Raw genomic sequence first — 72,089 nt, forward strand, 5'->3', positions numbered from 1 at the left:
GGACCACAAGCCGAGTTAACTTATGAACAGAAGCGTAAGCGTAAAGGTAAAGAACCGAAGACTGAAAAAGGGGAGAAACTCAAGAAACAACGAGTTAGAAGGGGTTCGGGTATTGAGATACCGAGTCAGCCGTTTGTGCCTTCTACTGCTGCTTCTACTCCTATTATTTCTTCTATCGCTTCTCTAGTTCAAGTTCCACAAATTCCACGATCTCCTACTTCTATTACAATGGCAGATTTTCCAAGTTTTCCAACACCTGTGCAGATGCCTACGTCTCCAATGCCTCCAACTTTGACTTTGGCTACTACTGTGAGGCCTGATCCTCATTTTGGAGACATATTACATACTGTATTGGCTCAGATGCCTACACCACAGCCAACGACATCTGTTACTCCTGTTACTCCTACACCGTTGCCGAGGCCTGAGCACTCTTTTATGACATTCAGTCGTCCTCAGGGTCCTATGCAACCAGTGCATCCTAATTTCTATCACATGGCTCCTCATGCTCAATGGTTTCACATGATGAATCTGCTGCATTTAAAACACACTCAAATGCAAGCAGATCAAGCTGCAAATGAGCTGGCACAACGAAATTTGCTGAGGCATCTTCTAACAGCTCAGCGTGATAATAAGGAACTACGAGCCCTAGTTGCTGCTCAGGGGTAGAGGTTAGACAAACAAGAGGAAATTATTCTTCAACTAACATGCAAAGAAGATAAATTAAGGAAGTTGAAGAATAATGAAGACGATCAGGATGGTGCAGGGGGTGGGGTAGATCAGCAACCGGGTGGAAGTTCCACACCGTCGGCGGGTAATAAGACTGATGCGAGTGTTGGTGGTGGATCTGAAGCTAGTAATCTACAGATTGTTCCATATAAAGATTACACGAGAGTCTAGCCAATAGATGTTATTCTGGATAACATGCTTCTGTTTGTAGGAATGGATGGGATTGTTTACAGTATGGTGAATGCTGATGAGATCAAAGAAGGTGAATTTGTTGATTATTCTTTAACAAAAGAACAAATTCCCTTACTTCTGGATCTAAATGATGATGAGATTGAGGAATTGGGTAAGAATGTGGATGTGAAGATGGAAGATAGTACTGATACAGGTATTCCTCACGGGAATGTACCTGATTTTGAAGAAGTGAAAGTGGAAGATGTTACTGCTGAAGAATATCCAGAGTTTTACACAAATAATATCAATGACTCGGGTATTCCGTTCTTTACAACTGAGCATTTCAATGCAGCAGAGCATCGATTACAGGAAGAAACAGATAAGTTTAAAGCTACAGAATCGAGACATGTGTCCACTACAGAGAAGAAGAGGAAACGTGCTTTTGATGGTATGTTTGAGCATAATATTGAGAAGATGAATAAGATGATCGAGACTTTCAGATATCATGACCGAGAAGATGTGAAAGTTGAGAAAGCTCGGGAATCTGCATACCAGATGAAGAAGTACAAGCCTGCTAAAGACGTTAAAGGTGATATGGTGGCCTGGCAGTACGATTCAGATCTTAAGGTATATATCGTGAAGTGGGAGCATGGTATTTATTATTTCAGACGCCCACACAGTATTTTATCTATGCCTCGATGGGATGTACGAACCTTAGCTAATCGTCCGTTTGTTAATCGTGGAGACGATAAATGGGCTAGCTGGTTCTACAGACAGTTATTGCATGAAACCCGCTTTGGTTTCAAATTCTTCCAGCCGCAGGTGCCGACACACAAATATATTGACGAGATAGATGCACGCACGGGATGGAGGAAGTTAATCTTAATAGTGAAGCCGCCGAAGACGATGAAGAGGGTTCCGATGAAGATATTCCCTCAGAGTCTCTTCACTTCATTAATTATTGGTATTAAGATAATCGTACAGGTGAAGCGGTTATTGTGTTTGGCCAGGGTTCACGCACGAAGACGTTACGTGTATTTGATCCGATGTGGCTGGTCAATCTATCTGAGTCTGACAACGACGCGTTATTCACAAGTCAGATCAGATTTGCTAATGTAAAGGATTATGATCTTGCAATGCAGTTTTAGAGGGTTGTTCGTGTCTGCTACGCATACAAGATTCATAGCTGCGTTGATTGGAAGACAAAGGTGTTTCAACGCTAAAGTATGACGAGGGGAGTTTGTTGATACACGTTTTGTGCGTCTTTATCAGGGCATTAATGTAATTAGTCTAAAGTATAGGGGTCTTAATGTAAATATGGCTAAATGGGCCATTCGCTCTAATTTTATGTTACATTTGTTACCCCGTAACGAATGTAACACATTCATCTATTCTGTAAGCTCATTCGTTAACCCAGATTAACGAATGAGATAACGAATGAGGGCTATTCGTTATATGATAAATGTATTAACGAATGAATAGTTCATTCGTATGGCTTAATGTAACGAATGACACATTCTTAACTGTTAAGTTAACGAATGTGGTCATCCCCTATTTATATGCTGTAACTTATTCATTAAAGTAAGTTTTCAAGTTTGTTTATCAATTCTCTCTCGTTACTCTGCCAATTCATTCTCTCACATCATTCATATCAATCATAACGTATATCGACCTTAATCGTATACCTAAACATCATGTATCATCGTAATAATAAGTTCTAGATCCTTTCAATGCTCAACCAAGTGCTTTCAGTTGGATGGGTCGGTATTTCGCAAGCACAACGCGCAAACTACCAATAAACACGAATTTGCGTTGTACCGACCCGTTTGAGTAACCGACAACCAATTCAGCCCAAATACTTTAAAAAAATAGTTTTCACAGCCAACCAATCATATCGAGGCTTCAACATTCGAATTGGTTGTTAATTCCCTCAAACAACGCGCTAGACACAACAATTAGCAAACTAGACAACCGAAATCCTAGTTTTTCACATTATCAACAATAGACCACTCTAACGAATGCCAAGACTCATAATACTAAAGTATGATATACAAGACTTACTTAGGAAGATGATGGAGCAAGAAATTAAATGAAAACAGCCCCGAAAGATGCTCAAAAGGGCAGCCACCGGTTAAGCCTAAAATGAACGTATCGATCAATAACGAGTATAACGTGCAGATTTTAGCATGCAAAGATGTATTTTATTACATAGGAAAACCATAGAAATAAATTATGAAACTTTTACCAGGGTTTAATAAATATCTTAGGTTTATAAAGATATTTTTATTATATTTTTCTAGTGTATATAAAAATCATAAAAATTCCTCCAACACAGAAAGGTACGTGCAGCTATTTCAGTGCGCAGCAAAGTGTTTTATTTGTTTAAAACTCATTACCAAACCAAATTAAACGATTCCAATTGGGTTGTAATATTAACTCAAAATATGAACTTTCAGAAGTGGAACCAACCAATTTGGAATTGTCAAAAAAGAGTTATGATGTCGGGAAGACAGACCAGAATCCGTCACCCCGCATCAGCTTTGACACACGTTTTTATAAAATCATAAAAACCATTTAAATCTCGTCCAAAAATTACAAATCATACCTTTCTAGAAACTATACTCAAATTAGAACATCATGGAAGCAATAATTAATCAAAAACAATAAATTTTCATCGAGTTACGGACCGAACAATAAACGAGTACGAATCTGTCAGAAAATGTTATAATCAAAACTCAACCCTAACATGATCAACAAAGGGTTTAATGAAGAAAAAGAGTTGTATTATGATGGAACCGACCTTGAATTAGACTCGGGAGGTTGGATAATGGCTGGAGGTTGCACAAAAAATGAGGAGGAGAGCCCCCTAGCTCCTGCCGATCGTACATGGTGGTGAGATTAGGGTTTTCTTTCTTTCTTTTCTTTTATTTGATGTTATAATATAATAATTAACGCTCTAGCCCCTCAACTTGTACAAATGCAATAACTTGAAAGGTTGGATGATTTAACTTACGGGAATGAAAAGGAGGTCCCCGAAGATTGTCGAATCAAACCCGATAAATATACAAACTCTACAACGTGCATGCCATTAAACGAAAATGTCGGGTACTACATACTAATCTAACACTTTAAGCTATAAGAGGCGATGTTTTGAGAAAAAGGATGGATAAACGGATTTTTAAAACGTATTACAAGGCTCTAAATTAGAAAGATGAAACCCCGACTTTTAAACAAACATTTATAAACGATCAAACCGATTAACAAAATTTACGGGCGTTACAGGAAACTCTACATCAGCAACTTTCCTGCTTGTCGTTGGAAATGAATTGATTCAAAAGTACCTTGGAGACGGGCCTAAGTTAGTTAGAGAATTCTTTAAAGTCGCAGATGATCTGTCTCCGCCTATAGTGTTCATTGCTGAAATTGATGCTGTTGGTAGTTGGTACAAAAAGGTATGATGTTGTTCGGGTTGAAAGCTTGTAATTAACGGTTATTATGCAGGTATGATGTGTATTCTGGCGGTGAACGTGAAATTCTTAGAACTATGTTGGAATTATTGGACCAGTTGGATGATTTTGATTCAAGAGGTGATGTTAAAGTGATACTGGCCACAAACAAGATTGAGAGTCTTGACCCGGACCTGCTTCGACCGGGTCGTATTGATAGGAAAATTAAGTTCCCACTTCTAGACATTAAAACAAGGTGACGTATTTTCCAGGTACAGTTTAATGAAAATTGCAAAAACAATATTATCATAAGTAAATAGGCGAATATGAATGTTACATGTTTAATGATTGTGTTATAATTTAGATAGACACATCAAGAATGACATTGGTGGATGATGTTAATTTGGAAGAGTTTGTTATGACGAAAGATGAGTTTTCCGGAGCTGATATAAAGGCTATATGTACCGAGGCTGGATTACTCTCTTTAAGAGAACGGCAAATGAAGGTCAATGAATAACTGAATACATATCTATTTTGTATATGCTTCAAATTAAAAGTCCGAAAAATCTTATTTTAACGTTTTTCACTTGCAACTATCTTGGATAGTTGGTTTGTTATAACCCATCATAGTGTTGGACATAATTTCAGACTCCAAGTCACGATTCGGTGAACTTGAGGGCCAATAATGACAAGTCGGTCATAGTTGGTTATGTTCCCTAATTAGATTATGTTTCCTAATTGTATTGTAACTAGCATTGTTACCCGCGCGTTGCGGCGGTGCTATTTTTATGTGGTTACAAATATTGTTTTATTAACCAACATTTGAGTGGAAATTCTAAAGTGTAAGTGTGCATTCCTTTTCCATGGTTTTCAACCTGTGTCGCCTGGTTAATATATTTAACAAAGGTTAAACATATTTTTAAAGCATTGCATATTAAAAGTTTTAAGAAAAAGAATACCTAAAATTAGTTATAGAAATAAATTAATGATTAGTTTAAGTTTAAATGATAAGAATTGTTGATTTTTATAGGCTTAATGGATTTTAATAATCCCTATTGACTTGTATTGGTCGATAATAATCTCTATTCATTTTATCACCGCTGGTGGTCCCAAATTTAAAAAAGTTGGCCCCCAATGGTCCCCAGTTAAATATGGCTTAACGGCGTTATACTTTTTTCCGAATTTCAAAATAATGTTTTAGGGCTTTTGATCGGAATGAGGATACGAGTCGATTGATGTAAAACCTAGCTCGAAACGGTTATCCAGACAACTTGATTTTTGTTAATTGTAAGTTCAAAAACCCGAATTGAAGCATTATTTCGTCGTTTTAGAGCACTGTTTTGAACGAAGTTTTACATCAATCGACTCGTATCCTCCTTCCGATCAAAATTCCTAAAACATTAATTTGAAATTCGGAAAAAAGTATAACGCCGTTAAGTCATTTTTAATGGGGGACCATTGGGGGCTAACTTTTTTAAATTTGGGACCGCCAGTGGTGATAAAATGAATAGGGATTATTATCGGCCAATACCAGTCAATAAGGATTATTAAACTCCAATAAACCATTTTTATATATATTTTTATATGATACGATATGATATAAAATTAAAAAAAAAGGTATCTTGTTAACGTGGTAAATCACCGAAACCAGTTAGTGTTTTCTCTTTTCTTACTACTTGATATAAATTGTAATAACTATAATGCTTAATATGCAAAGGTTATAAAAATTTCTTGAACTAAAATGTTATTTTAGACCATAACAAAAAAGAGCAATGCATGAGTAAAAAATTAGGAAATACGGTTTAATTGAACAAAAAAAAGGATTTAGTTGAATATTAAATTTGGTGACTGTCACACAAACCCACCATCTTCTTCGTCTCTCCACTGTCTCTTTGTTTTTACCATCGGGCCTTACAGCGAGTGTTATTTTAAACTGGGAAATGGAACATTCTACTCGCATTATAATATATTGTGTGTTAAAATCCATTTGTTGATTATTTTTTATATTATTATTCTTATGTTACGATATGTATCTTCTTCCTTGTAAAGTATACATTTGCATGATCAATATAATCAAAAAAGACAACGAAAATTTAATTAAACAATATGCAGTAACTCAAATTCTTTTGCATATACATCAGGCTCCTAGTGCAGATCAACAAATGCATTTTTAAACCATATTAGTCATGATTACACAAATCCATAGAGATTATGTAATGATTTTCACCTACCCTCTTGTTGAAACCATGTGATGGTTGGTGAAAACCGACATATGCTGTAACGGTCGTTTAATAACTATGGTTAAAGACGGAGAGGAGGTAAGGAAACCACCATTAATTAGCCGCCATAAACCTTCCATTTTCTTTATCAGAAACCATCGCGTGACATACTGATGTGCTTGAAGTAGTTTAATAATTATTAACTAATTTAACTAAAAATAAACACTAAGTAATACTCTAGACTCTCTAAAACTCGACTAAACTACTAACCGGCAAGTGAACCGATCGACTCTAGTAAAGCTAAGTAAGTCTGGATATCGAACCCACGAGACTCTCTAAATTACGTTTATTAGCTAATTAGACTCGACTACAAACACGACTTATTAATTTATATTTATTTTGGGGTTTTTAAATAAAATACTAATTTAAGATTAATATTAAAAACTAAGAAAACAAGTAAATTTAACGAAAGCAAACGTTTGTTATTTAAAATAAGATGGTGATAAGAAAACTACCTAGGCTAGAATCCCCTAAATTTCAGTAATGAATTAACCCGGGAAAATATATAGTTATGAACTGGGATCGTAAAATAGACACTTAAAAGAAAACCCGAACATGACCCCTGACCCTTCTCAAGAGACACCTACGGATTTCTAACAAGTTTTAACGTATACCAGTATTGAAAATCAAGTTCCCTTACGGTCACCTAATTAATTATAATTTCGTTCCTTTATACGAAATCCGACCTTACAGCGCGGAAATCAAAGGCAATTTACTATATTTAATTGATTTGATAAACAATAATAAATAATCAACCCTATACGGACTCCTTACGAAGAACTAAATCTAACAAGATTAAATAGTGAAGTCTTATCAATAACCTAGCACTTTACAGATTTTAGGTTAGCAACACACTTAGGTTTATTTGATAATATTATTCCTATGACCTTATTGATGTGCTAAAAGTAGTTATATAAAAACACGCTAATCTAGACACTAAGTAATAAATTCTAGACTCTTAAACTTAACTAAACTACTAACCAGCAAGTGAACCAATCGACTCTAGTACAGCTAAGTAAGTCTGGATGTCGAACCCACATGACTCTTTAAATTATGTTAACTAGCTAAAATTAGACTCAACTACAGACGCGACTATTTATTTCTTATTATTGGGGGATTTTTACTAAAAAATAATATTAAACTAATATTAAATTAATCACTAATACTTAAAGATGACTTAAACCTAGAATTAACTCAAATGATGTTAAACGACCACCTAGGCTATAATCCCCTAAGTTTCAGTTATCAATTAATCGGAAAAATATTTAGTTATGGAACTAGGATCGTAAAATAGACGCTTAAGATAAATCCCGAACAAGACCCCTGACCCTTCTCAAGAAGACAGCTATGGGTTTCTAATAAATTTTAACACTCACCAGTATTAAAAATCAAGTTTCCTTACGGTCACCTAATTAATTACAAACTAGTTCCTTTATACGAAATCCTACCTTACAGTGCGGAAATCAAAGGCAGTCTAATATATTCAATTGACTCGATAGACAAAGTTAGTCGATCAAACCTAGACGGACTCCCTACGAAGAACTAAATCTAGCAATCCCGATCAACAAAAACCTATCAATAACCTAGCACTTTACAGCTATTTAGGTTAGCAACACACTTAGGTTTATTTGATTAAATAATATTATTCCTATGATCTTATTCGAAGTCCATCATAAAATAGTCAAAAACACAAAGTAGATGACCTAATAGCAACCTATCATAATGACAAACAATAATCAAAGCAACTATGAAATAGTAAAACCTAATTAAACAACCTCAAGCACACATACGCATCAACTCGATATAATTAAACCTTTTACTAGTTCATAAAACCATAACGATAAATAAAACCCAAATCAAAATCAAACATTAACAGAGGTTCATCGTAAGCCTAGGCAGTCTATAATGTTTAGCCTAGCATAATAAAATCAAACAAAACGATAATAAAGGAAATAATGGCGAAAATAAATAAGAACGGAAGATTAAAGATGATAAAACTCGTGGTCTTCGTCCTTGAATAATAAGCACGTCACCGGCTGATTCCTTGCCGTCAAACCCGCCAAAATATGCAATCCTAAGCTCCGGGAAACTCCAAATTTGGCTTGGCTTTCAGGTTTTTCAGGTTATGATTAGAGTTAAGTTTATGGGTGTTTATATAGACTTTCAAGACCCATAAACTTAAAATTAGTAGAAGATTCTGGAAATCTGAGCCCATAAATTTAATACTTGTAGAAGATTCTAGAAATCTTAGCCTATAGACTTAATTTTTGAAGAAGATTCTAGAAAACTAAGCCCAAAGTGACGCGCGACGGGCCTTCTCCCATTTTGCTTATTTTTGCTTGTTTTTCGCCCTCTCTTCAACATTATTGTAACCCAGAACCTAAAATATTCAAATGAATTAGTAATATACAAATTCTAATAAAAACCGAACGAAAACTAATAAAATATTATATTAAATGGGATTTATATATATTTCGCCTTATATCAAATATCCCCACACTTATCTCTTTTTCGTCCCTGAAAAAGTCTAATTGCAATGGGATCGGAATCGGAGAATTACAGTCTTAAAAACATATACGTTATCTTAAAATTTAAGAACAACGCAAAAACTGCGATCACCGATATTGTTGTCCACTTAAACCACGACTTTGTCTTTACCGGGACAAGTAAGATCCAACTATTATTATTATTATGTTTATATAATCTAATGGAACCCACAGTCAAGACCCGTTTTATTTTAGATTTTACCGGATCAAACCACCCCAACTTGACTTAAACCTCATAAATAGCATATTAAAACATTCTTTCACATTTTTCATGAATAGCTAAGACGATCAAGGATATTGTTTATCCACCTAAGTTTAAGCATCAAAGTCTACCAATTAGCCATTAGATACGATTAAGGCTCAATTATTCAACTAACTAGCTAGTGTTCCCCGCTACATGACATACCCCCGTTATCAAGCAACACCCCAAAAGTCCATCTCATAGGTGAGTATGCACGAATTCATCTGTAGGGCTTACATATGGCGTGTCCCGTGTGGTCCGTTACTTAATGATAATAAGACGCGAGCACGGGGACCTCATATGACTAACAGCGTGTATGATTAAGTCACTAGTGAATTTGTACTTTTAAAGCATTTTGTGATCATGTTTAATGACTTATAATTCGGCAGATAAACTGCGGGTTTGCTCTTTTTAGGCGTTTTGAAATATCCATAAATCCACTTAGGAAATATGAATACCCAGATGAATAACTGCATACAAACCCATGGTCTCCGAACCCCGGAGCATCCCATCAATACAGGATTTAAGGCTATAAAACCATACGCCTATGAAGTGTTAACCACTAAAACTAGAAGTGCAAGTTTTAAGTTTATATCACCGGCTACACGGCATGCTCTAACGTTAAACCTACCCAAGCATCGTATGATAACGTATTCAGATTTCTTTAAAATTCATAATTTTCTCCAATCAAACTAAAAATGAAGCTTGAGTATGGCCCGACCTTTCATCTCGTATTTTATGCAGACTTAACATGTTTCCCACTAAAAATCATATTGTATCGTTTAAAACCAACTATCAAACTGCCCTTTCATTCTCAAGGCTGAGCCTACTGGTACATCCCAAGTTAAGTGCGTGTTTATTAATTATATCATATTATTAGTAGTTTGAAAAACCGATTCCCGATAAGTATCATCATCTTCCATTTAAATGCAAAAAACCATATTCAAAGGACTTTTTTCAAAACTTTTTTTCAATTTTTCAAATTTTTTTTATTTTTTTAACTATAACACAAGTATCTTATCCCCACACTTAAATTTAGCATTGTCCTCAATGCAAGGATAAGGACGAAAAATAAAAATAAAATCGGAATAAAAAAAACCGAAAACCTAAAAACCAAAAACAAAAAATAAAAATAAACAAGCAAGATAGATAATGGAAAAGACTTAGCTGATAATATGCGCATGGAAATTGATGCTAAAGTCTTCCTCCATGACTGGCCTCAAACTCTGACGTACTCAGCAAATGATATCTCCTTCCTCTTACTCACGAACAAAAACGGCAAAAACAAACAATATCTAAATATATCTTATCAACTTGATATATGTTAAACATTCAAAGTATATTACCAAACCATCCAACCCTAAACAATATATAATATGAATAATAGCAGCAAATAGATAAATAAAACGTATACGGCTCCTTGCTGCTTCATCCCCACACTTGAATTTTGCAATATACTTCATGGGGATGCTCTTCTAGCTCAAATCCTACAAAAACTTAAAAACACAAAAACAAAGAAAAACTACAAAAGACTACATTAGTGACTCGACAATTACACAAACTCCGCCGAACCTCCTCACACTTAAACTTAATCAGGAGGTTGTTCTTTGATCTAGACCCTATCCAACCCGTTCAGTTCCACCCAGTACTTGTTAAACACTAAAATATTCTCGGTGGAATTGAAAAATGATTTAAAAATCTTTAACGGGTCAGACCACCAAAATTTAAACTTACCTGGCAAGAACCGGATGCATGACATGTATCGAGAAGACTGGTCATTCTTGAACTTCAATGGCTTCTTCTTTCCTGTAGACCATCTTCTGACTTGCAAATTATTTTGGTTCGTAGATGCTCTTCTCTTTGCCTTCTTCCGTGGTTTTGATTTATAAGCAACCTTTATTATAAGTATCACAGGCTAGCTGTGATGCTCTTCCACTACCACCATTTCCATATCATCTAATAGGGATTCAAAAAATGCCAAGTCACCCTTCGAATCGAACTCACCAATCTCATCATACTTAGGCAACCCTTCTAACTCCAAATCCAAAAACTCATCCTCCTCACACAACGTATTCTCAACCTCTTCCTCAACACCAAACATCAACTCAAGTGAATCTCTCAAATCCACTTCCTCCTCTATCTCTTTTTTCTTCACTAAAGACCTCTAATAAGCAGCCCATTCTTCATTTATTTAATCATCAGAGTCACTCTAGTAATTAGCAATACTAACCTGTGGAATCGGAGGTGGGACTTCATCGTCCATTTTCGTCTCCGTTACTTGCATGATCTCTTCATCTGACTCGTTCACATATTCCAATAACTTCAACTCTTTTCTTCTTCCTTTTCTTCGTCCAATCTCCTAGTAATAATTTCTATTGTACGTTGAAGATCTTTAATAACGCTCTGCTGATTCTTCAAGATGATGTCCTGCTCAACTAACTTCTGTTGGGAATCTGAGGCCAAATATTGAGCTAACATGTTCTCCAAATTCTTCATACTGCTCTCAACAGGGTTGTGATTAGAATATTGACCATCGAATTGACCCTGAATATGTAGCGGTTGCTGATGTAAATCATCATAATAATACGAAGGATGTCCCTGCAAAAAATTTTGTTGCAGCTGCACAGGAGTGTTAGCATAATAATGTGACAAACAGTCCACATATTGAGGACATATAAGCGTAAAATGGGGTCCACCACAAATCTCACACATATTCACGAGACTCAAAAGAAATAAAAGACATGGACAATTAGATTCCTATGACTCAAAATAAAATAACACTTATGTAGACTCCTACTAAAATACTCCTAAAAAAAACCTAAACTACATTAACCTAACTTCTACGACTAAAAAACAATACAAAATACAAATAGCACGTATATAGCAAGTAAGTCTAATCAAAGCTAATAACACAATCGCCAAGAATCCCCGGCCAATTTCGAACATGCTCCACAACCGGTATCTCCTTTCTGTCGTACATGAACGAAAGCGGAAACAATACAAACAATATCTAAAAATTCATCTTATCAACTTCGATAGATGTTAATCATTCAAAGCATGGAACCAGACCAACCAACCCAATCAATAAACATGAATAAAAGCAGCAAATAAATGATTATAAAAGTATACGGCTCCTGCTACTCCATCCCCACACTTGAATTTTTCACTAAACTTTCAAGGGGATCTCCTATCTCACACTATCTTCCTTCAAAACTTAAAAACCAAATAAAAACTACAAAAAAACTATGTTAGTGACTCAAGGAAAAAGAATAAAATAGAAATAAAAATAGGAAAGAATGTACAAACTCTACACTTGAGTTTTCACTCAAGAACCTCATGTGACAATTCAGTGCGACGGGTCGAGCGGAGTTTCCTCCATCTCGATTGATTCTTCCGGTCCTCCAAGATAGTGCTTTAAGCGATGACCGTTCACCTTCCAAGACGTTCCATTATCCGGATTCTCCAACTCCACCACTCCATACGGGAGAACTTCTATCACCAAGTACGGTCCCGTCCACTTCGATCTCAACTTTCCTGCAAACAACTTCAAACAAGAGTTAAATAATAATGCCTTATCACCTTTCTTGAACTCTTTTCCGCCTTTCAATCGTCGATCGTGTAGAGCTTTCGTCTTTTCTTTGATGTTCAACGATCAAGAATATGTTGCATCCTGAAGCTCCTCCAACTCATGAATCTGAAAGTACCTTTTTCTCGCAGCCGCGGCATGATCAACATTCACCGTCTTCAATGCCCAATAAGCATGATGCTCTAACTCCACCGGAAGATGACAAGGCTTACCATAAACAAGCATAAACGGTGTAGTACCCAACGGAGTCTTGTACACGGTCCGGAATGCCCACAACGCATCATCTAACTTGTAAGGCCCCGAATCCCGGGAATCCTACAGTTGGTAATCATATCTAAAATTCAAAAAAAAATTAAACCAAACCAGTTCATCTTATTTAAAACCATTTTAGAGTAATTAAACAACGTAATAATAAGTATTAAAATTCCCATGCCCAAAATCAAATGTAAAAATAAATAAATAAATTGTTTGTTTTATTTGAATTCCTCGACCAAAAATGCCTTCAACCGTCCGAGTAATCTCTAGCACGTCCAAGCGATAATCCCTAGCCTTAACCTGAAAATCAATCAAACATACACACAAAGTCAGCTTGAGCTGAGTGAGTTAATGTTTTATAAGTAACATCCATAAATCAGATTTATTTAATAAATATAAAAATATTTGGAGAAAATCATAAGTAATTAGATAAATACTTTTCTCTTGGTCAAACAAGCAACACGGGCCTCCTCACCCCAGGTCTTCCCCGAGTAATATATTTGACCCGCCCTCGGTTTAACAAAAACCAACAAAATCATGCAACATGAGCCTCCTCACCCAGGGTCGTCCCCAAGTAATATATTTGACTCGGTCACAATTTAATAAAACAAAAATCACGCAACACGAGCCTCCTAACCCTAGGTCTTCCCCAAGTAATATATTTGACTCGGTCACGGTTTAACAAACCTAAACACGTGACGCGGACCTCCTCACCCCAGGTCTTCCCCGAGTAATATATTTGACCTGACCACGATTTAGCAAAACGGCGGGCCTCCTCCCCCCGTTTCTTCCCCAAGTAATATATTTGATCCGTCGGGATATAAAAATGCAACACGAGCCTCCTCACTCTGGGTTTTCCCCAAGTAATATATTTGACCCGGTCATAGTTTACCAACACATACACACTTACGAACATCTAATTCAAATATTCAACCAAACAATATCATCACATTCAATCCATAAATAATGGATAATCGAGGAATTAATACTAGGCCTAATAGCAACCTCGAGCCTAGACCACAAGTAATATGTATAACCTTAAGGAATATACGACCACAACGAGTTTAAAATATCCTAAGGCATTGAATATTATTCAAACATGGTTTCATAAATCCACAAGTACAAATAAGGCTATGTAATACCATCCAAATAGTTTAAACGAGTAAAATCGGGTAAAATTGTAATAGGGTGTGTATGCCAGCCCAAAACGCAAAAAGGGTTAAAGGGGGCATCATGAACTCACCTTTTCACGAGTCATACAAATACCAACGAGTCAAAGAACCTCTAAGCCAATCCACAAATCACAAGCTTGTCTGACTGCACACATAAATTACTAACTAAACCGTACCGACTCGTTTATCCTACGAGGTGTTCTAGCATGGTTTGATTTACCTAAAGCCTTGGCCCTACCAAGTTTGATTACAACAGCCCCCGGGGCCTTGTATTTACCAAAACAACCCTTGGATAATCCCGGTGACAAAAGATTCCCAAATTACCCCCTGAAGTTACTTGTTGAAACGAATATGCGCGTTTATGAGTTGTTTATGCACTTAGCAATCAAATCGGCCCCGCATGGACCAAATTAAGTATAATTACAGCCAACAAGTCCACACGACACTACACGAGTTGAATGGGTCGGTAGTTCGCATGCGCAATGCACCAACTACCCAATAAACACGATTTTGCGTTGTACCGACCCGTTTGAGCAACCGACAACCAATTCAACCCCAATACTTAAAAAAATAGTTTTTCACAGCCAACCAATCATACCAAGGCTACCACATCCAAATTGGTTGTTAATTCCCTTAAACTACGTGCTAAACGCAACAATTAACAAACGAGACAACCGAAACCTAGTTTTCACATTATCAACAATAGACCACTCTAACGAATGCCAAAGCTCCTAATACTAAAGTATGATGTACAAGAAATACCTAGGTAGATTATGAAGCAAGAACCTCAATCAAAACAACTCCAAAAGATGCTTGAACGGACAGCCACCGGTTAAGCCTAAAACGAACTTATCGATCAATAACGAGTATATCAGGCAGATTTTAGCATGCGAAGATGTATTTTATTACATAGGAAGACCATAGAATTAAATTATGAAATATTTACCAGAGTTTAATAAATGTCTTATGTTTATAAAGATAGTTTTATTATATTTTTCTAGTGGACACAAAAATCATAAAAATTCCTCCAACACAGAAATGTACGTTCAGCAATTGAAGTGCGCAGAAAAAGTGTTTTATTTGTTTAAAAATCATTACCAAACCAAATTAAACGATTCCAATTGAGTTGTAATCTTAACTCAAAATTTGAACTTTCAGAAGTGGAATCAAAGAATTTGGACTTTTCAAAAAGGACTTATGATGTCGGGAAGACAGACCAGAATCCATCACCAAGCATCAGCTTTGACACACAATTTTATAAAATCATAAAAACCATTCAAATCTCGTCAAAAAATTACAAATTATACCTTTATGGAAACTAGACTCAAAGTAGAACATCATGGAAACAAGAATCGATTAAAAACAATAAATTTACATCGAGTTACAGACTGAACAATAAACGAGTACGAATCTGCCAGAAACTGTTATCATCAAAACTCAACCCTAACATGTTCAACCTTTAATTAGTCATCGGAGGCTGGAGGATGGCCAGAATATGCCCAAAAATCAAGGAGAGAGGGTTGTAGCTGCTGCCGATCGGACTAGAGGGACAAGGAAGGAGGCTAGATACTTTGACTTACGGGAATGACAAGGAGGTCCCCGAAGAATGCCGGATCAATCCCGATAAATATACAAACTCTACAACGTGCATGCCGTTAGACGAAAATTAGCGGGTGTTACATACTAAACTAGCCTTCAAGGAATAAGAGGTGATGTTTTGAGCAAAAGGATGGATAAATGGACTTTTGAAACGTATTACAAGGCTCCTAATTTAAAAATATGAAACCCCGACTTTTAAACAAACATTTATAAACAATCGAGCCGATTAACGAAATTTGCGGGCGTTACATAACTTTTCTGACCAATCCTTCCGACTTGCCCCAACCGTCTTTTCCAAAATCCTCTTCACCCCTCGATTAGCGTTCTCAACTTAACCATTCGTTTGAGGGTGATAGGCAGTAGAAGTACGATGAGTAACCCCATAACGAGCTAACGCTTTCTCCATGACGGTATTACAAAAATGGGTGTCCCCATCACTAATAATAGCTCTTGGAGTACCAAAGCGAGTAAACAACTTCTTAAGAAACCTCACAACAACTCGTGCATCGTTCGTGGCCAATGCTTGGGCTTCCACCCACTTCGATACATAATCAATAGCCACCAAAATATACTTATTCCCATTCGACGTGGAAAACGGTCCCATGAAGTTGATTCCTCAAACATCAAAGATTTCAAGAATTTGTATGGGGTTCTGAGGCATCTCATTCTTGGATGAAATATTACCTGTTCTTTGGCACGCATCATAAAGCTTCACAAACTCCTCGGCATCTTTAACAACCGTCGGCCAATAGAAACCACTATCAAACACCTTCTGCGCGGTAGCATGTGCACCATGATGACCTCCAGTCAACCCTTCATGAACGTTCTTTATAATATCCCAACCTTCCTCTTTCGTCACACATCTCCTCAAAATCCGATCACCACCAATCTTGAACAAGAACGGGTCATCCCACACATACTGATTAACATCCCGGAAGAACTTCCTCTTTTGTTGTGTAGTCATATCCTCCAAAACAAAACCATTAGCCAAATAATTAGCAAAATCAGTGAACCATGGCATACCTTGCTTCTCATTCGCAACAAAATCGATCTACTCTTGAGGGAATGTATCACTGATCTCTTCCTCATGCAATTCTTCTCTCCTCGGATCTTCTAGGCTGGATAGATGATCGGCCGCTACGTTTTCTGCACCCTTCTTATCTTTAATCTCGATGTTAAACTCGGAAAATAAAAGAATCCACCGTATAAGACGAGGCTTCGCATTTTTCTTTTGAAAGAGAAAACGCAAAGCTGCATGATTAGTGAAAACGGTGGTCTTCGAAAGCACGAGATATGAGCGGAACTTGTCAAATGCGAAAACAACGGCTAAAAGTTCCTTCTCGGTGGTGGTGTAGTTCTCTTGGGCATCATTCAACGTCTTGCTAGCATAATAGATGGGGTGAAAATGTTTATCTCGCCTTTACCCCAAAACCGCTCCAACCGCATAATCACTAGCATCACACATGAGCTCAAACGGCAAGCTTCAATCGGGAGAACAAAGAATGGGAGCACTTACGAGCTTCTCTTTCAAATATGTGAACGCCTTCAAACACTCATCATCAAATACAAACGGCACATCTTTCTCGAGGAGTCGGGTCATTGGGCGAGTAATTTTGGAAAAATATTTGATAAATCGCCGATAAAACCCCGCATGGCCCAAGAAACTCCTAATCGCTTTCACATTCTTCGGTGGAGGAAGTCTACTTATAGTATCAATCTTCGCATGATCCACCTCAATACCATCTCTCAAGACCTTATGTCCCGACACAATCCCTTCCATCACCATAAAATGGCATTTTTCCCAATTCAACATCAACTTTGTCTCAATACACCTCTTCAACATCTTCTCAAGATTAGCCAAACAATGATTGAAAGAATTACCGTAAACCAAAAAATCGTCCACAAACATCTCCATGGACGTCTCAATCATATCCTGAAAGATGGCCACCATACAACGCTGAAAGGTAGCTGGAGCGTTACATAGTCCAAACGGCATGCGTTGGTACGCAAACGTGCCATAGGGACATGTAAAAGTCGTCTTATCTTGGTCTTCTGGTGCAATGGGAATTTGAAAAGAACCCGAAAAACCATCAAGAAAACAATAAAACTGCTGACCTGCCAAACGCTCCAACATCTGATCAATAAACGGCAACAGGAAGTGGTCCTTCTGGGTGGCATCATTCAATCTCCGATAATCAATACACACACGCCAGCCGGTAACCGTACGCGAAGGGATGAGCTCATTCTTCTCATTCATCACAATAGTCATGCCTCCCTTTTTCGGAACAACTTGGGCCGGGCTCACCCATGGAGAATCGGAAATCGGGTAAATCATCCCGGCATCCATCAACTTCAATACCTCCTTCTTCACAACTTCTTGCATATTCGGATTAAGACACCTTTGTGGTTGCACCACCGGTTTGTACTCATCCTCCATTAGAATTCGGTGCGACTTCAAAACGCCTATCAACCTCGACTTTTCTTCCTTCGTCAACTTGGATGACACAATAACGGGCAAGTTCGAGCCCTCATCAAGATACGCATACTCCAAGTGTGACGGGAGTACCTTCAACTCCAACGAAGCGGGTTTCTCCACGGAACCCGCCTCACTCTCACAACTAATCTCATTCACCTCTATCATCTCGGGCAAACCCGAAATCTCAACCAACTGATCATAAACCGAATCGTTCTCACACGACTCATCCTCACCCAAATCATCACAATCAACCAAACCATTACTTCCCACGAGATCTGCACCACAAATATAATCGAAACAGCTATCAATACCTGCAATAAACGAGTTAATAAAATAAACCGAGTGGCATCGACCTCGTGACATCATAAGTAACATTCTCATCACCAACCCGAAGCGTGATCTTCCCATCGTACACATCGATAAGCGCCTTCGCGGTTCGTAAGAACGGATGACCAAGAATAATGGGGACCTTCTCGTCGGCCTCCATGTCAAGTACCACAAAATCCACCGGGAACACAAACTTGTCAACCTTTACTAGCAAATTCTTGATAATACCTGGCGGATACTTAACCGAACGATCGGCCAATGATAAAGACATGCGAGTCGTTGTAAGCTCGCCCAACTCCAACTTCTCGTACAAAGAATACGACATCAAATTTATACTCGCACCCAAATCCGCCAATGCATGGCTCATCGCATCGCTACCAAACAAACATGGAATCATAAACACACCTAGGTCCGACAACTTCTCGGGTACGCGGTTCAACACTACCGCCGAACAATCTCCAATAAGGGGAATCGATGACACCTCCCCCAACCTATCTTTCCTCTTCACAGGTCTTTCAAAAACTTTACGTACTTCGGCATGTGTTGGAGCCTGGAGGGCTTCAATGAACGGGAGATTAATCTTCAACTGTCGGAACATATCAAGAAAGTGCCCATACTCCCGTGTGTATTTCTGATGTTTTAAACGAGCGGGATATGGGACACAAGAGTGATCAATCACAGGTGATGGCCGGATTTCAACCGGCTTCTTCTCTACTAGCAGTGCAACTAGTGCAGTGTTCTGCACTTTTCGCGGTACTTCCATCTCGATCTCTTCATCCATCACCTCCTCATCTTCAAATTCAACCTCATTCCTTCTTACCTCGGGACCCAAAATCCTGCCGCTACGAATAGTAATTGCTTTTAGTTGAGCGACCGGATTCTCCTGAGTAGAACCTGAAAACTGTCCCAGGGGCCTCTCATCCAATCGTCGAACAATATCGCTAATGGACCTTTGCATGTCAAGTGGAGCCGATTGTTGATTCTTAATAAGCAGGTCATGATCGGCAAGAGTCTTTTGAGTAACTTGATCTCTAGTAACGATTTGCTGAATCATCTCGTCCAACTTCTTACTCAGATCTGGCACATTATTCGAACTTTAACCATTAGAACCTTCATTGATATACTGCCCCTGATTTTGGTTATAGGAAGCTTGGAAACCAGGTGGCCCACCGGCCGAACGCCAATTCGAGTTACTTTGACCATGATTCTGATTTTGATTCTGATTCTTTTAGTTGTTCCAATTCTGATTGTTGTTGTAAGCATTAGGGAACCTGTTCTAACCGGCCACAAAATCAACATCTTGATTTTTCATCAACGAACACTCCAACGTACAATGACCACCCCTACACATCTCACACTTATCCACCTTATCCTGTAATTTCTTTATCTCTCAGGTAAGATTCTCAATAGCAGCAGCCATACCAGTATCCAGATGAACCTGATGTACACCTCGAGCAGATAGGTATGTACTGGTGATGGGATTGGAATTCCCGCCTCGTGGCTTCTTCACGTACTCAGATTGCGCGAAACTTTCAAACATCTCGTTACACTCGGTCACATTCTTCTTGTCCATTAAATTACCCCCAGCAGCTGTGTCAAACCTCTCTTGAGCTTCATAAGTAAGCCCATTGTAAAACTTCTCAACAAGGGCCCAAGGTGTGAGCCCATGTTGTGAACAAAGGGAAAGCAGATTCTGAAAACGCTCCCAAGCTTGGTAGTATGGCTCATCCGGCTCCATGTGAAAGGAGTGGATCTGATCACGGATGCGAGAGGCCTTGGCAGGTGGAAAGTATTTCTTGATGAATGCATTGCAAAGCGCTTCCCAAGTAGTGAAGCTCCAGCATGTTGCGAGTCGAGCCGAGTGGCGGCACGACCCGAAAGTGTAAACGGGAACAAGTGAAGGAAGATAGCATCCTCATTAGCACCTTGCAAATTGAACGTTTTGAACACACGACTCAGACGGTTGATGTGTGCTGGTGCATCTTCATCTTCACAGCCAAGGAATTGGTGGTGTTGGGTGATGTTGGTCATGACGTAGGATGGAATCTGCCATGAGTTAGGGTTATCAATCTCGGGAGAGATAATGGGTGAGTGATCTCCATGGAACCCTTCAAAAGCTTGCTGGTACATGGTGCGGTTATTTTCGGCCATATGGTTAACTGGGATGGTTCTGGGACTCGGTGGTAGTGAACTTGCGGGTGATGACTTCGGTGAGATATCTATGGTGATCGGTTGCTTTTCTGACGATGATGAACTTGCCTCGGACTTCAACGAAGTAGGTCCAAAGCAATCCAACGGCGGTCCGTGCGAACGAGGATGTGGCATGTACCTGAAAACACACCAAACAAAATTGGTAGACTCTAATAAAAGACTCGAAAATAAAAAATGAAAATAGAATAAAATAACTAACACTTAAAATTAGACTCCTATGACTCAAAGCAATAAATAAAGTAAATAGCACGTATATAGCAAGCAAGTCTAATCAAAGCTAATAACGCAATCGCCAAGAATCCCCGGCAACGGCGCCAAAAACTTGATGTGCTTGAAGTAGTTTAATAATTATTAACTAATTTAACTAAAAATAAACACTAAGTAATACTCTGGACTCTCTAAAACTCGATTAAACTACTAACCGACAAGTGAACCGATCGACTCTAGTAAAGCTAAGTAAGTCCGGATATCGAACCCACGAGACTCTCTAAATTACGTTTATTAACTAATTAGACTCGACAACAAACACGACTTATTAATTTATATTTATTTGGGGGGGTTTTTAATAAAATACTAATTTAAGATTAATATTAAAAACTAATTAAGAAAACAAGTAAATTTAACGAAAGCAAACGTTTGTTATTTAAAATATGATGGTGATAAGAAAACTACCTAGGCTAGAATCCCCTAAATTTCAGTAATGAATTAACCCGGGAAAATATTTAGTTATGAACTGGGATCGTAAAATAGACACTTAAAAGAAAACCCGAACAAGAACCTTGACCTTCTCAAGAGACACCTACGGATTTCTAACAAGTTTTAACGTATACCAGTATTAAAAATCAAGTTCCCTTACGGTCACCTAATTAATTATAATTTAGTTCCTTTATACGAAATCCGACCTTACAGCGCGGAAATCAAAGGCAATTTACTATATTTAATTGATTTGATAAACAATAATAAATGATCAACCCTAGACGGACTCCTTACGAAGAACTAAATCTAGCAAGATTAAATAGTAAAGACTTATCAATAACCTAGCACTTTAAAGATATTAAGTTAGCAGCACACTTAGGTTTATTTGATAATATTATTCCTATGACCTTATTATGAAATCAATCATAAAATAATCAAGAACACAAAGTAATTGATCTAATAGCAACCTATCATATAACAAACAATAATCAAGGAAACTATGGAATAAAACTTATCAAGCAATCCTAAGCATCCATACGCATCAATTAAATATAAATAAATCTTTTACTAAATCATAAAAACCATAACGATAAATAATCTCAAGTCAAATCAAAACGTCAAAGTAAGTTCATCATAAGCCTAGGCAGTCTAAAGGTTTAGCCAACAACCATACTCAAGAACAAAAGAAAGTAAATAAGTTCAAATAATGAATTCATAACGAAAACAATAAATTCAAACCAAATAATAATGAAGTTTAGATAAGTAGGTATTGAACCCGGCACTCTCTAATTGAACCAATGGCTTTCTCTTTCTTTATGTTGATCGAAATCTTGAAAGCCTTCTGTTGTGTAGGTTTTTTTATTTTCTTTCATGCTCTTAAGTCTTTGCCCCACCGTTTGTGTCAAACCCTCTTTTTATACTTTAATTTTCTTTGTCGGTTAACTATCTTGGGCCATTAATTCCTTCAATTCTAAATAATGGGCTGCCTTCAATAAAGAATAATTTTAATTAGATTACAAAAATTTGACTGACTTGAAACAAGAATATTCAAAATCACAGTACGCATTCATATTATTATAACTACTATATTAATTATAGCTATGTATTTTTTTTTTATTTGAGAATCCTTACCTATGATATAGCAAGAGTTTGTAAAGTTGATTTACAAACAAAACTGATAATAAACATATATAATGCTTAAAGTTTCATTTGTTGCTCTTGAGTGTAGTAAATATACTCCAAGTTAGCTCGTTTATTCATGAACTTCTTTAAAATATAAATATGAGCCAATTTAAAGAAGTACTAAATAAAAAATAACTCAAGAGTAACTTAAAAAGTAATAAATACAAATAAAATATATGTATAATTAAGACCACATCACATACTTATAGGGTTACGAAGCAAGAGTTTAAGGAAATAAACCTTGCTTTGTGTTGGATTTATTGGCTACTTGGCCTTGTCATCACAATGAGATAACTAAATGCATACCATAGAGTGTTAAGGTGTTCTCTGTATCGCCTGTGAAACCACAATGACTTGTTATGTCACAAAACACCACTTTCAACAAATAAATTGCATTATGCGTTAAGCAAATTTGAACATAGAGTCTCCGCCCTTTTGTTTAACATCATGTTTTGTATATAGAAAATAGTAAATAATCAAACACTTACCATCATCCTTCATCACAAATTCAATATGGATTTCTACATCCAAACATCAGAGTATACAAATCAAGTGCTCATAATCAACAATGTCACATGTTGGGTATTCAATTCAGATTTTACAATTCGAGTATCAAAATCCTAAAATAATGCCCGGCAATTTTGGTTTGATCTTTTCACATAAAGTTAAACTATCTCTTTCAAAATACTAATATATAATTCCCTAAATTCCGTTCTTTATGGAGGGGAAACTACCCATTGTACATTATCATTTTATCATAGAAAAAATTTCTGTTTTGCTATAATTTGTTATCAAAATGTACATGATATAATCTTTGAAAGTTTATTCCCTACACATGTGGGAAAAGTCGTTGGTTCAATACACACAAAAACATATCCCATAAAAAATGACTACAAATTTTGATAGTATCTTAGATTATCATAAAATTTCAAAAGTTTATGCCCTAAATGCGGTGTAATACACAGACAAAAGCATATAAGAAATCCTAAAATAAAAAGGAAAACCATACCGATTTGAATGAGAAAAGGAAGTACACCGATTGTTGATATTCTTTTGAGTGTTCTTGAAGGGAAGAAAATAAAAGGGGGAAGTAGTTTGAGTCCTTGAATGCATGAAAACAGCAATCCTATTACACATGTATATATTCAATCTACCGGTGCCTTCCTTTTGATGAAGCGATGCGATGGATGGAAATAAACTGTTAGAAGCGTCAATTGTGAGAGTATTGGCAGACGGTTTTAGTTATAAAAAGAAATGCAACACATGTCTTTCAAGTTTTAGTCCCAATTCTAATTGTAGTTATTAGAATTATATTTGTTAATGGTTTGGCTAGAAAGTTAGGTTAGTCTGTATAAACAGAGTTATGACTAGACATTATAAAACACGTATGAGGTGTAACCGAGTTAGGGTTCATCAAGAGTTAAACCAAATTAGGGTTTGAGAGTTTATAATCAGTTATTTGAGTTATATTTTCTGATTAATATAAACGAGAGTTAGACGTTTAATTCGTGTTTGATTATCGATCCAGGACTTGACATAGGTGAAAAGTAGGTAATTTTAGTTTCGGTCAGAACATGTTCGATTAGGTTAAAGTGTGAAAAACGTAAAACTTTAGCCTTGATTTTCTAGTTTTACTTATTTGATCTTTTGTAAATGAAATATATGCCAAGTGAACGTCTTTTAGCATAGCCGGGTTAAAATTAGAGAACTGATAATGGTTGTGATTTGTTTAGGATAAAATGGTGGTTATCGGCTTAGGATTGAAGGATTGTGGTCTGGTATGTTTTCTAAACTGTCGTGTTTAGGTAATTTTGTGTCTAAATCAAGTGACACATGCTGATTTTAAGAAGGCAAAAGGGCAAGGTTATGTTTAAGAAGAAAGAGGGTGTAACTGAAGGACTTTAAATGTGAAGTTTTTACACTCTTATGTCTCAAGAACACATTGTTTTGATTGCTTAAGTTTCTTTTAATAATGGTTATGTAACATAATTTATGTTACATAAATATTTTATACGATTAAAAAATGTATAAAGGAGAGTGTAACCATGCACTATTTGAACACATTGCTATATTTCATTTGAGGAGTGAAAAGTATAAATTGTGCATACTTGAGGACCCGTGTCACATTTTCATTGGATGAGCTACAGTAGACGGGATGGAATGGGAGCCGGGAACGGACGGGAAAATCCATGCATGTTAGCAAGCGACATCACCTCTTCACCAGCATGTTAATCGCTATCTCCTATTACCTCTTCCTGCTTTGATCATCGTGTGGAGATCTCCACGCTCATCCCCCACCTCACCCCCTCTATAAGTCCAGTGTGGATCCAACTCATCTGGGTGAGCGGGATGTTTCGGGCTCCATACCATTAGTCTAATGGGATGTTTATGGGCTTGTCGAATTTAGTAATCTAATCTTTATGAGTTGTAATGCAAGATCCTCATTTTACTTAAACTAATTATTGAATTTAGTAATGAGTTGTATCACACGATTGACATCATGGTTAAACCTTAATATTTCAGGGGTGGTTGTGCTATTACTTTTTTTTAATGGCTGAAGGAAATAAAACACAAAAAAATAAAACATAAAATAAATACTAGCAAGAAACTTGAAACACCAAGTAAACTAACAGGTGAACAAAAGAAAAAAAAAACAAAAAAACAAAATACACATCACAGCGCATACTAAGAAACACCAAGAGAAGCCCCTAGCGTACCATGTGGATACATAGGAGGAAAGAGAACTTCGGCCTTGAGGGGAAACGGATTCGGGATCCACCTATCTTAAGTTTGTAACCTTTTAATATGAGATAACATACATAAAAACAAATGAAACACCTTAGGAGGATCTTTCAATCCTGATTTAATTTATCGACCAAGTTTATTTTTCTTACCGTGAAAACCATCCGTTTTATATATGTTAGTTTGAATAAGAAAAAAAAATATTATGTATTAAATTCTTAAAAAGGTTATCGGTATTAATTGATAGAATAATTAAAATTGACTAGCTAAATTCATTATAGATACCCATTATATACATGCTATATACTTTGCAAAACAAATATATGCCAAAATTGAGAGTAAATAGTCACTTTCATATCATAAATGTTGCCATGGACCACCTAAATGTTATATGAAATAGCATGTAGTAAATAGGTTAGGAATAGTTATTGTTTTTCTTTCCTTTCATATGCAACTATAATGAACAATTTCTATTCAAACTTAAGTTTAAATGATTAACAAATGATATTGTTTATAACATATATAAACTATTACAACATAAAAATAACATAATGTAACACTAAATACAACGTAAAAAATAACATTAACAAACCACAAACGGCAATATCATGACTAAAAGATAAGATGAAGAAACATGTTGGCTTGGATGCCTTTTACATAATTCTCTTAAAATAGATTTTGTATAGTTTATTTTCTTGTATGTTTTCCCACGAAAGCAGATGGACTTCCATAGTTGACCAACTACTCTGAAAGTCGAAGTAGATATGTAACTAAACAAGAACGTGAAATGTGTTTTTTGGATATGTCATTGAACAAAATAGTTTGATATATCTTTCATCTTCTTAACAAAAAAGTTACTTCTCTTTTTTCACACACAAAAGGACCTCTTGCGTTATGTTAAAGAGAAACGAGGATTTTTAGTAATCTTAACTCATAAACATATAAAATCTTTAGCTATTCTACTTCATTAAACAAATTATATTACAACTCTCATTATCTCACTATTTCTTTTCTCTCCTTTCCCTTTTCACTTTTCTTTCTTTTATTAAACTCAGGAATACATGTAATCCACCATTAAAACATGTAAAAAGCCATTAAGCGTTATAATATCCGATTGAACGACTTGATTGCCCAATTAAATGAGATCACGCCACTATTTTTGGTTTCATGAGCTTCTAAACGAAAGTGTATTGCTTCATGTGATATGATCTTTTATATCTTGAAGTCACTCTCTAGGCAGAGAGATGCCATTGCTATTTGGCATATACAACTATGCATATTGAAGACACTAATCTCTCTTAATTCTTAATTTGTATCAATCACTTGTTGCATATAGATAGAGTTTTTACTAGGTTCTTTGGGTTGGGATTAAATAGGCCCGAAACCATGGCAACACCGATTAATCTTATTTTGGACCCTGTTAGGGGTGTGCACAGTTCGATTATTAGCATTTACCAAATTAACCAACCGGTTTTCGGTTAATCAATTCGGTTAATTCGGTCAATTTTTCGGTTTTCGGTTAAGAACCAAAATCAAATTTGGGCTAAAATTTTGACTTAGAAAAACATAAAATGAATGCATAAATAGTTGAATATAGGGGTGTTCTTCGGGTTCGTTTTTTAGGTTTCGGATTTTTCAGGTTTCAAAGTTTTAAATCTTGACCCGAAACCCAACCTGAATCTCTCACGGGTTTTTCGGGTTTGGGTAATTCGGGTTCGGTTTTTTTCAGGTTGGGTTAATCGGGAATAAGAGTAAACTAACTCAAACCATAATCGTCTTCAGTCGGACGTGATTTGGTTGTTCGATTACGGTTGCTGTTAGTAATAAACGAAAAACATAAATTAACAATAAACAATCGATCCATAATAGTTGGAATGACAACAGTCGATTATGGCAAGACTCTGATAACTTTAGTGGCTAAAACTTAGCTTATTATAACTAAAATATATTTAATTTCAAAACCTAAAGTTAATTCGGGTTTTTTTGGGTGGACCCAAAACTTATAAATCAACCCCGAATTACTTTGGTATGGGTTCGGGTTTTTTTGGTTGGTGTAGTTCGGGTTTTCTCGGGTTGGATTTCGGGTAAAAGTGACAATCCTAGTTGAATACATGAAATTAATGTATAAAAGCTAAAAATATATGAAAATATAAATGGTTCGATTTTTGGTTAATTCGGTTAATTCCGGGTAAGTTTCGTCGGTTTTCGGTTCGGTTCTTCACCTTTACGACTCGCCACACCGACCGACCCAAAATCAAAATTCATTTCATCATGATCAGTGGCACCCTAACTCTCACTTTGAACCTACTACTGGTCTGTTCAAAAAGCTCGAATAAAGCTAAGTTTAAAATGACGTGTTGCCCCGCCGAGTTTGACTCATGGCTTGGCTTATGACTTGCTCCGAGTTCGAGCTTAATTCACTAAAACCATACAAAAGAACCCTTCTAATCTTAATATCTGCCTGCCGGACTATCAACTTGGGAATGAAGAAGGAAGCGTGTAAAAAGGAATGCAAAGTTTGCGAAAATGCGGAGTCCAAATACAAGTGTCCTGTCTGTCTGTCTGTCTCATTCCATAGTAAGTTCAATTTTTATAATTTCTTCCAATTAGGTATCGTTGATTGATAAATCTTCTATTTGTTTAATTTTTGCAGTTGCTCGCTAACCTGTTTTAAGAAACACAAAGGTAATTTCTACTTCCATTCGATCCTTACTCAATCAATTACTGTTTGTTTATTATAGATTTTATTTGACTATTTGTTGAAACTAGTGAGTTAGGGTTTATGCTCATTTAACTGGATTTAGGTGTCCTAAAATGTGCACAATTGCGCTAATTATTGGTGTTAAATGTTAAATTAACTGTATGCGTGTCTTCTTCGGAGGATTATGGGTAGTTGATTACTTGATTCTTCTTTATTTGAACAGTATTGTAGTAGCTGGTCTTTGAATATAAAACAAATCAAATCAGACTGCAACTGATATTGTTACTAAATTTATTAGATGGTGTTATTAGTTTTCGATGTAATTTATGGAAAGTATTATCCAGATGAAACGCTTAAGTTTTGCTTTAGTTTTGAACAGCACTACAATTCTAGAGTAGTTTGCAACATAGGAATCAAAAACGCACAAGGCGAGCGCTAGATGTGTGCAGAGATTATATTATTTTAACCTGTTTTTGCATTCCTACAATGAATGCTGTTCTATGTGAATTGTTATTAGTTTTGGTCTGATCTGCAACTTTGACTACTATCATTTGCATGCTAATTTCAAGATGTGTGATCTTGTGCAGAAATTTCATGTGTTAAACCAGTTCCTGCTTCTGAGAATGATGCAAGTAAGTTTATATTGTTACCCGTTATGATGTGCTACCTTTTGGTGTAGAATAGTTCTCATAAGTGAATTGTGTAACTCTATAATAAAAGGTTGTAAAAACATTCCAATAAGAGAACCAAATCACATTGTAGTTTAAAACATATTTCAACAATATGAGGATTTGGCCAATGCTGCACCCTCCAATAATGAAACCCAGAAGCACTTGTTTTGGGGATGGATTTAAGTAGTCCCGCTTCCTAAGTTTCGATTGATTTAAGTTTTTAATCTGACACTAATTTAACTATCTTTAGGCGCACCTGTTACAGCAGTTGATGTTGATAGACCATGTTTTGTTGATGCTGCTGATGAGGTGCTACACAGGTCGCAACTAGAGTGCATAGGTATGCTTTTTATGCATATTTTGTCCTACGGTGTATTACTAATGAGTCGATTTGGTTACATTCTATTTAAAACGGGTCGAAGTAGTTAAAAGGAGAGTGGGTCAATCTGGTCAAACAAATCAAATAGGTTGAAAGTCGCCTAATGTCTATCACTTCTACATCGTTTTATTCCAATATAATAATATGTTTTTGTACTTGTGATTATGTAACTATTGAGTAATTGGTATTTATAAATGACTGAAAAAGAAATGGATAAAAAACCGTTTAGAACCTTGCTTTGACCCAAAGATGATCTGTTTCAACTTGGACCTGTTTTGACTCATGCCCATCTTCAAGCCCACACATTTTACTTTTGTTTAATTCAACGAAAGGACCCATTGGTTGAAACATAATAATATGACTACAGCTTCAAACACCGAAATCATTGATGCTTTGAAAGACAAGGAGCTACAAAAACTTAATACACAAAATAGATTCTTCTACAGATGCTGAAACTGTAAGTGATATGATCCTAATAATCTAATATATCCAATAAATCTTACAATGAACACACACAACTCTAAATATCATTTTTTAATCTTATTAGGAACTCGACAAAGCAATGGATGATGAAGCATTTCGCCTATTTACAGAAAAGGTAATCATCTTTTATGATTCAATATACTTTTCGGTATATTATTCGTTTCTGCATTAAGTAATATGCTCCTATTGTTTTCTCTTTTCTGTTAGATTTTGTCTACCCTAAATCAGCCCAACAATCAACCATTATAGGTATGTGAAGTGATGTGTAATGAGGAATGCTTAATCTTTATGTGAAGTTTGTTACTTAAACGGTCTCGATCCGAACCATTATCGAGCCCTATAATGGTTTATGTAGTCTTTTTTTTTTCAAGACAACACATTCAATGTTCAAAACGCGGGTAGTGAGTTGTAACCGACAAAGACGTTTACCCCCAATATCATGCAAGTTATAAAGCACTACTTGTTCAATATTGAAGCTTTTATTTATGTAGTGTAGAGATGTAACTGAGTTGAGTTGAACCCACACGTGTTGAGAAGTATATGCCTGATAAAAAGTCGTTTATTCTACAAGTTTGCAGCCATCCATTCAAATACTACCGGTTCGTTGTATACAAGTTGCAAACTGGTACCAACTTTATTCTGCCTAATAATGTAAAGGGATATGTTCTTAAACTCTGGATGTCAAGAGTCCCCTTAGAATCATGGCCCAGATTCTTCTGGATATATAGTCACACAATTGATTCCAACACAGATTCTTATATCACATGTATTAGTGCCCACAAACCAAAAGGCTACATTCTCATTCATAAAGTATATATCTATTATTTCACATAGTATAACTCACCTTTCTTTTCCTTTATTTGTTTTCCTGTGAAAAACTTACAAGCAAAACCGTCACGAAAATAGTTATATACATAAACATCTCGACACATTTCTTTAACCCTTTACACAATGTGTGCCTGCGTGCTTACTATCGTGTGGTATAATAATTACGCGCCAACTATGTTATATGGTGTGTAAAACCGATCCAGTTTAGAATGCATCCGATACTCATCTCCCGTATTTAACTACAAAATTTAGTCAGCTTTGAGCTTCATCTTCCCTGATATCAACCTGTATAAGCAGACTAATTGGTCACCACTGTCATCTTAATTTATTCTATGCAAGGATACTAAGTTATTGGCCATACAGGCTTATTATAAGACTTACTGGTTGGGCGATGCTCAGGAATCCTGGCATCTTTGCTGCTGCTAGGCTTACTTGTCGCTGCAGGCATGCCTGGTTGATTCTGCATGAAGATTGGTTTCGTGAGTATTAATGAGATACGGATGAAACTAGTTGTAAACACTACACAAAATACATAATTTCACAGTTTAAGATAATGTATAGCTTTTGTGAGGTCATATTTATGAACACGATCGATTTAATATAAGTGTATATATGTAGTATGATATACACTGCATATATGTAGTATATATATACTACAGTATATTGTATACTGCTATATGTATTATGGAATTTGCTATAAAAGAAGTCTTAATATTCAACGTGCCTGGTGTTGTAGCATTTGTGTTTGAGGGAAACCAATGTACTGTTGATACCGATCTGCAAATGGGACCCGCGGTTGGTTCGCGTTCTGTATAGGAAACGAGTTCATCATTGGGTCTGCAGGCGGGTTAGCTGTTTGATGACCGCTTGTGGGCCCCATGATGGGGACCGGTGCCATTTGAAACCGAGGAACAGAAAACCGTTGACTAACATGAGCAGCCGCCCCTGCAGGGTTCGGCATGGCGGCTGAACCAGGAAGAACCGGTGGGTATGGAACCATGGGCCGGTTCATTCCTACATGTTCCATCCCCATTCCCATACCCATTGGAGCCATGGCTGGCATGTAACGTTGGACACCGGCTGGGAACATCATAGGAACCATGTTGTATCCCATTGACATCATCTGCATACACACACAATCATCCATATATGTATACATATTTTTTATATACAATTTTTTTTCCAAAAAAAATAATAATAATAATAAAATTGTAAGCACCTGGACTTGCATTTGAAGTGACTTTAGATACTCAATCGCCTCGTCGAGCATTGAAGCTTTATCCGACTGTCATTCAAAAATGTTAAAAAAACATATGTTAACATGTTTTAATAATAAACGACCTTATAGATATATGTAAACGGACCTTGTTGCAACGAGGTATTAGTTCTTGTAACGCCCTCATCTTTTCATTAATCCTATCGCGACATCTCTTCATAAATCAAATTCAAATGCATAGGTTATTATAAAATAATATTAAAAGATATAAAAAAAATTGTTAACGAAGAAAGTTCAAACCCTTTCTGAGAGATCGTGGACTTCCGCAGCACGAGTCCTTTTGGCTGACGTTGTTCCACGTTTTTGCTTCTTTGTGTCGTGATACTCGAACTCGGCATCCTTTGTTTAAAGATAAGACATTACAGATTATTATTAGTGCATATAACAAAAGAAGTTGAAAATCCAAGCATTATGTTCAAATTTGCATTATTTCATGTCGCATAAAAATAGTTTCAAAACACACATTCAACACCAATTATAACAAATATGTTGACTTTCTTGTAATCAATAAAACTGGTGACCTGACATTATGATCCAATATGGGCAAACACTGTTCAAAATGAAGGCAAAAAAGGAGGCAAAGTAAATGCAACCACATGGTTGGTACTTGGTACTGCATGCATGAACCACTTGTACCGTACAACCAAAATTGGACTTAATAACGTGCACAACATTAAATGAACAAATTATAGCATGATAGTATTGAGAAAAAAAATGGTAGAAGCATGCTTATGGTACACTTGAGACTTAACTATATAAAATGCTTAAAGACTTGTACTATAAAGATCAAGAATTATAAATGTATAACCTCCACATGCGTGATATACGACACGTACACAAATGAATTATATTTTCTAATAACGTCATGCTTAGCTACACCACCCCATCTCATTTCACATCATAAACGGCCGTTTAGAAAACACTCAAACGTCGTTTTGACGAAAAAAGTCAAACTTAAAAAACTTGGTCAGAGCTGTCGTTCGAACAATATATAAACAATCGTTCTGACCACAAAATTGTCAAACTTTAAAATTATTGATCAGAAGAACTCAGAACGGCCATTGGCCAAAATCTAGACAACCGTTCTTACCATAGACGATCAAACTTTAAAAGTTTTTTTTTGTCAAAACAGTCGTCTGGCTTTTATCTGAACGACCGTTTGAAACCGTGTGGGGAGCATAAAATAGATGGAAAAATAATAAACTTATTATATTTATGGAAACTTAGAAAAAAAATGTGGTGTCCATTGTAATCTCCAAAAATGTATGAAAGTGTGTGGAGTCTAGGTGGGGCCACTACGAATATACGTGTCAGTGTATATAGCCACGTGTGAAGCCGTTGTTCCACGTGGCAAATACGGTTTAGCACACTCCCAAAGTGCATCGAAACTAGACGACAAACTAATTAACGACTAAAAGCTACAAAAGAAAACACAAATCTTTTTCACGAAAGTCGAGCAGATCAAGGTTCATTGAGAATGATGTAATCATTTATACTTTCTGCACCAACATTTATACATTACCTTGGATTTCCCCAACGGTATTTTTAATTTTTTTTATACTATTCTAATTTTTAAAATATCATTTTTAAAATGGTGAATTAAAACGTATAAAATTGTAGCACGTAGCATAAAAATAATAATGGAGGGTTGAAATTCCATTTCAAAACTCGATCTCAATTATTAATGACTGATGGGTGTAATGACTAACCGTAAAATTAAAACGTTGTTAAAAATAACATGTATAAAAGTTATCATTTGACACTGATTTTTTTTAAATAATACTGTTTTTGGTCCCCCTGAAACCAATTGAACGATTTAAACCAAAACAAGTCTGTTGGTTTGACCAGTTTAAAATCTAAACGATTAGAATTTCACGGTTTAATGATTTAATTTGGTAAACTTTAAACTTGTCATGTAAAGTGAAGAAATGTTTAATCTTTACTATGTGTATTTAGAATAAGCATTTATAAATGCGTTTTATAATCATGAACCGTATTAATTACTTTAAAAATTTTAATATAACATAGTGATTTATAAAAAACCAGTTCAAACAGCAAAAACCGAACAAACAGATGAAACAAATCATCCAACCTATTGGTTATGGTTTATCGTTTTTAACCAAACCGATCAAAATGGACAATAAACACTATTTGTGTCTTATATGTTGTTAAGAGGGTACCACAATCAATGCAGGTACAGATGCAGTTAGAAGTTGCAGAATTCATGCTGAAGTACAGCTCTATGATTGCACAAGGAATAATTAGTCATTTACCTCACTATAGCACTCAGTATCGTCGGTGTCCACTCCCTTCCTCTTCCGATCTTCGGTCAACGGCGGCGGCTTCTGCGACACCGGCTCCACACTAGCACTCGCTCCCGAGCCGCCGGTGCCCGGAGACGAAGAAGCACTGAGATCATAAGTTTCCGGTTCTCTCGATGCACTGGCAGCTCCAAAACTGCTCATACTCCCTCGAAAGCCTACGTTAGCTCCATTATCTACGCGCGAAGCTCGTGATGGCGGTCGATCGTTTGATTCAACAACCGTTGACTGCGTCAGTGCTTGCGACAAGGCCTTGTTTGTTAGGCCTCGAGAAATGTAAGAAGTTTGACAGCTTTTGCTGACCTGTATTAGACACAATGTAATTAGAGTTTCATAACATTCGTCAATTTTCAAGCTCAAAAATAAGTTATTCACCAATACTGTATTAGACACATTGTAATTAGAGTACGAGCCTAAGTAGGCAGGTGACTTATTCACGAGTACATGCTAATTACCCTTATCAATACACCTATAATTAATTATACACACTTTAAAGAGTTTAACTACCTGGTTCCTCATCCACGCGCTTAGACGGTGGAATCGGAGGCCGAGGCGACGGAGCGGAAACCACCGGCGGTGGCGGCGGTTGCGAAGGCGAAGGAATAACGACCGAACCGGACGACGGAAGACCGGAATACAAAATATCACTATTATTATGAAGGTACATATCTAAATTATTATCATCGGTAGGATAATGAAGCCACGACACCATCTCATCTTCCTGCATGAACAGATTACACGGAGACGGCGTCGTTTCGTCCTCCAAAGCACCGGATCTGTTGTCTCTGCACGACGTCGTTTCTGGCTTCTTGTTACCAGATCTCTGGTTTTGGCTTTGCATTACGACCTGGCCGTTTTGCCAGAGCAGTTCCATTATATCTTCGTCTGCCCTGAAAAAGTTCATAAATTAAGTGAGTCAACAAATTCATATCAAGAAGTAATAATGATATTAATATTACATAGTAGATTTCTTGTGTCGTTTTAAGCTGGAAGAATCCGAAAGCAAGTAGCCGTCGTCAATTTCGAAATCAGGAACATAATGATTCATCCTCCGAATCGAAGAAAACACATATAAATCTCGATGGATCGGTTTCTACTACTATTGGTACTAATTAAATGAATCCGGTTGAACCGCGGGATGACAAACAAGCTTCACAAACTATATGATTATGATTTGGAGGTAAATCCGTGGGTGGGAAATGAAGTTGTATGCAGGTGAAGGAGGAGGAAGAAGAAGAAGAAGATAAGGTGTGTGCTGTCTATTTGGTTCTGTGTATTTATTTGTTCAGTTTATTTTGGGTGAGAGCCACCATTGACTTATTTGTGACATTTTAATGATGAAATAATAGATAGAAATTTACCTCTTTTTTTATTTACTCCGAACCCCATTTTAATATGATATGCATGTTGTATGAGGTGATGGAGTGGGGATGGGATGAAATGGATGAGAGGATGGAATTAATTGTTATCATTCAATTGAGATGTTTGGTTACTTTGTGAGAATGAAACAAATTATTACTTTGTGTTGTTTGGTATGCTAGTAAAAGCCGGAATAAAATAAAAATAGTAGTGAGTGGTGGTGGGTGGCGGTAGCGTTAGGTGGGAGTCGGGAGCAGTGGTTGGTGGCGATGGGTGGATAGTTGATGGTGGCGGCGACGGTGGGGGGCGGAGGGCGGTGGTGGTGGGCAGCGCTGGTGGGTGGAGTGGTGGTGGAGGTGATACGGTGTGAAAGAAACAGAGAAAGAAAAGGCATTGATATAACGAATTTGTGGTGTTTTATGAGGAATAATTGGACATAGTAATTGGTATTGAGATTATATTCACCAACCAATCATTTTTTTTTATTCCTTTATAATGGTCCATTCAATTCTAATTCTCATTTATGTATACTAAACGATACCTAAAATTTAAATTCTCAACCTTCAAATAAGGGAGTACATATGACACATCTAAATATCGTTGGACCAAATGTTTGTTGGTAAATATTAATGTAATCGGTTTCTTAGTTTCATACTAATTACTTTTTAATTTGTATTAACTTAATTTTAAACTTTACAAAAACATTTAGTACTTCTTTCTTTTGTATCAGTTATTAGTTTTTAATATATGTCATTTAATTTTGTATGTTAACAATGTTTAACATGAAATTAATAAAATAAATACATCTCTCGGATATATTAACGAAACTAACGACATGGATAAAGAGTGAAAATGAAAATCCATAACATATGAATATCTACCTAATGTGGGTAATTAAACCTTCGAACTTTGCTCGTCGGTCTGGGTACAATGTACAAGTGAAAAATGTATGCGTAGGAAGGTGAATGGCGTGCATATACTATCCATCACTCGTAACGTGACAAGTGGATTTGTCAACTACCAAACACGATTAATTTAGCATTCCTTAAAAATATGCCAGCTATCATCAAGTGGAAAGTAGTACTAAATGTGAAGTTAAAATAAGTAGAAAAAAAATCAAATTTGTGAAGCTATAAATTATTGAGTTGTACTCTCATTAAATCACTAAATTAATCATAATTATTACTTTTTAGTGATAAAGAAAAATGTTTTTAAATTTTTAATTTCTAGTTGTTGGAATTTGGATACCATTTAAATGACTCTCAAGTTAGGTTTTTCTGTTTTACATTTGTAGTCTATGGTGCTATTTGTTTTTCCTTAGAAGCACTTCTCCACCTCTTTTGTCTGCACTGAGAAGAGGGCGCGCAGACGTTGGGCTCTGCAGTGTGTTTGTTTTTTCGAAGACGTTTCATTAAAAAACGTCTGCGCGCCCTCTTCTCCCAGAAGTGTTGGGATTATTACTTCTAACCTCTTCTACCATTTTATTTCATCGATCATCATCTCCTCCTAACCCTAAACTCCTCTCCACTGCCCCATCCGGGAGCTCCACACGCCACGCCGGCTTCCTCCACACCGCCGGCTTCCTCCACACGCCACGCCGGCTTCCTCCACACCGCCGCTCCATTCACCACGCTGCCGCCGCTGCTCCGGGATCTGTTAATCTGTTAATCACACATTCACATTCGAATCTAGGGTTCATAATCATGACTGTGAAAACACCTTTACCGAAGAAACGACGGCCTGAAGCCACCGACAGCCCTAACTCCGATGGCCGTCTGCTCATCTTCGAGGACCTGCCGGAGCCTGAACCTTCTCATCAACACTCCGATCAGATGCTTTGCACTTACCAATGCCGTCAGCTGGTAATTAATTATTAATTACTAATTACACCGTTCGATTCGTATTTATGGCGCTTTTATTATGTCATACTCCTGTTTCCGAATTAAGATAGAGATTTTAGAAATTAAACATAATAGTTTATAAATTTATACAAGATATGGAGTAGTTGTTTTTGTTTTGGTGTTTATTAGTAACCTAGGGCTTAATTTGTTCTCTTCCGCAGAGATTTGGATCGTTTTGCTAAGTACATCCATAGTAGAATTAGGTGAATGCTTGTTATAAGCTTTTTATATTGGTTGTCAGTTGTTAATTGCAAAGCTGAAATGGAATTTGTTTTTAGAATCCTAAACTGAAACTAATTTACTGATGGATAACTACTGTTTTTTGTGTTTACCAATTTTTTATTTATATTTCAGTTTATTTAAATTTCAGCTTATTTTAGCAGTCTGCAGATGTTAAAAAACAAACAGTCTTCTTGTTGCAGACTGCAGAGTTTTGGTCCACCTCTTCTGCTACAGATGTTGGCAGATGTGGTTTCGCAGTCTTCTGACATTTTACCTCTGAAAAACAAACAGCACCTATGTTAATGATGTTGAAGATTCATTAATTTTTTATTGAGATTGCTGGATAATAACGAATTAACGATATAAAATATTCATAAAACAATAACTTATAATTGTGATATCATCCGACAAAACCAAATCTAAATGATAGCTACTTAAGTGCCTATTAAAGTATATATTAAATCTATATTAGTCAATTAAGTTTAATTAGTTGACCTCTAATAATATACTTTATTATCAGCTCCTTTATTCTTTTCTTTTTTTTCCCCTAACGATTATGTAGATTACTGACTAACCACTAATTTATACAATCATCATCAACTGCTTTAGTCAAGCTTTATACTGAAATTTAACAAATATTATAATGGGTATATGTTGTTTTTCTATCCATATACCTATAATTGAATAAATACAAATTTCAATTATATACATCTACTTTAATATAATAACTATTAAATATTATTTAGCAAATACTTATCTTACGGTAAATAAAGTATTTATTAAGGTGCTGTTTGTTTTTTAAGATAAAAACTGTCTGCAATCTAATTTTATCTGATTTTATATCTGCAACTGAAGATATGGTCTGAATATCTGTAATCTGAAAATATAATACTGTTTGTTTTATAAACTGGGTATCGTCTGCATAAGCTGAAAATTAGTTACATATCACATTAGATAGAAGTCATTTAACGTCTGTAGACTAGTAAAATAGTTGGTGGTGATCGGTGGACGGTGGCGGCGGCGGACGGTGGGTGGTGGTGGTGATGGACGGTGGTGGTGGTGGGTGGTGGACGGTGTTGGTGGCGGATGGTAGGTGGTGGTGGTGGCGGACGGTGGGTAGTGGTGTTGATAGACGGTGATGGTGGTGGTTGGTCGACGGTGTTGGTGGCGGATAGTAGGTGGTGGTGGCGGACGGTGGGTGGTGGTAGTGGACGATGGTTGTGGCCGACGGGTGGGGTGGTGGTGGTGATGGGTGGTGGTGGTGGTGGTGATGGATGGTGGTGGGTGGTGGACGGTGGAGGTGGCGGATGGTGGGTGGTAGTGGTGGGTGGTGGTGGACGGTGGGTGGTGGTAGTGGACGATGGTTGTGGCCGACGGGTGGGTGGTGGTAGTGATGGGTGGTGGTGATGGACGGTGATGGTGGTGGGTGGTGGACGGTGTTGGTGGCGGATGGTAGGTGGTGGTGGTGGCGGACGGTGGGTGGCGATAATGGACGATGGTTGTGGCCGACGGGTGGGTGGTGGTGGTGGCGGACGATGGGTGGTGGTGGTGGACGGTGGTGGTGGAGGACGGTGGGTGGTGGTGGTGGCAGCGCATGATGGGTAGTGGTGGTTTTGGACATTGGGTGTTGGTAGGATGTTAAGAGGTGTGAAGATGTGTGAAGAAGTTAAACAATAGCTTTTTTTTAAGACTATAAAAGCAGTTTTCAGATCATATTTTAAAAAAATACAAACAGTCTTCAGAAGCTTATGTTTGCGCGTCCGCAAACATAAGCCTCCTGCAGATGTTTTAAGTAAAAACAAACACCATCTAAATCATTAAGAATTGCCGCATTTTAATTAATATAACTTAATAACTGTTTATTCATGAGTACACACGTGTGTAATTTGTTAACCAACGAACATTTCTATAACCAATAATAAAAAATCACATAACATACTTGCGCCCTTTATATAAATATCATAAATAGTGAGAGAGGGGAGAGGTCCAAAGTTTTACGTAATTGTCTTTCATATCATGTTTCAAGTAACGCGCATAAATTCATTATTTAGTTTATAGGGTTCTCAACATCTTATTAACGTTAATAAATGACCCTTTATACATATACAGTTCAGTTATTAACCCTTTATACATATACAGTTCAGATAAATAAAGGAAAGAATTAGATGAGAAATTACAAAGTGATGTGAAAAGTTAATCTCATGCGAAAATGGTTAAGATTGAAGCAGCCACAATATTATAAATATAAGAAAGTTATAAAAAATATAATGCTAAAATGCCAAAATACGAATCACACTCCAATGTTGACTTTAGTTTTTGCTTAAATTTAGTTTCATTAGTTGTTTTACACTTAAATAACTTTATATATTTTATTATTTTTTTAACAAACTTATACAATAAATTTGTAATTTCGTCATCTTAACTTGAATATAATATAACTAAATTTCTCTTTAGAAACGATATTATTGGGAAAAAAAAAAAACTTTGACACAATTTTAGGCTACAACAATATATCTAAACTACTTACAAAGGTGGTCTTAGTTGTTAAATTACAATGGCATATCTAAACTAGTTACAAGTTACGACAACGCGTCTAAATTGTCAAGATCAAGTGAATTAGCAAACATAATGGTGTCTTCAAACCATTAGAGTGAGGCATTTAATTCTATTTAATATAAAGAACACATACGTTTTTTTAAAATACACGTGCCACATATTGGATGTTTTTATACTTTTGCAAACAAAAGAAATCAAAATTTACCGCCATTTGCTTAAAGAAGATGAACATAAAATTATTGTCTTAGTATATATTCTTTTCAATTAAATAACACATTTTATTTCTTTATTGTTATCTTTTTTTCCTTCTTCATCATAACCATTTTCAACATGTATTGCATATTATAGAATGGAGTATGAACTTTTTAAATATACAAAATATTACTACACTTAGTATCTCTCTCACCCATAACATCCTAAATCATCATGTATGTAAAAGAAAAAAAAAAGGATGTGAATAGTATTAAAATCATTGGAAAAAATGGAAAGTAGTGGGAAATGAATAAATCAAGACAGAATTACAAATTTTGTCCTTTAAAATAAGACGAATTACGGTTCGTGTCCTTTTCTAAGTTTCCTTGCAGGCGGTGTACTTTAAACTTTTTTTCCTACAAGTTATGTCCTTTACGCTAACTGGGTTAGAAAAACTCTGTTAAATCCCATCACGTGAGAAGCATGTGAGGGTAGTTTTTGTCTTTTTGCCTACCCTGCAACAACTTCTTCTTCTTATGTTTCTGTATCTATTAACACACACACATTTCATCACCATACCTCCCACTCTTCTTCTCCATCTTCTTAACCATCTACTCCTCCGCCCACTTCCTCCTCTTCCGCCACTGGACCACCACCCTCCGCCCAATCGCCGCCAGCTGCCTCATCTCACTTCTCTCTCTATGTTCTACCACACCATCACCATAACCACTCCTCAAACACCATCACCACCAGCCACCATAGCTCCGCCACCAGCCACCGCTCCATCACCTTAATCGACGTCTCCAAACACTTCAGCCTGTAAAAACAAAAGATGAAACATGCATTAAGTATCAATTTCAAACATAAGCAACCAATCACTTGTCAAAGCATTTTAAGAAATAGAATGACAAATAGGCTCAGATCATAGCCTTAATGCATGTTTCATATAATTGTTAGGGTTAAATACTTTTTGAAAATATAATTGAGACATTAGCCGAAGCTTTAAGAAAAATTTAACAACTTCAACTAACAAAAACCCCCAATTTCGCAAAAGCTAACCCTGATTTCTCAAAAACAGGAATTAATTGAACAGTTTCAAAGAAGAAAACAAACCTTATGAAAAATTAGGTTAACCGCCTGATGAATGTCGTCGAGTTTCTGAACTCGATTGATAGCAATTTGAGAAGATGTATCAAAATTATCAATGACAACCGTCTTGTAACCGCAACAATCGAAATCAGAACCACAATCGGACTACTGCCACCGTCACACCGCCGCCTAGGGTTTCCCAAAGATACCCGGCAACAGTAGATCAGACGGAAAATAGGCGATGATAGCCAGGCAAGATAACAGTGGTGGCTAGAGGTGCAAGATGACGGTACGGAGGACAAATACAGTTGTAACCCGGCATCAGTAGAATCGAAATCGATTAGGGTTTGTATGTTAAAACCATGCGATAGTAGAACCGGCGATGGTGGAGGCATCGATTAAGGTGATGGAGCGGTGGCTGGTGGCGGAGCTATGGTGGCTGGTGGTGATGGTGTTTGAGGAGTGGTTATGGTGATGGTGTGGTAGAACATAGAGAGAGAAGTGAGATGAGGCAGCTGGCGGCGATTGGGCGGAGGGTGGTGGTCCAGTGGCGGAAGAGGAGGAAGTGGGCGGAGGAGTAGATGGTTAAGAAGATGGAGAAGAAGAGTGGGAGGTATGGTGATGAAATGTGTGTGTGTTAATAGATACAGAAACAGAAGAAGAAGAAGAAGTTGTTGCAGGGTAGGCAAAAAGACAAAACTACCCTCACATGCTTCTCACGTGATGGGATTTAACAGAGTTTTTCTAACCCAGTTAGCGTAAAGGACATAACTTGTAGGAAAAAAAGTTTAAAGTACACCGCCTGCAAGGAAACTTAGAAAAGGACACGAACCGTAATTCGTCTTATTTTAAAGAACAAAATTTGTAATTCTGTCATAAATCAATTACAATCAAACTTTACCAAGGAGGGACCACACACTTGTAGTCGTCAATTCAATTGGGTCCATTTACGTTAAAATCAAAACTGTAGGGTTGAATTGTCAATATCATTGTCACCCTTGGACTTATTAGGCTGAGGGGTGTGGGGGGCGCGAGAGGGGGCGTGAGTGGGGGCGCCAGCCAATAATATTGTGACGTGTGGCAGAGAGAGAAACTTGATAAGATGGGTGTTGGTAGTGGTGATAGCGCCCCGGGCCATGGTGTGGAGGGGCGCGAGAGGGGGCGCGAGCGGTTTATTTTTTTATTATTTTTTAAATGTAGTAAAAAAACGTATTATTAAAAAAACGCAAAAATTATTTAAAAAAACACACATTTTTTTGAAAATTCATATAATAAAAAAAACATACTAAAAATTAAACAAACAATAATATTTAATAATAAAACTAATCTAATACAAGATCCTCTGGTCGCCTCGCCCACAAATGTTCAACCAACTCATGTCGAAGATCCCCGTGTATCTCACGGCTCTTGATATTTGCTATGTTATGAAGTTTTTGTTGATCACTGATTGTGGACAGTTGTGGCGGAATGTCACCTTGGTAGTTTTGGCATATAGCTTTGCCCTCGTCTTCTAACGTCATGTTGTGTAGGATAAGACACGTGTAGACGACGTCCATTATCCTCTCCCGAGTCCAATAACGTATCGGGTTCGCCAGAACATAATATTGTTTTTTTATAGCTCCAAAAGCTCTTTCAATATCTTTTCTAGCAGACTCTTGCTTCTTCGTAAAATACTTCCGTTTGTCGGCGACTGGATCTGTAAAAGCTTGAACTAACACAGCCCATTCGTTGTAAATACCATCGACCAGATAGTACCCGTACTTGAAGAGTTCTTCATTTGCAACAAAAGATTGAGGTGGTTCAACCCCGTCGATAAGGTCGTTGATCAAATGTGACTGATCGATAACATTAAGGTCGTTATTTGACCCAGCAACACCAAAAAAAGCATGCCAAAACCAAAGATCCTGTGACACCGCCGCCTCAAGTATGAGGGTCGGCCCTTCATGATCACCACGGTGGAACTGACCTCGCCAGGCCGTTGGACACATAGCCCATCCAACATGCGTACAATCGATACTACCTAGCATCCCAGGAAAACCATGTTTTTCTGCGTGCACCTCATATATGCGTTGGATGTCATACGTTGTAGGTTTACGCAGATATCTCCGAGCGTAAGTCGATATGACTCCTACGTACAATATATATTAAAAAATGTAATAAATATTTAATAAAAAGTAAAATTAATGTTTTTTACCTTGGCAGAAAAAATGAAGGGATTCACGTGCAACCCTTTTCGACATCTGTAAATACTCGTCCAAAGCGTCCGACGAGATGCCATACGCTAGTTGACGGATAGCAGCCGTGCATTTTTGAAGAGGGGTAAAACCGGGAAGACCCCTAGCATCCTCCCTTTGTTGGAAAAAGGGATACCGTGCCTCTAAATCACTCGCTATACGCGTGAACAATTGCCTGCTCATTCGAAAACGAGTTCGAAAATCCGACTCCGCGTATACCGGTTGAGGGCTAAAATAATGCCTCATCAAAGTATCGTTAGCACCCGATCGATCACGCTCACGAGGTGGTGCTCTAACCCTCGGGAGTCGGGGTTGATGGGCTTGATTTTGCAAGAGATTTACCACGGCTGCGGTCAAAACTCCCCCTACATGAAGAAGCAAATCATCCTCTTCGGAGGAGTCGGAATCAGACGAGTACGACGACATTATTTTTTTAAAAAAAATGGGGTTTTGGGTGTGGTATGTATTGGTTTAGGAATATATATGTGATATATATTGTGATATATATAGAGGAATTTATTAAAAAAATTTTTTTTTTTATTCACATTAAGCCTCCAACGGCTCTTTCACCATTCCCCAAGCACCCTCACGCGCAACAGCTCCCGCGAGTCCCCTGGCGCCTGCCTCTTTTTCCGCTCTCGCGCCCCTCTCGCGCCTCGGTGGTGTGGAGCTCGCGCCCCGGGGCGCGAGCGTCTGGCCTCTTGCGCCCTTTCTAGCGCTCCACACCCCTCAGCCTTATATGCCATATGTTGTGAGAGAGCACCTTTCTTAATCTTATGATAATCATGAGAGATGATATTTTCTTTTGACCTCATGTAATGGTGTACACAAGCTGAGCTGTTCGTAAGTTACAAAAGCTTGAATCGATAAAAAGCTTAAAATGAGTCGTACTTTTCCAAGTTCGAGTTTAAGCCGCAAGCCCGAGCTTCAATAAAGCTCGCTAATTTATCGAGCCTGATCTCGTGTTTGGTATGGGAAGTTCGTTTAGGCTCGTTGAGCCTTAACGTGCTATGCATGTTTTTAAGTATGACATATTTTAGACTTCTACGTATTAGTTTTATTTCACCTAGTTGAGCTTGAGGCGAGCTTAGACTCGTTTTAAAGTTTTTCTAAAAAAATATATTTAATTAATTAAAAACGTATTAAATTAATTAATATTTTTGGTATTTTAAAATTTTCTAGAAAATATAAAAATAATTAAAAACGTATACAAATTAATTAATTAATATTTTGAGTATTTTAACTTATAGACTCAATTTGTTTACACCCCAACGGGAAACATCTTTTCAATATTTTAACTTATAGTTGATTGATACTCGTTTGTATAATTGTATTCGAGTTAGAAGTGATAGAATGGACGTGTTAGGTGGGTTCTACAACATGTAATGAAAACAATATATTGGTTAGAATGGTCGACTTGACCGGGTAACACATTTTTTATAAATGTTGTTTTGATGTTATAGATGAATAATGGGGTTAATAATTGAGGTACCATTTAAATTACACAGATATTTTATTATGATATTTTACGTTATATTTTGTTTAAAAAGTCCATTTTAAAAAATCCATATTTTGTACTCAACTTATACTAATAATTTTGTGTCCTACACCAATTTCTAACATGTTCATCGTATTGTTCTTAAACTTATTTCATCACAATTTATCCACACAAATACGCAAGACAATATTCTTTTAAGTTTTAGACATTAAACACGTACACGGCATACCTAGTTTTAGATATCAATCGTAGTGGTCCCCCAAAGGATATCCTAGAGCCTAGACGTAAGGTGCACCCTTCTGTCTTAGAAGTAGAATGTTTAAATCCTACAAGACGTAGGTATATGAGTAAATTAGAAGCTATTAAAAAAAACATTTATAGCATTTCTAAACTATTAAAAGTGATAATACCGTTCTAGAATTAATTTCATCATGCATAAATTCATAACCTCGTTTCTACACATTAATGTTCAAAGTCAAAAGTCAAAACTCATCAAGTTTCTTGATCGTCAATCCTTTTCAAAGATTCAAAATCCTTATTGACTCTCTCTCTAGAACCATATCAAGCTCTTAGTCTTAGGACACCCCTACGACTTTTTGTCCATTTTGACCAAGACAAGAGTTTCTATTCTTTTAATTCTCATTTATCTTCATCATAATGACAAAATGGTCCATTTACTCACCCATATTTAGTTATAAGAGGTCAGATATTGGTTTTATCATCTATGGTAGATTTTCTTTTAAATGTGGTCTTAAGTACTCGTGGAATAAAGATACTCGAGTAGCTCGCCAGTGATTCAAATAACCATTCAAAAAAGAAAGATATATAGTTAAAAAAAAAGGAAAGGGAAAAATAAAACTCACCCATGTACTCCTTGTGCACTAAATCTTAAAGTTGATTCATATGAAGTTTACCAAAATACCATATTTAGTTATCTACACGTAAATTTTTTACGTAACTCACACGTTTATTTGATTCCAGCATAATATTATAAGATATTACATAAAATTTTAGGATGTTACAATAATTGTTAGAGGCTTACTATGCTAACGTGAGTATATAGCTTATATTTTTCCTAAATAGGTGATGTCTATTTTAAGAGCATGATAACAACGCATGTGGAAGTTTATTTTCATGGCTAAGCTTATTTTGATAAAACAAAAGGTTAGAAAGAATCTTCCGTTTAAAGGATATTTTAAGATAATCATTTCTTAATTAAAATACTTAAACATCCTTTGCTTTATTCATACAAACCAACCTTCAAACAATCAAAACCCCTTTCAAAATTGAAATGATTGGTTTGGTAAAAAGGTTCTTTCATAAATTAGCTTTTAATATGGGAGAAATTGTTTGTGTGCAAGTTTTAGTAAATATCAACGAATATTTGAAGATATATGTTATTAATGCTAATGGTGTTTCATTTAGTTATTTTAAGCAACTATGCATTCCCCTTATACTTTAACTAACGTTTTGCAATAGTTTAGCTTTCATATACATTTCTAAGTTTTTTATTGTTCTATAAACACTTCTCGTATTAGAAGTGACGTCATATCAAACACAAGTTTGTGAGTATAAGTGGTGATCTTTGTGAAGATTTAGGATTAGTTTTAAAGGTGATGTCTATTTTGATCAGGCAGGAGCTTGTTGATCCCTATTAGGATAGAAGTATGGTCATACCTTAATTTGAAAGAAGAATTAGAAAGAATGGTGATCTTTTTTCCAAGATAAAAGAGAAGTTGTTGATGATATGCGCTTTTTTTTTTCTTTTTTTTTTTGGAAAAACCAAATATTATTAAAAACAGAGTAAAGTGTCATTTTCGTTCTTGTGGTTTGACAAATAATGCGAATTTAGTCCAAAAAGTTTATTTTTTGCATATGGACCCTCCACGTTTCTCAATTCTTGTCAATTACATCCAAATCACTAACCTCGTTAAATTTAATCGTTAAGTCAGGGGTAGACATGTCTTTTCACTATTTCTTTATTATATGAGTAAAGCGTCAAAATCATCCCTGAGGTTTGGCCATATTTGCAATTTCATCCAAAAATATTTTTTTTGCAAGTAGACCCTCGATTTTTCCGAACCGTTGCCAATTTCGTCCAAATTGTTAACTCGGTCTAAATTCAATGTTAACTTATGGGTGTTACTGTCCTTTTACATGTTTCTTTACATTATTGTTATTATGTGTTTGTTTGATGACATATATTAGGGATGAGCTCGGTACCGTACTGGTACCGACCGGTACCAGTACCGAAAATCTCGATCCCGAAAATCGCAAATATTTGGTATCGGAACCAGTACCAAAATGTTCGGTTCAGTACCGGTACCGGGACGGTACCGGTATTTGAGGTAAAATTTGGGAAATACCGGTACCGTACCGGCCCCGAAAACTCAAAACCTTGGTATTGACAGTACCAAATCGGTACCGATTTCAGTACCGGTACTGATTTTGCTCATCCCTAACATACATAACATTTCACGATTCCTATGTTTGAATCAAATATATTATCCTTTTATTTATTCTTCTTTATTTTCAGTCATATAAGGGGTTTAGCTCAGCGTAATAATAATAACAATGTAAACAAATATGTAAAAGGACAGTAACACACCTGAGTTAACTTTAAATTGCACTTTACTCGAAAAAAAAATATTTTTGGACGAAATTCGCAAATATGACCAAACCTCAGGGACGATTTTGGCACTTTACTCATATAATAAAGAAATAGTGAAAAGACATGTCTACCCCTAGCTTAACTATTAAATTTAACGAGGTTAGTGATTTGGATGTAATTGGCAAGAATTGAGAAACGTAGAGGGTCCATATGCAAAAAATAAACTATTTGGACCAAATTCACATTATTTGCCAAACCACAAGGACGAAAATGGCACTTTACTCTTAAAAACAAAAGGACCACTTGCAACTTACGAGACAAAAGTAGCTCAAAAACAAACATAAGGTAAATATAAACAATATTAAACAACTAATACAAGGAAAACAACCACTTAAACTGGGAAATCCACAAAGTTGAATTTGCACCACCTCTGTCATTCAAGACTCGTCCTTTTGCTCCTTTGTTTAATCCACAAAAAGGAAGCCGATTTGATGTCGTTTACCATTTTTGGCAATACAAAGGAACATTATTGAAAATGCAATCATTCCTTGATAACAGAATCATCTAACATGTTACCACCTATATCGATGGAACCACTTGACACAACTTCTTGTTCTTTATAATCTTAGTATGATAATCAATTATATCTTTAACTGGTTCAAAGTTGGTACATCTAGACAACTTGACCCAACTATCTATAATTCACCAAATTTGTTTAATTTTCTTAACCTTACAATCAACAAATAGGTGTTGTGCAGCTTCATTGCCACCACTACCAAATACATAATGCAAATCTCCCAATATTGTCCCCCTTGACGAAAGTGCGAATTTAATTGCAATTCTATCTATTAACAATCTCCAAATAACACAATTTACCTTAATGGGTAACCATTTGAGCCATAAGTTGAAGACTTTCATTTGTTGATCGATACTGTCAAGTTCCCATATAAAAGATTCCACCAAGAAGTCCGAGCAAGTACTGTATGAACCCTTCCACAACCATGTAGCCGGATTTAAAGAAATCACTGCTTACGAGATGAGATTGATACAATTATTCAGATCGCTCTGAAGTTAAGCCGACTTAAGCTTTTTTCGCCTCCTCCATTTTCAATTGTAATATTATTATTATTATTTCTCCACTCATAGCAAACAGTTGCTGATAATATGTATCATATGTTAAGAAGTAGGGCTGAGCACGGTTCGGTTATTAGGCGAAACCTAAACCGAAACCTAAGTAATTGGTTGTTTGAATATGAAAACCGTTCGGTTTTCGGCTTTTCGGTTTTTCGGTTTTCGGTTTTTCAGTTTCGGTTAGGTTATTTTCGGTTTTTTGTCAATTATGTCTTGACATTGCAAAAAAAGAAATTAAAAATGAAAATGCATATTTTAAGCTTGTATAACGTGCTATAGTACCACAGTCCATATATATATTGAATTCAAAAAACAAAAATAGGCACATGTTACGTGAAACTATACGAATACAAAGTTGTTAAATAGAGTTTAACAATTAAAAAATATTAAAAGTTTAGTCCCGATCTTCATTCATCATCTTATTTATTTATCTAAAAAATTTAGTCCATTCCTCATCATCTTGATAATCTTTATCATCATCAATCGGTTCGGTTCGGTTCGGTTCGGTTCGGTTTTTTTCGGTTTTTCAAAATAGATAACCGAATCGAAACCGAAATTTCGGTTTTTCCAAAAAGCAAAAAATTAGCCATCGGTTAATGTTTCGGTTCGGTTTTTTCGGTGCAGTTTTTTCGGTTAATTCGATTTTGATTCGGTTAATACGGTTTTCTGCTCAATCCTATTAAGAAGATTATAAATGGTGATATTGTGATTTAGAAAGTAGATGGTCAAGAAACTCTTGACTCAAGAATTGAAGATTGAGCACAAGGTGAATTAATTAAAATCCATCAAAATCACTATCCATCATTGTGTAAGTGTGGTGATATCTTTTTATATATTATCTCAACATATAAATTTTAATGTTTATCTTGTTTGTACACTAGGATTTATGTTTTAAATGGTTTTCATGTATAAATAGCATATTTATCTTTAGATTCTTACAAGTATATATCATTTTATTGTTCTTGTTTTTATTTGGCGTTCATACTTTGTAGATATTGTTTTGATGCTCAATTTCTTAATTATTATATTCCTGCCTATGCTTAGTTTATATGTTCATATTTTAAAAGTTTAAAACTTTGAATTTTGCATATCGTATGCTAGACCATACTAAAATCTATATACATATGGAACGGTGAGATTGCTTTTATATTGTGCATATCAATTTTCTTTTCCTTTACATATTGTTAATAATGATTTCACGTGTATTGTTCTCTTATAATATTTTTTGACAAATGAAATTTTTAAAATTGATTATGATGTATATACATTTATATATATATATATATATATATATATATATATATATATATATTTCCAAGGTGTCCATTTGTGGTTAAATTGTTAAATTCGACTTCAAATGTTTTTGTTTTTAGAGTTTATTAAAATAGAATTATTTATCATATATGATCAATTAAAAAAATAATTGGTTCACTGTTGACTAATTTTATAATTAAAATATTTTTGTAACGCATACAATCATGGAATTATAAACATAAATATTATTTTCTAGTCTAAAACATTCATTTTCAAGTTATCTTTTATATAATATGTCAGAGTATATTATTTGATTCCCATTGTCCTCAACATATTATTTGTTCTTAAACGAAAATTCATCTTCTATTATAAATACATATCTTCCTATTCTAGTAAAGTAAAATAATTGTGAACACTTGTCATTTTTTGGTTAATTCTCACAATTTTTTCCTCAAAAACCCTGATATATGTAATACTAGCTTTTATCCCCCCGTATATATACAATCACTTTCAGACATAACACAGTTAATCATATTTAATTTCTTAGATTTTTTTATCAAGGATTGTTTCGGGTTTTTGTGGAACTTAATTTTGATTTTTATAAGTCAAAAGTTGGTAGATTGATTGTTTGGTACACGTTAACTACATTTAGATCAAAATTTGTTACAGGTCAAAAATGAAAATTTTGAGTATTTTTAAAAGTTTGAGAATGCAAATAGATTTATCATCAAATTTGTTACGGGTTTAAAATGTTGATTTGAAAATGTCAAACGGATGAAAGTTAGAATTTTAAACATTATTCATATTTCAAAATTATTTTCAATAGCATTTTAGGAAATATCAAAAGGTTTGGGATTTGACAAATTGACTATTCTTCTTTTTCCCTCGACTATTAAAATTTAAGAAAGATTGCGAACACTTTCGACATGCCACCCTTGGACCTATCAATGCCTCTAACTTTTATCAATTATGAAATATTTGTGTAAGCATTAACTTTTCTTTCAATGGTGATCAGAACGTTATATGGAAAGCATGTCAAGCAAAACTATGCTCAAATAAATCAAAATATTCACAAAATTGAATGAGTTAACATGTTATTTTTTATGTTGTCATTATGAGAAAGTCGAGAAGCTCACTTAAACTTATCATAATCTTTTTCATGGCGTAGCTCAAAAAAACATAGTTCTTAAAGAACATCCGACGTTACAATTTAATGTTCTCATTTCCTTCGATGGGTAGTAAATGGATAAATATATCAATAAAGGTTGCACTTATTCTGTATTTAAGCTGAGTGGTTAGAATTATTATTAAATGAGAAGTTTTGTTTCCAAAATTGGTTAATAACTAAAATTCTTTCAAAAAATATATATATATGTGTGTGTATATATATATATACATATACATACATATATATATATATATGACATTGAGAATATAATTTTCAATAGAAAGAACGTTCTTGGGTATGATTCTGCACGTGTTTTTTTTTATTAAGTTCATTTAAAAAAATCATTTTATAATATAAATAAAATTAATTTATGTACACACAGTATAGATATAAGCATAAATGTAATACATTTTTTCATATACATTATGTTATTATTTGTTTTACTTGTAATTTTATAATTTGGATCATCCCGTGTGTGACACGGGCTCTAAAGCTAATATATATATATATATATATATATATATATATATATATATATGATCCGGATTAGGTAAGAATTTTTTGGGAATTGAGAACCATGAGAACCATTTTAGACCACAAAAAAACCCAAAAATAAAAAAATCATAAAAAAAACAAAAATAAAAAAAGTAAAAAAACCAAAATTCTTATTTATCATCCCGATTTTATAAAAAACAAGAAAAAAAATTTCTCGGTTTAGCTAAATTATACATATATGTATAATATGTACACATATTTTTTTATACATAAATGTATAATTTTGGTTTTTTTTAGTTTTTTAAATTTTTTGTTTTTTTTAATAATTTTTTAAGTATTTTTTAGAGGTTTATTTTAGTGGTCTAAAATGGTTCTCAAAGTTCTCAATTTGGCAAGGGTTCTCTTAGGATACTTATTATATATCTCTATTATATTATTAAGGAGGAGTGATGGACAACATGGTCATTTCACAATTAGAGGTTAGAGACAAAACCGACAATAAACAATTAGGCAGAAAAAATAATTTGCCAACCCCTCGATTCGTTCTTCAAGCGTTCGGTGTAACTTTCTAATGCATGGATTCAAGGGTAAAATAGGAATAGAACATACATATTTGCAAATATTACAAATGTAGGATTATGAAGATAGATATGCATAGATGGATAGGACGGTTGAAGTTGAAACATTATATATACATACATAACATCTATAATATATATAAACGAAGACCATAAAATCCTACGTGTCGCGATGTGATCGCTCCCCTCTTTTTTGAAAGCCACCAGATTGCTTGATTTTTAAATAGTGGTCTCTCATGCGTTTAACCCGTTTTAGGTTTTTCACGGGCATGGATCTAATAAACGGGTTATACTACTCCTCTCAAACCCTACTTCTCCTTTTGTTCTTCCACTTTTGAAACCACGATTACTGATTTTTTAACCGCTGCTGCAACCACCATCACCACCTTCGAAGCCCTTGCACTTTCAAATTGATTCATACGCATTGAATCGATTATAGTTCCTGTTCATCTCAAGTTCGCTGTCGATCGAAATCGTTTGGATTCAACACTCTGTATGCCTTGAATCGATTACAGTTCCTTTTAATCTCCAGTTCCCTGTCGATCAAAATCGACACTCTGAAACGATTCTAATAAGGTATGCTATAACCTAAAACATTCAAGTTATCTAATTGTCATTCTTTGCTAAAACTTAATAAAAAACCCTAGCGTATATAATGAGATTTTTTTATTTCTTTGAAAACCCCTATTCCGTTCTCACAAGATATTAGGGCTGCTTGGATCGCCGATGCTAGCGGAATCTCCACCTACTATCAAACGACAGAGATTCACAATCGCTGACCATATGGATGCTAAATTTGCTACGGTATTGCTGTTGTACTTTCTATGATTCTTTTGACTTCATCAGCAGCAGCTTTTTTTTTTTTTTTGTAAGTTGTGTGATTCTTGAAAGCATGTGCCTATTCATCGACAATTGATAGTCTACGCCGATTACGTTATTCGCTTTATCAATTATTTGAACTAGTTAAGTGTTCATGTACTGGAGATCTTAAAGTACTTTTCATGTATTTCACGCTTGGAAGAAGGCTTAATTAAATCTGTTTGAACTAAGGTTGCTGTTTTGTATCTAATGTTCTCACTTTCTGCATTCATATACTTTCGTTAACAATTTATAGAAGTATTACATCTGAATAAAACAAGTTTTATATTCAAAATTTGACCCACAAAACAAATTGGAAAATATTTTATCAAGTTTGTTCACTCAAAAGCTAAAAATATTTCCAATATTTTAATAGCTTTCCATTAGTCTCTCCTTTAATTCACATAAATTTACCGAGGGTCAAAATGGGCGAGCCGGGTAAAAAAAGTCAACTGGGACACCCAAATGTGAAATTGGACTCCACATTTATTTTAACTTAACTATTGCTTGACTTTAGATATGTTACATGGAAATGTTATAAAAGTATAAATCAATTACTTTACATAGGAGTTTAACACTGATTTTTCTGTGATGAGTCTTGGTAATAATCAGGCAGTTTTAGCTCAAAAAAGCCCGAGCCCGATCTTTGGAGACATGATTTCGGCACAGATGTTGCTAACACAATTCCAACATCAACCGCATGCCGGCTTCAATCAATCAATCAATCAATCATACCCAGTAAAATCCCACCGACAGTAGAGCTATAGGTAGGGTCTGGGGAGGGTGGGATGTAGGCACACCGTACCTCTATCCAAAGGAATAAAGAGGTGGCTTCCAGAGAGACCCTCGGCTCTAAGAACATGTGTATGAAGCAAAAAAAGGAAATCAAAGTTTAACAGTTATATAAAAAACTACTACTAATTATAATAATATTAATAAAAAGGTCACAGTTTAACCGCAATATAAAGCTATAAAAAGGTCACAGTTTGACCGCAATAAAAAGGTCACAGTTTAATCGCAATAAAAAGGTCACTGTAACCGCATGCCGGCTTACAGTGGATAATAGTACCTCCATTGAAGAGGTAAAAGTTGTTCTTTTAACCTTAAAAGTTGAAGAGCTGGAATAATAATTTCTTAAAGTTATTTAAATCTTTTTTGCAGGAAGTTCAAACAATAAAGGACGAACACCTTGTGCGATTATAAATGATTGTGTTAAAGGCTCACTCAAGGTCGCTCGTGCTTTTGGTGCTGGTTTCCCCGAACAGGTATTTGAATAAATGATCAATCACCAATAGTCAATAAATAATGCTCAACTTGATCTATCCTTATGCATAAAGTTGATGTCAGTACTTTTAAGAGTTACCAAATTCCTATTTGGATCAACAAGCCAAATTAGGAGAAAGAAAGATTGAATTTTGCATAACCTTTTACATAGAATATATTTGTTGACTTTCACAATGACTTTTAAAATAAAATGCCATGTAAAGAATGTTCAATTTTTTTTCATTCAATCAGACTTTTTACAATTTATTTCTTGATTTATTGCAGCCTAAATGGAATGATGCAATTTTAGAGATGCTTCGGATCGATTATGTTGGAAATTCTCCATAAATAAACTGTATCCCAAGTCTTTACCATCATCGATTAGGAAAGAGAGACAGATTTTTAATATTATCTTCGGACGAGCTTATCAATATTTCACTAACGAGAAGGTCATTTATGAAGTTGAGCTCTATATTCAGTGGTCCCTAGAAGGCGATCCAACTTAGTATTTAATCGAAGAAGTTTTGTTTCGTGCAGCCAAGAAACCGGTAATTATTAATCCAATTCATTTTTACTTTATGAGTTTATCCGAGTTATATTTTAAATCAAACAAATAATACTACAAAAAAAAAACACCTAAGATGTTTATTCAAGTTATTGTAGAACAAATAGTGCCACCTACAACTTATGTGGTTAATAAGAAGGGTTATGATGTTGATATGAAATTTATATATTTTTATAGGTATGAATTTTCATGAGTTAAAAATAGCGCAAGGGGATAGAAGACGTTATCATGATGATGTTTCGATTATTGTGATTTCGCTTGAAGGAAGGATATGGAGATCGTGTGTATGAGCGAGTATTGAAGGTACAAACAATCCAACAATATGTGACGAGAATATGCGAATGGGTAAATCCATTTTTTGAAATCTATGGTTCTTTTAAAAATCTTGGTTACCTTATGTAACATGCCAATGAAGCTCAAGAACTTAAAAAGAGAATTATCATGTTTTGATATTTGTTATACATATTTATTACTTTGTTGTTCCTTATTAACCTTTGACATTAGAAGGTTTAAGGAAATGGCCTCTAAGTGTATATTACCTAGCATTGATGAAGTGATAGGACTTATGTTGAGTGTTTTACACTCGAGTAGACGGGTTAGTACATATAATATGATAATATAATTTTATGAAAATGATATATAATTTAGCTGATGATTGGAGTTGCCTTTTGTTGGATTTATAAATTTTTTTTGTTTAATAGTTAAAAAGTTAGTTAAAAAATCCTTGACTGACTCCATAAAAATGGAGTCATATTTGATTCACTTAAATTGAGGTGACCATTAGTACTAAAAGGGCATACTTCCGTTTACAGGCATGGAAGGAAGAATAAGCAAATGAAGAAAAATATGTAACACGGATAATTTGCACTCTATTTATTTCCAGGTTTCATTAATCTTTTGGTAAATAGCAACTACAACAACAAATGTTACTCCTATGTAATTATGCCACTACCTAGCATACATGTTAACCATAAGTCTTTTGAAAATCTAATAAAATTAACCTGTAGTAACTATTTATTCGTTGTCAATTACGAATACGAACGAAACAGAAGCTCTAAATCACAACGAAGATAAGACCGTTTTTAGTGAACAAGCTTATTTTTGTATAAAAATACATAATGAAGATAGCAATAGAAAGAAGTAGTAGTGAAAATGTTCACCTTTATTGTAATAATGAAATCTAGCTCCTTTAGAAAATAGAATTTACAAACCATCTTTTATTTTGCAATTAACCGATGAGTTTGCACTACAACCTGCACTGCTTTATCTTTTGTACTCGTCTTTTGAACTCATGCAAGGATATAAAAAAAACAAGTTACAAAGGTATTATGTCGGAAAAAGGATTAAAATGGGGAAATTGGGCCTGTTGGATTTCTCATGGCTATCCGATAATTTCAATGTTTGAATCGAAGGTTCATACTATTGGATTTATTTGATATTATCAATTGTTTTCATTTTTCTTGAATAAATCATAAATTCTTTAAGATACTATTAAATATCTTATCGAAAACTAACACCACCTTGCCATGCCAAACAAAGGCTAAAAGAAAACATGACTAAATAAATTTTAATTTAATTTAATTAAAAACACTTGTGCAGTTGCGCACAACAAACTTGTAGCTACTAAGGTTATCGCCTATGAAGAAGGCGAAATGGGGAGGAATATTACACCACTTACTCAAACCTTGCCAAACTATCAACACCATGTAACACCCCGAAAATAAATTATCCACCAACTCTGCATCCGACCAGCAAAAACAACAAACATTACACCTGTTAGAAGTATTATGTACTCGATAATCCATACATGATAGCTCTCCAATAAATTCCAAACCCCAGCTGCATATGCGGGTTTTTTTAATTGTCGTTTCTAATACTGTGAACATATTTTTTGAATTTTAATTTAATTATTGTAAGAAATTTGTTATATTCATTCAGAATTTATATAATTGCATGGTTATAATGCTTTGGACTAAGGTCGAGAAATCTGTTTCCGAGACAACACAAGCAACAATTTCTCAGACATCAAATAATGCCCCTGACAGTCGTTTGAAATTAACTAAATAGTAAATTAGTATGTGCATAGTCCTATGTGATTAAGATTGGTTTATTTTATTTTACAGATGAACTAGATGACTTGGAATATACCATAGAAGATTATTATCGCATCTTGGCTACTAAAAATGAAGAGAAGTATTTGAAGACAGAAGGTATCCAAGATGTAGAAGACAAGTATTTGCATCTTTGCGATTGGGATCATATATTTTGATTTTGTTTCTTCAAAATGATGTTTAAATTTGAAACCTAAACACATCATAACAGAAAACCTTGCATATTTAAACAAAAACAAAAATTCAATGAAAATTAAAAATTTTCAATACCTCATAAATCATAAAAAATTAATGACATTGGCTATGGATAAGATGAAAAATGGACAAATAAAAATATAAAAATTAAACCATCTCAACTATAAAAAACAAAACAGTAAACATGATATAACCAACAAAAACAATAATTATAAGCCCATTATGTTTGATTCATTATATATATTTACTAGCTTTTAGTCTTTGATAGACCCATAGGATCCCATTTGAGGTGATCCATTAAACAACATATACGGTTTACATAACCAACAAACCCTAACAACTTAATACAAAAGTAAATAAAACAAACATCTAACATACATTCATGTAAATCAAGACAAAAATTCGTGTCTTAAACAACAAAATGTTGGGTTACATTAACTGACAGACCAATGAGACGCCATTTGATATATAAATGGAAAATAAAACAAACAAACAAACTATACTTTAACTCCAACTAACAAATATAAGATATTTTATACGTTCACATAATATTTAATTTTAATATCTAAACACATGATACGCGAGAAATATATATTCACAATAGTTAAAAAAGAAAAAAAAACCTAAATGTAACCCGCGTAGCACGGGGGCTAAAAGCTAGTAATAAATATAGATAGATGATATAGTAAATACTAATAAATAGATATGCATAGATCAACGGTTGAAGTTGAAACATTAGGGTTATACATACATACATAATAACATAATAAATATAGATAGATGATATAATAAGCACTAATAAATAATAATAACTACACAACATCATCCCTTCGCTGCCCTTCCTGTTCTTTTCATGCGTCCAACCCTTCATGCCTCCTATTAATTCCTTCAATGAAATTCCGACTTTAAAACTCATTAATCATTATATGCAATCAAAAGGTTGAATTAAATGGTAGGCGGTTTCTCTTCTATACTATAAATATGGTCGATGTTTGCCCTCACAATACCTCATCGCCTCTCACTCCCTGCAATGGATGTAAGTGTTCCTCATATTGTTATTCACGGTTTTTTGCTTTCATTCATTTGTTCTTTTATGTATGTTATTGCAGATGTTGAACGGCTGCCGGAAATTTTATTGTAACCTGGATATTTTATTGTAACCGGGATGTTTTATTCAGATCATAGACTAGGTTTTTATTGTAACCTGGATATTTTATTCAATTGAAATTGAGTTGCTACTTGTTGAAAATTGTACTCGTTGATTGCTGCTGATTGCTGAATGATGGTTTGACTTTTAAAAAGTCAAACAGCCAGACTTCCTAACCGACCTATAATAAAGTTTACCTTACATTAAATTTTTTATTTACTGGATTATTGATTAGGTTTACACAACAATTTGTTGCAAAAAAATGTGAATTAAATTCATTTCTATAGCATTTGTGACCTCACTTGAATGATCCAATAATCATATACGTGTGTAAACTGTAAAGGAATGTTATTGTAGAATACACTTTTAATAAGTGAATTGTAGAAAGTTATGTTAGTGCACGGATTTGGTGTCCGCAGCTGTTCGAATAGACTAGGGGTAGTTTAGTCTTTACACATAATGTATAAAGGCTCATTCGCTAAGGTTGTTTAGCGAATGAGGCCTGATTCGTTAAAGACTAGACATTCGTTAATGTAAGAGCTCATTCGTTACTACTGTGTAACGAATGGAGGCTCATTCGTTAAAGTAATGCCCATTCGCTAAGGATGTTTAGCGAATGGGAGGTCATTCGCTATGGGAAGCCTCATTCGTTAGTAATGTTAACGAATGAGGAGGACTGCCTATAAATAGGCCTTCCCTAGTGAATGTGCATAGAGATCTGTGCCATATTTATGTTTATGTACCGTTATGCTGCCGGATTCTCTCCAGGCTTAATGTATTGATCTCCATTAACGTATTGAATGAACACGAGTTAACATATCGATTTGCGACTAGTTCCTAGGCTCGTAACATCCGTATAACGTTTCTACAATTGGTATCAGAGCCGGAGGTTGCTCGTGATACGGAACAGTTCGAGTTCATCGTTTTAAAGTATGATTTTGATCTGATTTGGAATGATCTCGTGTATGAATCATGAAATTGAAGATATAATCGTATTCCTGATCAAAATTCGAAGCTTCGTGATGAAATCAGATGGTTAATTATGGCTAATTGATGAATATGCCATTAATGCCTTGTTTGAAGCTTTCATGTTGCAGATTCGAATCGATAAAGAACTAGGGTGTTATTGATTAATCTGATGATATATTCAGGTTCTTGATCAAAATCCGAGTATTCGGGATGATTCTGGATGTTAATTATGAAGTTTGGATGAATCTGCCATGAAAGGAGCTTGAAGATTTGAGTTTTCCGGCTAGAAACCCGTTTTTCCGATGAAGATAACGGAATTTTCCGGCGACCAACTTCCCATTCGTTAATTTAAAAGTCATGCGTTACGAAAGTTTAACGAATGAGTTATTCATTACAGTGTTTAACGAATGAAAAGCTCATAACGAATGAAACCTCTTTCGTGTACTGTTCATACGAATGAGGGTGATTAACGTATAATGTGACCTTAACGTATGTGGCTATTCGTTAATAAGTTAACGAATGAGACCCATTAGTTCAAATGTAACGAATGTGGTTTAACGTATAAGACATTCGTTATGGAGATTAACGAATGAGACCCATTCGTTCAAGAGTAACGAATGTGGATGGATGCTGGACGAATATGCTACTGTTGTAGCGAATGAAGACCAGGATAACGTATGAGATTCTTAAAAAAAAAGTGTTTTCGGAAAATTTTCTTAAATGAAATTTTTCGGGGATATTCTAAATATGCGAGATACTCTTCTGGCAAATTTTGGTGACAGATTTTTCGACCGACTTTTCACGCATATCGAGTGGCCGAGGGGGAGTAACCGACTAATTTAACGAGAATTTTCTTGAATATTTTCGAAGAATTGATCAAGACCTTGCCTAATTTGTCATGAAATGGGGGAGATAAAACTTTCAAAGAGTTTAAACGATTGGTATCTTTCCTACATTTGCAAGGATTTCTTGAAAAATTACTGCAATTCGGGTGGTAATATGTGATTGCAAACCTATGTTTGACCGAGTTCAAGACTGTGTTTGTTCTTCGATTGGTGATTGATTTGTTCAAGATTGAAACTTGACTATGTGGGATACGAGTGTCTGTCCGTTTACTTCTTTCTGAGGGACTTTGATTCTGACTATGTTGGCTACGAGTATTCGGCGGATTGCTTCTGTTGAAGGGGACATTCTTGAATGGTTTGATGTGGTTGAGGAATATACGAGTCTTGTTATTGGATTGAAGAATCTGATCGTTCGGGATTGATTAACGAAGGTTGGAACTCTGAATCATATGTCTAAAGCATTAGCACATCCAAGCGTATTGGTTGCCGAAGAGCTTCAACGAGTTATATTTTGGGATAGACGTTATCGAGAGAGTGAAGACCGATGTGAAAGATGAGGAATGATTGGGTTGTTCATGAAGATATGTGACGAGGTTAAACGTAAAGACATTTTTACGTTACCAGTGTGACAGATAGCCGAGGATTTTTTGCTGATTGACTCGTTTGATCGAACCATATCATATGACAGTTGGATGATCGGAATGATCACCTGGAGATGCTAATTTGAGGGGGAGATCTGATACGAGTAGCTACAAGTTGTTGGTTTGCTTAAAAAGAGTTATAGTTTGTCTATTCGCACAAGCCCGAGAATCATCAGTCAAGGGGGAGGTTGGATGTACGGCTGATGATATGCAGTTAAAGTATTCAACTTTACGTATTCGTTGTTAACGTATTCGAAGTTAATGTATTGGTCTTTAACGTATTCGTTGTTAACGTATTCGACGTTAAAGTATTGGACGCTAAAGTATTGAAGACTAAAGTATTGGATGCTAAAGTATTGGAAAGCATTTGAGAGCTACGGACAAGGGGGAGTTTGTTAGTGCACGGATTTGGTGTCCGCAGCTGTTCGAATAGACTAGGGGTAGTTTAGTCTTTACACATAATGTATAAAGGCTCATTCGCTAAGGTTGTTTAGCGAATGAGGCCTGATTCGTTAAAGACTAGACATTCGTTAATGTAAGAGCTCATTCGTTACTACTGTGTAACGAATGGAGGCTCATTTGTTAAAGTAATGCCCATTCGCTAAGGATGTTTAGCGAATGGGAGGTCATTTGCTATGGGAAGCCTCATTCGTTAGTAATGTTAACGAATGAGGAGGACTGCCTATAAATAGGCCTTCCCTAGTGAATGTGCATAGAGATCTGTGCCATATTTATGTTTATGTACCGTTATGCTGCCGGATTCTCTCTAGACTCATAATGTATCTCCATCATGTAATGTAATCATCATTTAACGTATTGAATGAACACGACTTAACGTATCGATTTGCGACTAGTTCCTAGGCTCGTAAACGTCCGTATAACGTATTCACAAGTTACGATGATACATTTTTAATAATTATTTAATTTCCATCCGGCATCGTAGAAAATAGAAATAACCATCAACTTTCAATACTTACACTATCCAAGGCAGAGCAAAACGGGCAACGAAGCAGCCCATCTTGCAGCATCATTTGACCCTATTTTGTTCCATAATTATGGAGAGAGGTCGTCCCAAATAATGAGTTCAGCGGGTTTTCGTTATGTTGCATTCTTTAAAGTTATGATGTTGCTAAACGTGTCTCTGACGACAATATACAAAGAAAAATGATTCAATATAGATTCACAATATATATGAACAAGGTTCTGTTTTAAAGAATGCATTATTTTTGTTCAAAATGTTCATGCTACTTAAAACATAAAAATGAATCCTTTTGTAAAGAACCATTATGACATAAGATTTATAGAACCTTTTAAAAGTGGTCTTGCTTAACCTTTTTTGGTTTGTGGAACTTTGATCCTTTGGGCATATGTTCTTTATGCAATCCTGTTATACACTTATATGCATACTCTAAATAAAGAAATAATCATATAGGTGAAAGTTAACTTAACTGTATGCTGAGTGGAAAAGTGTTAATACCGACTCATACGCGCACTTGTTTATTCACATTTACATTTTATTGATTTTAGCATTATGGAAAAGTTAAAGATGTCTAAAATTGTGTTAACATGTTAAAAAATGATTATATATTTATTTATTGCTTTTTTTGGTAAATTGCAGATGCATCAAAATCAAGTATTGCTCAAGAAACGTTACAAAATGCGGCCTGTAGAGGAAGCAAGGTTATGACTGAGCAAGAGGCCAGACAAATTCTTGGCGTCACCGAGCGTTCATCTTTGGAAGAAATTGCACAAGTTAGTATTTACTTATAAATGGGTCAAAAAGGTCAAACGGGCCACTTCACGCTTACTTTCATTTCTAAAAGTTAAACTAAAGTATATAGTTAAGCGGGTCAAAACAGGTTGGAACTTGGAAGTTGGCCAAAATGTATGTTTGCTTAAAAGCCTTTTGATCTATCTTTTAGTAATTATTTGGATGAAACTTATATATTCAAATCTGTTTAACGCTCGGATAATGTATTGTTTTCATTTCCAGAAATATGATAATCTGTTTTAACGGAATACCAAGAGCGGGAGTTTTTATTTGCGGTCAAAGGTACACCGAGCCAAGGAATGCCTGGAGCCGTTTAAAATAACCGAATCGCCCTTGTAAGGTTATATATTGTGTGATCATTAGAAGGATAAGTTTTGTATTCCTTAACTATGTCATGAGCAATTTATTATTTCTTATCATTTTTATTTTGACTGTACCAATTGGTGGGAGAGTTGGTAGTAGTAGAAGATATGTTAGTTTGAGAGAGATCTGTTGAAATTCATTTCAACTTCTTCCTTAAGTTATCTGCATTGAGTTTTGTTTCCATCTTTAAAATATAAAATGCATTTTTTTAGGTATGCTATTGTTGGTTAGAAGTCATCATTAATTCATTATTATGTTAATCGTGTTAGGTTTATTGACGTTGGAAGGGGACCTGTGGATATTTTTAAAATAGCTTTTAGCATTAACTATCAGTTTGAGATAAACATAAGTTGGGATCAACATGAATTAGATATCAACTAGGTTTTGTTTCGTATGCATATATAAATATATAAGCATTTTTTTTTCATCAATCAATAGAAACAACATAACCTTTAGTTTTCTCAATATTTTTATTAGATAAGATTAGACTCTGTTCCTTAGCAGTATTTTTTTTGCCAGCATTTATAAAATGGAAATAATGATTTTTGGATAATTTTTTCTTTTATGTTGGATTATGCAGGAATCCAGTGTTGTTGTCAACCCAGAGTGTGTCACATATGGAAGAAGCTGTTATGTGAATGCGCAGCTGACTTTCTTTTGTAGTTCCATCAAGCTTGATGTTTCAGAGGAAGGGGCCATTGGTTGTTTTACTTTTGAATGGAAGACTGAAAATCTAATTAGTATTGAGTCACCGTGGTTGGAATCTGTGAGTTTTATAGCCTCAATAATATGATTTTTTTAGTTTGTTTTTTTAGTACTTCTATGAATTTTGTTTAATAACTAAACGAACTCTCGCTGAACACTTCACGAACGTTTGGTTTGCTTACATGCCTATATATAATCCAGAATTCAACCTTCAGGATTTACCTTTACACATATAATCTGTTGATTATGTTTTCTCATTGTAAATGTAATTTTACAGCTAGATTTGGGTTCATATTATTGAGTTATTTATTTAATTTTTACTTGTGTGTACTTAGGTGATGGCACACTTGTTTGGATAGTTTACCAGGCAGCACGAGAACACAAATCGGGTTTATAAGGTTCGACAGCACAATCCACTTCTACGATATGAAGGCAATTGATTTAAAGTTTTGCTGAATGTACATTGATTTCTTTATATAACTTCGACTGATGTTGACCTTGAACCACCCTTTTTGTTTTATCTTTTCCAGACATCTTTGGCACAGTCTCAAATGATGGTGATCTCAGATTTGGATACTATTTTTGTTCCATTGTTAGATGATCTGTTAGTCAACCTGTAAGAATCCCGAGGTATGGTGTAGGCGTTTCTGGATAGCTTGCCTTCTATGTTTCAAGATAACTATAATGTGGAATATTCTTTTGGGCCTTCCCTTAAAGCAGTTTATATGGTTATGGTAAAATTTTTTTACCTTGGTACTATTCAGAATCTTCATGTGTGACTTCATATGTATCACGATCTACTTATTTGTGCAATGTTGTTATGTTTTAATGATGTTTCGCGGTTGTGAAAGTTTGTTTTTATCATGTCATTTATGTTACACAGCTAGGCAGAGGTGACAATTTCAACACATTTTTAAATGAATCGAATGTTCAGTGAACCGTTCGGTATGAAGTTTAATCCCTGTTATGTACGCTATAATTCTACAATGTGTAAAATAGTAAGTATTGCTAAAAAAGTCAAATGGTGCATAAATCGCCTAAAGTGTACCTTTGACGATAAAGCCTTTTAATCATTTATCTAAACACTTGGATGTTTATTGCAATGATATAACTTTTGTGGTCATCTTTAATACTTGTTAGCTGTAAATTAACAAATTTTAAGATGTTAATACTAAATTGATTATTATTCAATACGATTTCTTAAAGTATATAGACATTACAAGGGGACTGGTGGTGGCGGTGGTTTTCAGTTGCATTTATCAATCTCCGCTGATGCATCTAAAATCTTTATATATTCTCTGTTGACTGCGTAATGCTTATTTTAACTTGGCATATGGCATGTGGTTTATAGGGTAACAAACGAAACACTATTTGCTATGGTTGGCACAACAAAACTACATGAGATAGCAGTCGTCACCAAACTGTTAGGACATGCTTACCACATGAATTGGTTTCCCAGTGAAAAAGGGCAGTCTTCATTAAGACTCTTGCCTCTCCCGCTATTTAAGTCTGTCAATATCTATAATTTTTTGTAATTCCCAACACATCTTACTTGTCAGTTTGTAATGCCCCAATTAAAACTTTTTATTTTTGCAAGTTAAGTACCAATAACTTTATAACACCATCTATCCAATATATATCCATATGTTAGTGTGCACCCCCGCACAAATAACAACATCCAACAAACCATATGTACATGCGGTAGCGCACTCGTACCCATTACACACCACACCGAATGCTACAAGCAACGCTCGGGCACTTATTCTAGTATATATATATGTATGTATGTATATGCATATATATGTACACACACACAAGGTTTTATCCCCCGTATTAGGGGGGTTGTTTTACATTTTTCGTTTTTAGTATTTACTTTTTGGATTTTAATTTTCTTTATTGTAAGAAAGTTAATAATATACTTGGGGTTTGATGATGAAAGAGTTTCAAAAATAAATGATTTGTTATAACCCGTTTAAAAGCTATCTGGGTTTGCTGACTCATGACCCGCTTATTTTTTTACTATAAAATTGTTTCATAATTATAAATAATATCTTTTTTTTTAAAATCTAATATTAATTTTTAATATATCCTTATTTTATAGGATTTTCATATCAAATATTTGAGAAGATTAATTTTTAATTTAATGAGATGTTATGACTCGTTTAAGAGCTATGTGGGTTTGATGTGACCCATACCTATGAATTCGGGTCAAAAGCATGAGAAGCGTCCATTTACAAATAAAGCAATCTGGTGGTTTAAGAGAATTTAGGGAGCAATCAGAATGCTTTTAAAGATTTTGTTTATATATATATATATATATATTATATATATATATATTATATCTATAATATATATAAACAAAACCCCTAAAATCCTACGTGTCACGAAGTGGTCGCTCCTCCCTTTTAACCAGCTCCGTCACAACATGCGAGTAAACATACTTGCTCTTTTCTTAAAATTTGCATCATATTATCAAAAGTTTAAATGGAAAAAGTATGTTATTCTATCCACTTATTATCATGTAATTATTTGCACACGACCTTTTTATGAAAAGGGGGCTTGAATGGCATCAAAGTAAATGTGGGCAGTGGATATTGTATTATATATCAACAATATGGCCACCAGATACTTTGCATGTGCACTAGACTCATTCAAGTTCAACTTCCCCAATTTGTCTCCCACAACCCCACCAACAAATATATCTTTGTCAGAAAATTAGGTCATAAACATTCTTAATTTTTTAAGATCCATGTGTACTTGGTAATTTTATTTTATATAACTTGTATTCATGGAACAAAACAAAATAAATCTCTACTTTGTTTACGGTAACGATCGAATTATTTCGGTTGCTCACGAACACTTTATGGTGTCAGGTGTTGGCTTGAGTTTCATGAGGATTCGGATATCGGTTTCAGTTGAAAAGGAGAAAGATTAAGTCTTCACAAGTTAGATGAGTTAAATAAACTAAGAAGGCTCTGATGAACAAGCAGGTTGTAATCCATTCAATATGTACTAAAAAATCTTAAGTGTTCAGAATCCGATAAAATCGATTTTAATGAAACCAATAAAACAGTTAGGTTTGATATTATACATGTACTCAAAAGTACAAACTGTATTTGCATAGAAAAAAAAAATTGTAACTGATAGATTCAATTTACAAAACGATTTTCAAGTTTCGGCCATTAAATTGGTTTCCAAACGGTTAACCAATAAATCTTAAACAAGCTACACTTACCGATTCAATCGGTTTCCACTAGTTTATCTATCTATTTTAATAAAATACTACTAATTCATATCACTTGTCAATCCCATAGCCCTCCTCACCTTTTTTTAAACCAATTTTAATATATGGTCCTTATCTTTTAATCCATTACAATATAGATTATTTTTATTAAACGTAAATCCTAACCGATTCATTCATTAACATTAATGGTGAAATAAGAAAATAAGGAAATATCAAACTTGAAGTTGTAAGCCTGGCAGAATAAAATTTTAATGTCACAGTTAATTACAAATAAATAAAGTTGCATCATTGTCGAAGAATTTGGATTTGCATGGTAATAAATTACAAATTGTTTTTAAACTGGGATTCGAGCAACAATGCATAATTTTTAGAAGATTGGTTTCAATTTTGGATTTAAAATTTTCTCATGTTCATTTGAACTCAGGAAAATGTGTATTCTCTTAATTTTCTCAAAACATTTTGTATAAATATTGCAAATATAAATAATGCAGATACCTATTATATATATCTTGGCGTTTAACATTAAATCATTGAAGTTGAATATTATAATTATAATTCATATGTATAACGATTTACTAAATGAACTATCTACCATTTATTTAAATGACTTTTTTGTATAGTATAAGGCTTTTAGCAGTAAGAAAATCAATATTTAGTTTTTAATAGATTGATTAATAAAATATTCCAACAACTTTCCATAATAATAACTAATAACACGAGATTAATATTTAAAATTTAAACATTCCTTATTCAATACTTTCAACTATTATAAATAAGAATCACTACTTTCACTTTATGCAACTTTAAATCTTCTAATATTCTACTAGCCCTAAATAATCACTGTTATTTTGAACAATGGTTTTAAGGTTAGTATGTCTTTGCCATTTCCTAGCAATTACATTCATATGAAATGAAACAAATCATCTTGTTATAATTTAATTTTCGTTTTTATATGTTGCTTGATTATACAATTGTTAAATGTAAAACATAAATTCAATTAAAAATTTGTCATACATAGAATATTAATAACATCAAATTTATCATAATCAATCAATTTCAAATTCTAAAGATTTGAAGGATCATTATATCATCAAAGCAGGTAATGAGGTTTTTGAAATAATCATGTTTTTTGGATAAACATGAGCGGATCTCAAATGACATCATATTAATTGATTAAAAGATATGATATTTTATGTGTATAAATATTTTTATTTTGTTAGTCTCATGGATATATTATCATTTATCTAGGGTTGGTATGTATTTGAATAACCTTATTTGTCACACGGACAACTATACGTGGCCATATCAAGAGTTACAAACAGACCTATATGTTACGTTATCAAGAGTTACAAGCAGATATGGACTAGAGGTTTTGATTTTTTGATACACAATGCATACTGACCAATACAATCACAAATGTAGTGTACAAGGAAGTTTTTACTTATTTATAACATATTTGTGTAATCTTAATTATGTAATTTGTGTAATTTTAATATAAATTATAATTAAATTAACAATATATGATCATTTTATTGACTATATTTCACTTCCTGTTCATTTCAAGGATTTGGAAGGAATTCTAAGGAATGGGATTGTAAATCCCATGAATTGATATGTTCGTTTCATTAAATGAAAGAATGGGAATGAAAACTAAATCCCATCAAATCCCACTTTTCATGGGATTTTAAAATCCCACCTATTTTATAAGAATTGTTATGAAAAGTAAAAACCCTTACAAAAAAAATTCAAAAAAACTAATAAAAAAAATCATAACTCAAAATATAAATCAAAAACGAAAAATGTGAAAAAACTAAAACATTTCCGCCGTTTCCCTCGTTCTTCAAAAAAAAAAAAAACCGAAAATGAAGAAGATTCCAATACATATTAACCAACCAAACACATGATATGGATTCTCAAACATTCCATTCCATTCCAATTCCAAATCCAATTCCAAATCCTTTAAAAAAAGTCCGTGAAATGAACGCGCCTAAGGGCCCGTTCGTTTCACGGACTTTTTTTTAAAGGATTTGGAATTGGATTTGGAATTGGAATGGAATTGAATGTTTGAGAATCCCTTTCATGTGTTTAGTTGGTTAATATGTATTGGAATTATAATCTTCTTCATTCTCAGGTTTTTTTTTTCTTTTTTTTTTGAAGAACGAGGACAATGAAGGAAACGTTTTAGTTGTTTTACATTTTTTGTTTTTGATGTATATTTTGAGTTATGATTTTTTTATTAATTTTTTTGGAGGGGTTTTTATTTTCCATAACAATCCTTTCAAATAGGTGGGATTTTAAAATCCCATAAAATGTGGGATTTGATGGGATTTAGTTTCCATTCCCATTTTTTTCATTTAATGAAACGAATATAACAATTCATGGGATTTAAAATCCCATTCCTTAGAATTTCTTCCAAATACTTGAAACGAACAGGACCTTTAATGGTAAAGTTTTAAAATTTTCATCATTACCCGTGTAATACACGGATCTCAAACTAGTAAATATAATATTTTTGTACTAATTTAACGTGTATCATATCAGGTAATGAACTGATCATATGATACAGCATTTAGGTTATTGATAATTTAGTTTTGGTAGAGTAATAGTTCGGTCAAAACATGATCCTCCAAATGTTACGCACTTACACGATGGCATCTATAAGCACATAAAAACAACTCAAAACGGGTGAAACGGATCTAAACGACTATCAAAAATGGTACTTATACAAATTATTGTACAGTTAGAAAATTAATCATTAATGAGGAAAATAGTACAGTTTGAAAATTAATCATAATCAAATGAGGAAAATTAAAAAAGTTACTGTTGACTTTAATAGTCACCCATACCTGGAGTCATTGCCTGTGATTCCATCTCATCTTTTGGTAGCTCAACGATTACAGCTTCGGTTGCGGTCAATAAAGATTACACACTGAAAACAACAATAAAAAGAAACTCGGATTTTACATGTGAAAAACGTATGCATGGCTTTATACGAAGGGGCATAAAGGTAAAGTTACCTTGCAGCATCTACTAATGATGTCCTGATAACCTTCGGGGGGTCGATGATTCCTTCCTTGGCCATGTCCACATATTGACCTGTTTGAAAAACGATGATAATAATAAGCATCAATATCATGTTGAGTAAAAAGATCGGCTATTCGACCATGAATACATAAATGAGTGACGATGGAATCAAGGTTAACAAAACAGGTTCAGGCTTACCCAATTATTAAACGGGCTGGTACGGGTGTTGACCTAACCATCTGTTTTACTCATTTAGCAGCATCATAACCAAGTTAAAGAAATGTAAACTCATGACATACGAGTATAAGAAGAGATGCGCGCGCGCGCACACACACACACATATATATATATAGAGAGAGAGAGAGCAATACCTTTAACAGCATCATATCTAAGATCAGGGTTATCCTACTCTAACAATTTTCCAACAACAACCGTGCCTTCGACTCCAGCATTACAAAAAAGATATGTATCTGAGACTGAAAAAATAGTCTCTAATACTCTTTGATTAGTACCTGATAGTTATTGAAGACTCATTTGCCAGTCCCTAGCTAGTGACAGATACCTAGTCCTAGATAGTGGTTTTAGTAACTAAAATTCAGTCTCCATTGTACGGCACCAATAGGGACTAAAGACCCGTCTCTTATACTTGAAAATTCAGCCTCAATTTTTCATTTGGTACCACGTCATATCAGTCCCCGAAAAACTTCTTCAGTGACCGCAGATCAGTCTTGAATACTATAATATTTTAATCCCTAATATATAACTTTAGAGACTGAAAACAGTCACCTAAACAATACTATTGTGTCCCTAATACATTTCATTTGATTCATATTCCAGTATCAAATCAATCTCTAATAAAATGTTTTAGAGACTAGAAATATGTCTCCGATACTGTCATTTCAGTCCTTGGTATGTTTCTTATAAGGACTGAAAGGTAATTTCAAATACCACATTTATGGTCCTAAGTATGTTTTTTTAGAGGCTAAAAATCAGTCTCTTATAACATTTCTTTAATATCAAATATATTTATTTACAGTCTGAAGTTCAATATATAAAAATCAGTCCCTAATTAACCAAATTTTTAGAATCACAAAATATCCATATCGTACAAACACAATTATTATTGAGAACCAAAAAGGATAGATCAATATATAATGTGAGCACATCAATTATTGTCTAAAAGATACATAAACAAAAGATTGATAAAAATTCTATAGTATTTTACAAAGCCTATTCAAAAAAAAGCTATACAAGCTGAAAGTTCATTTCCTAAATCACCTTTGCGGCATCGTCCTCACCAATATCACAATGATTCCTTCCGCAATTTTAAACCCTCATTTAGTGGTGAGAGAAGTTCTCAGGGACAAAGATAGAACTCATATCCTACAACATGATAACAAATAATAGTTATCAACAGCTATTTATATCTACACATTAGTAAGATACATGAATAAACTTAAGTAATATCTTACTCTATAAACTTCATTATTTTTTAGCAGAGTTAAAATAACTGAGAATTTATAAACTACCTAGCATTTAGAGAGCTGCTAATATATTAGTGACGAAAAGACAACTAAAACAAACCAATGAATTTGACTCACCTTGATCAAACTGAAGCCATGCAAGATCACTGCCAGTGTAGATGTCTAGCTAATTATGTTTTGTGGCTTACCCATATTCATTTTCACATGAAAGTACCCGCACATAGAAGTAGAAACATCTCTTTAACACAAATACAAAGATCTCCACCTAAAAAGGTCAAAATGTGTTTGCAGACTATAAGTAA

General features: G+C 34.9%; 1 protein-coding gene, 1 long non-coding RNA gene and 2 pseudogenes across 4 annotated transcripts; 2 read left to right on the forward strand and 2 right to left on the reverse strand.

Annotated features, from left to right (window-relative positions):
• The first annotated feature begins 4,335 nt into the window (after positions 1-4,335).
• On the forward strand, positions 4,336-4,844 carry LOC143557448 (uncharacterized). Its single transcript, XR_013139578.1, has 3 exons — positions 4,336-4,349; positions 4,399-4,615; positions 4,708-4,844. It is a non-coding gene; the product is annotated as an uncharacterized LOC143557448 (long non-coding RNA).
• A 7,911-nt stretch (positions 4,845-12,755) lies between these two features.
• Positions 12,756-20,397, reverse strand: LOC143557442 (uncharacterized). The gene is made up of 6 exons (XM_077046516.1): positions 20,247-20,397; positions 18,837-19,901; positions 18,293-18,772; positions 17,538-17,794; positions 16,706-16,988; positions 12,756-12,943 (listed from the first exon to the last, which is right to left on the reverse strand). Exons 1-6 carry the CDS (start codon positions 20,395-20,397, stop codon positions 12,756-12,758), a joined length of 2,424 nt encoding a protein of 807 aa, XP_076902631.1.
• Positions 20,398-20,952: 555 nt separating this feature from the next.
• On the forward strand, positions 20,953-30,192 carry LOC143557443 (uncharacterized; annotated as a pseudogene). The gene is made up of 7 exons (XR_013139577.1): positions 20,953-21,149; positions 28,309-28,340; positions 28,944-28,988; positions 29,278-29,367; positions 29,774-29,863; positions 29,954-30,004; positions 30,097-30,192. The product of XR_013139577.1 is annotated as an uncharacterized LOC143557443 (transcript).
• Positions 30,193-31,422: 1,230 nt separating this feature from the next.
• LOC143557449 (transcription factor PIF1-like) lies at positions 31,423-35,399 on the reverse strand (annotated as a pseudogene). Its single transcript, XR_013139579.1, has 7 exons — positions 35,274-35,399; positions 34,822-35,204; positions 34,267-34,617; positions 32,234-32,332; positions 32,082-32,147; positions 31,937-32,002; positions 31,423-31,840 (listed from the first exon to the last, which is right to left on the reverse strand). The product of XR_013139579.1 is annotated as a transcription factor PIF1-like (transcript).
• Positions 35,400-72,089: the final 36,690 nt, after the last annotated feature.

The sequence above is a fragment of the Bidens hawaiensis genome, unplaced genomic scaffold, assembly GCF_021521415.1.
Source record: "Bidens hawaiensis isolate Kalapana, Puna unplaced genomic scaffold, B.hawaiensis_p1.1 tig00018965_1, whole genome shotgun sequence".
NCBI lineage: Eukaryota > Viridiplantae > Streptophyta > Magnoliopsida > Asterales > Asteraceae > Bidens > Bidens hawaiensis.

Excerpts from the sequence above, each read along its gene's own strand:
- LOC143557442 (XM_077046516.1), bottom strand. The coding sequence starts at position 20,397 with ATGGACAAGAAGAATGTGACCGAGTGTAACGAGATGTTTGAAAGTTTC. Across the intron at positions 17,795-18,292 it reads AGTTGTTCCGAAAAAGGGAG|GGATTGTGTCGGGACATAAG; the intron begins GCATGACTATTG and ends TGGTGATGGAAG. Across the intron at positions 16,989-17,537 it reads CATATTTGAAAGAGAAGCTC|GATATGACTACACAACAAAA; the intron begins GTAAGTGCTCCC and ends TTTGTTTTGGAG.